This window comes from Lissotriton helveticus, chromosome 3_1, assembly GCF_964261635.1.
Source record: "Lissotriton helveticus chromosome 3_1, aLisHel1.1, whole genome shotgun sequence".
NCBI classification, from domain to species: domain Eukaryota; kingdom Metazoa; phylum Chordata; class Amphibia; order Caudata; family Salamandridae; genus Lissotriton; species Lissotriton helveticus.
Window position 1 is genome coordinate 985,385,756 of NC_136061.1, and position 72,089 is coordinate 985,457,844.

The 72,089-nt window shown below is 45.6% G+C and overlaps 1 protein-coding gene across 3 annotated transcripts; it reads left to right on the forward strand.

Moving 5' to 3' along the window:
* The first annotated feature begins 3,953 nt into the window (after window positions 1–3,953).
* LOC144824832 (uncharacterized) lies at window positions 3,954–60,337 on the forward strand. Of its 3 annotated transcripts, none has more exons than XM_078683822.1 (4): window positions 3,954–3,990; window positions 26,114–26,153; window positions 49,467–49,837; window positions 60,002–60,337. In XM_078683822.1, exons 2-4 carry the CDS (start codon window positions 26,135–26,137, stop codon window positions 60,032–60,034), a joined length of 423 nt encoding a protein of 140 aa, XP_078539948.1. In that variant the 5' UTR covers window positions 3,954–3,990; window positions 26,114–26,134; the 3' UTR covers window positions 60,035–60,337. The 3 variants fall into 3 exon arrangements, with proteins under 3 accessions (XP_078539948.1, XP_078539949.1, XP_078539947.1); XM_078683823.1 differs by lacking the exon at window positions 3,954–3,990 and adding an exon at window positions 5,058–5,185; XM_078683821.1 differs by lacking the exon at window positions 3,954–3,990 and adding an exon at window positions 5,132–5,189.
* The last annotated feature ends 11,752 nt before the right edge of the window (window positions 60,338–72,089 follow it).

Here is a 72,089-nt window from a genome sequence, read left to right on the forward strand (position 1 = left end):
GTGGATCTGCCTTGTTTTCCACAACAAGAGAACATCAGTTAACATAACAGAAGGCTCGGCATTCTTTACGGTTGAATTGCCTCTATTTCCGTACGCTGGCTGAAGGCAGCGCTTTAATACACTTATGTGCGACTGAAAGTGACACATGGAGCAAAAAGGAGCCCGGAGGTGTGAGTGGAGAGAGCAGCCCCCGATCTTTATCATCAGCACGGGGGAGGGGGGAAAGTCGGCCACGTCCTTGCCAGCACCGGAAGGGCCGAGCGGGGCCTACCCCCACGTCACAAGCTGCTGCTTCACTCACTCAGCAGGTTCGCACTTCAATCAATCAATCAATCAATCATGACATTTGTATAGCGCGCTACTCACCCGGAAGGGTCTCAAAGCGCTGGGGGAGAGGGGTCCGCTACTGCTCAAAAAGCCAGGTCTTGAGTAGCTTCCTGAAGGATAGGTGGTCCTGGGTTAGCCGAAGGTGGATGGGGAGGGAGTTCCATGTCTTGGCTGCCAGGTGTGAGAAGGATCTTCGTCCGGCGGTGGCTCTGCGGATGCGTGGAACGGCGGCGAGGGCGAGGCTGGACGACCATAGCTGGCGGGTGGGCGTGTAGAAGGTCAGGCGGTTGTTGAGGTACTTGGGGCCTTGGTCATGGAGAGCCTTGTGTGCGTGGGTGAGGAGTCTGAACATGATCCTCTTGCTGACGGGGAGCCAGTGCAGGTCTCTCAGGTGGCCGGAGATGTGGCTGTGTCGGGGGATGTCCAGGATGAGTCGTGCGGAGGCGTTCTGGATGCGTTGGAGACTTTTCTGAAGTTTGGCTGTGGTTCCGGCGTAGAGGGTGTTCCCGTAGTCCAGTCGGCTGGTGACGAGTGCCTGGGTGACCGTCTTCCTGGTTTCGGTAGGGATCCATCGGAAAATCTTTCGGAGCATGCGCAGGGTGTTGAAACACGATGATGAGACGGCGTTGACTTGTCTGGTCATCGAGAGGGAGGAGTCCAGGATGAAGCCCAGGTTGCGTGCGTGGTCCGTTGGCTTGAGAGTGGTGCCCAGGGCAGGGGGCCACCAGGAGTCGTCCCAGGCGGAGGGCGATGACCCCAGGATGAGGACTTCCGTCTTGTCTGAGTTCAGTTTCAGGCGGCTGTTCTTCATCCACTCGGCGACGTCTTTCATCCCTTCGTGTAGGCTGGTTCTGGCGGTGGCTGGGTCGTTGGTGAGGGAGAGGATCAGCTGGGTGTCGTCGGCATAGGAGATGATGTTGAGGTTGTGTTGGCGTGCGATGGCTGTGAGGGGGCTCATGTAGATGTTGAAGAGGGTGGGGCTGAGTGATGATCCCTGTGGTACGCCGCAGATGACTTCTGTGGCCTCGGATCTGAACGGGGGTAGGCGGACTCTCTGGGTTCTTCCGGCGAGGAACGAGATGATCCACTCCAGTGCCTTCTCTTGGATTCCGACATAGCTGAGGCGTTGCACTAGGGTGCGGTGGCAGACAGTGTCGAACGCTGCGGAGAGGTCCAGGAGGATGAGGGCCGCTGTTTACCCCTTGTCGAGCAGGCATCTGATGTCGTCGGTGGCTGCGATGAGGGCGGTCTCGGTGCTGTGGTTGGCTCGGAAGCCGGACTGCGAGTGGTCGAGGGATCCGTTCGTCTCGAGGAAGGCGGCAAGCTGTCTGTTGACGGTCTTCTCTGTGACTTTGGCAGGAAAAGGGAGGAGCGAGATGGGGCGGAAGTTCTTGAGGTCGGTGGGGTCTGCTGTTGGTTTCTTCAGGAGGGCGCTGAGTTCGGCGTGCTTCCAGCTTTCTGGGTAGGTGGCGGTGTTGAAGGAGGCGTTGATGATGTCCCAGAGATGGGGTGCGATGATGGAGTCGGCCTTGTTGAAGACGTGGTGGGGGCAGGGGTCGGTTGGGGATCCGGAGTGGATGGTGTTCATCTTGCGGGTGGTGTCTTCGGTGGTGACCGGGGTACAGGCGCAGAGGGTGGTGGTGGGGGGCGATGCTTCGGTGGTTGGGTGCTTCAGGCTCTACCGGTTGTTCCTCTGCGTGGCTGGCGGCTGCAGTGCTTTAAGGGAATCTGGTCCGAAGCGCCGACCTGCCCGACGGGGACCACCAAGGTCTGCCGATCCGGCTCTGCACATTGTGCATGCCACCTCTGCCTCCTGGAGCCCGAGCAGCTGTTGTTTGGGTTTGGCAGGGGAAGGAAACCATGGGCCAGACTCCAGGAACTGCAGCAGTGAGTCTGCAGCAGGGTGAATATACGGGATTTAGTATAGATTTGTAAAAAACGCCCTTCTTAGGTCTCGGCCTGCAAAAGACTGTGCAGACATGCACTCACTCTACAACTCACTCTATTACTCACTCTACTACTCACACTCTACTGACACTCTACTACTCCACTGCTCACTCTTTACTACTCACTCTTCACTACTCACTCTTTATTACTCACACTCTAATACTCTCACTACTCACTCTACTACTCACTCTACTACTCTACTACTTACTCTATAACTCTAATACTCCCTACTCACTCTACTACTCACTCTCTACTACTCACTCTACTACTCTCTACTCACTCTCTACTACTCACTATACTCACTACTACTCATTCTAGTACTCTCTACAACTCTACTACTCACTACTACTCACTCTCTATTAATCACTCTATTACTCTCTAGTACTCACTCTACTACTCTACTACACACTCTCTACTACGTGCTCTCTACTAATCACTCTACTACTCACTATTACTCACTCTACTACTCACTCTCTACTACTCACTTTCTACTACTCTATACTCTACTCACACTCTACTAATCAATCACTACTTTCTACTACTAAACGCATTGTTATTTGCAATGTCAATAGCTCAAACTCATGTAAATACGCGAACTATTGCATTGCAAAAGCAATAGGTCTCGCATATGCAAGAGATTAAGCTATTGGCGTTGTAAATGACAAAGCCATTTAGTTATCTGTTTTCAAAACCAACACCTAAATAAAAATGTTGACATTTACAATGCCAATAGCTCTAACTTTTGCAAAGCAGAGACCGTTGCATTGTAAATGCTTGTTTTACTTCAAGCCATACTTGGAAGTACACTGTGGTATCTTGCTACGTACCACTTTCGCAATGACAGTCCATTAAGTTTATAAAATGTACAGTGTAAAAGTAGCCCCTAATAAAAAATTTAACTACAAGTAAGTAAAGCTGTATGCAGATAAGCCAAGGTTAATAGCAAATGCTCACATGATACGGAGCTGAACACCTCAATAACTGAAACCTGTGGCGGTTGTGGTGCAGGTGAAGACGAAGGTTTAATTTGATTTCGCTGATTGCTCTTTGACTTGCGTGAGCCAGAGCTCTTGTTCAACTACTCCTGCTAATAATCAAAAGGATGAGACGTTCCAATGCATTAGTATTCAGCGAGGTGAGTCTTTCTTCAGAGTATGACTGTAGAACGGAAGAATCCTGGAATGGCCAGTCAGGGGCGTAATTAGATCCTAACTTCAGGGGAGGTCTAATACTTCTAGCAATGGGGCAGGACACGCATTTCCAGAAGTTAGGTCAGAGCTATCCTCATCGCCATTATGAGAAAATCATGTGACAAACAGCACAATTTAAACATATTTGACAAACTGCATATGTTTTTGTAGATTTGACACTTGTCCTAGGCAACTCACAGTGATCTTTGAAAAACAAATTGAATGCGCTGACAACTAAGGCTGGGAGTAGTGTGCGTAGCTGGGCTACGCGGAGTACCACGGAGCCAGAAACAAACTCTGTGAAACCCCCGCTATTAACAATTGAAAAACAATTACATTAAATAACTTTAAAGTACGTAAAGGGGCTGCGGCATCCCCGAGCTGCCCTCATCGCCTTCATGGCCATTTCTGGAAAAACTGCGCGTGCGCCCACGCATTTCTCGCGAGAACTGCGCATGCTCGTACGCATGATTTCCAGAAACAGCCCTGAAGACGAGGAGGGCAGCCCGGGGACGGCGCAGCCCAGGTAAGTGATTTAACCGCATCCATGCGGTGCATTTTCCCGCTGTGCGCTGGAAAATTAAAAAAACGCAGTTCATGATGAGCTCAACTCGTGATGAGTGTACAAGAGGTGTACTTCATGACGAGCTCGTCATGAGCGTGGAAGGAGTTAATGTACTTTAAAGTTATTTCATGTAATTGTTTTTCAATTGTTAATAGAGGGGATGGGAGGCGGGAGCTGGCCAACTCTGCTCTGCCGCGGAGTGTGCAGAGATTTGCCTACTCCGCGTTCTCCTCGGAATACGGAGTAGGCAAATCTCCGCCCACGGTTACTGACAACTAAAAAACAGCTATAAATTTGAATCTAAAGCACATAAGACTTGTTTAGGAAGTTATTTCAAGACAACACCCTTTTTGCCAATTCCCTGATTCCTTCTGTGCAGGGCAATTTGCTTGTGAAATATCTTTCATTCCAAGTCAAGAAATATGCTCCTGCCCCATCAATGACTGAAGACACAATTTAGCTTAACCAACTAAATGTCGCAAAATATGAATGGGTGAGGCTGCCCTTATGTACAGGTCTCAAAATGTTAGGCTTAATAGTGGTAGTGCATTATTGAGCCAGTGGTTGCAAGTTCTGGAATAATTTCCCCTAATCAGGCTTTGTTCCAGAACATGAGAGAGAAAAACACAAAAGGGGAAAAGAGAAAGATGGAAAAATGATGGCATGCGGGTTTCTTGAATCTCTCTCAGTATCAACTGACGAAACCGGTGCCTCCCAGTCGCCAGCACTTGTGACGTGTCAGTACGAGTGCCAGTGGGTCCAGTACTGGAGATGTATCTTTACCAGTACCTGTCGTGTAATTGATATCCAGTGCCACTCATCCCAGTGCTGAATCCTCATTCCAGACCCAAGCATTCCTTCCCAGGGTGGGAGTGCTGACGTCACGGGTGCTAGGCCAGCGGCAGAGCGCGTGTAACTGGTACCACCTGTTTGCTCCGGCGTGAGTCCGGAGAGGCCACGCCCCCTCGCCCTTGTTATGGCTTCAGGTGAGGTGTTCGCCCTTCCTCCCATTGGTCTGTGGTTGGGCGAGGCCCACGGGACTGTAGGAGGTACCGTGGTGTATGCACTACTGCCACGGGAGACTGGGTCCATAGCAACTGAGCCCTGGTCCCTGCAGCGACTCGCAGACCTCAAAGAAGCTACTCCCAGCAGCCTGGTAGGTAGTGTGCAGGTTTTTAATAATTGATAGATAACTTTCTAGAACTCTGGCTTGATGCTCCCCTGTCCTCCCTAAGACTGGGGTTCGGTAGAAACACACATTGCATTATTAGATGTGTCCCAGCCCATCCGTTTGGCTTCTGCCACCGACCTTTGCGCGTCTCTGTTGTGTCGCCCCTCTCCCGCCTTGATGCTGTGACAGAAACCAAACTCCTGCGGCTTGAAGCCTTCCTCACTGAGGGAAAGCGCTACTCACCCAGGAGCCCAGTGTCCGCCACACACAGTTTTCAGAGGACAGCACTGCACAGGGACGTAAATTACCACAGTACCCTACATTTTGTAATTTGTTACACTAATAAAACATGACGCATTAGTGCAGTGGCGTAGCAAGGGCGCCGTAGGCCCTAAAGGCGCGGGCGCCCCTTGTTTGGTAGTAAAAGCCACCATTTGAGTGTCGGAGTCCCTCTGCGCGGTGCTACTGCGCCTGCTGCACTTTTCCACGACCGATAGCTACTCCAAAAATACGTGCCAGTTTACTACTTTAGTGATCCCAAAACGCCTGCCCTTTCGATAAACTCACCATTAGCAACGTTTCTGAAGTTCTGACCCCAAATACTTGTTTCAAGTGTAATTACGTTGGGTTTGTGTTGAGCTAATTTTACATAAACAGCACAATGAAAAAGAGACCTCTAAAAGCAGGAAAGAGTAAGGAGGCAATCAGAGTGAGAGCAGTCTAAGGTGAGATGCACTCAGAGCAGCAGAGAAGGCTGCTGCCTTTGGTAGCCAAGTGTGTTCGATTGGCAAGTGAGAGAAGAGAGCAATAGGACATCTAGCGAGCAGCACTTGCAGAGCTCTCAAACTTCCTAATTCCATGATCGATTTGCTGATCCAGTCCATGTTTTCCTTTGCATTCTGGTACTTGTTGTCCTGTCTTTATTAAAGGAATACACAGAACTGAAAGTCCCACATTTAATGAAAAACCGTGGATGGAGTGAGCTATTCTCATGTGGATCTAGAAAATGTCAGAGTTCTGAAGCAAAACTGTCACAGCCTGCAAGCTTCTTGATTCCATTTGCAAGCAAGTGATTCAGGGTTTTGTCATTGCACTATACATGTAGTCTGCACATAAACGGGCCAGATTAAAAGTTACCCTTATCACATAGCACCAATTGACGTTGATGGATTTAGGATTTCAAGGATTAGGCAAGGTTTCATATCTGCTAAGTGGCTTCCTAGCTTGCAACACTTCACCCAGTTCTGCCAACACCACTGTCAATGCTGGTGCTACCAGACCATACTACTAAAAAAGAAAAAGAAAACTACATGTATCAGGTTGCAAAGTGTCATTAGGTATAAATGTGGTTCTTGATGACGGCATCCTAGGTGGCATATGGCCTCTTGGCAGCTATTGGGTGGCTATCATCCGCAAGACACTCAGAATTTTCAGTGGTCTCAATCTTTGACTACTTTTGAGGTTTAATGTGTTGTTTGGGGGTAGGTTTACTGGACAAACCGGAAAACGTTTGTTGACATCTGTGAATGGCTGATCCCAGAGTCCCTGAGCGAGTAAAAGAGCTGGTCTCATTGTGAGGTCATGGCTGCTATGTGGTCCAGTGGCGGCTGGTACATAGTGGGGGTGGTGAGGGGGAGGAGAGGAGGTGAAAGAAAAAAAATAACACCTACGTACTCTTCCAGGCCACCGTCCCTCTGTTGTCTCCTCTGGGAAGCAGGAAGCACACAGGCTCCCCATAGCCAATCACAACGCTGTCACCAGCAGTCTCGTGATTGGTCTGAGAGCCGTGGTTCGGTACAGGGAGCCTGTGCATGTTCTCCAACTAGGCTGTGCAATACAGCCCGGTGGAGAACATGTTAAGTGCGCATGACGGTTTGGCCGGCCCAAGATATAGATAGCATTGGGTAATTAGGTTATTCGAGGGCTGGATATATTTGCCATGGTTAGGCACTTAGCCAGCTTTTGAGGGTTAGCCGGTTGATCCTAGTGTAAGGACTAGATAGCCTGCGTGTGAGATTTAGGCGGCCTGAGCATGAGTGTAATCTTGCCTTCTGTGTGAAGGTGTGACAGTCTCTCAGGGAGCGTTAGACCGTCAATGTGCCTGAGCGATTTAGTCACTGAATTAAGAGTTCCAGGTGGTTTCAAGTAACCAAAGATGCAACTCCCCAGTCTTGGACTTTTATTGTAGAAATCATTGTTTTCAGGTGTGTTCGTTCAATTGAACCGACCGAAGTGAACCAGGACTTCGGCTCCCAGAACACGGTAGGTTCTTAGTGAAAATCCTGGACTTGGTGACGGGAAGTCATCTGGTAACCTTGTGTGTGATAGCTTAATTCTCATTCCGTGGTCTCAGTACTGGGACTTAATTTAATAAGTTAATGCATTCTGGGTGTTGGAATTTGCTTACCATAAACCAAATGGGCGAACACGTTCGATAACAATGACTTGCAAAAGAGAAGATCAGGGCTGGTTGCACGAGTATCATTTAAGCACTTGTAACCTAAGTACCTGTTGGAGAGTTAGAATGTGCTTTTATGGTTCGGTAAAACGTTTTTTTCATTTTACAAATGAGTAAAACATTTAAATATTTTCTTTGTCTAGAGTGTTGGATGGTATTTGGAGGCCCTCACTTTGGTAAATTCCTGGATTATGTAAGAACAGGGGATGACTGGTGCTTGTTTTCTAGTTGCATGTGACGAAATGTTTAGGTTGGGCATCTGCATTCATCTAATGGCACCTAATTAGGTGATATTGTAGGCGTAATTCTGCATGGAGGAAGTCGGCGTTGTCCTATTCGTGCGTCAGCTGCCTTGTTCTGGTTTTAGGGCTCGAAACCTGGGTGTGTACCAGAGGAACCGGTTTCCTTGCTCTACTGTAAATTATTTTGAAACGTATGGATCAAAGATGCGCTTTAATTTAGTATTGCATAGTCTGATCCACTTGCCGGCATATTCACTGAGGCGATCGTGACCTTGTAGAATTATTATATCTTGTGCTCGTGTTCCTAGTTTGGGACCTATCTTTGTGTTAGTTTTATGGACAGGGTATGAGTGTTGCTGGTATTAAAGTGGGAATTGGAAAGTTATCAGTGATGACGTGGCCGGATATGGACTGTCAAGTGTAGACCATGTGGCCTCCTGTGTGAAGCGCACACTGCCAAGGAGGTAAGGCATGGCCTTCCTAGTTTGGCAGTTCTGGTGAACAAAGCAAATGTAGATGTGTGATTGACTGGGGCTATAGAAGTATCATTTGGCTTCGGCGCCTGCTAATCAAAGGAGCTCAGAAGGATAAACCAGGCTTTTGTGTAAGTGTCTGAGTCTCTCCTCTGATGGTTTAAAGGAGCAGAAAGAAAGCTCTTTGTAGATATGAGACAAGTGTGTGGTGTAACATGTAAATATCCATATCCAGCTATAATAATATAAAGGGATTAAATGTATTACTAAACACCACAAACCCTAAACATGTATCATGTGCCTAATCCTAATCCTCGACAATTATTTCTCAATCTGTTTAGCTGAAGATAGTATAGACATAAGACAAAGTGTCCAAAGGCAACAAGGTCAATAAGGACATTTAGGGAAAAACATTCCTAAGCATTTTCTAAGCAGGTGAATGAGATGGATAGAAAATTCGGCAACAATTTTCGTTTTTTGCAAAAATTCCCAGTGGGGTCGGCAACATATGAAGAATATTCACTAAGGGACTTTGACATATCCAAGAGTGTTTACAGGGAGCAGTAGGACTGATGGGAAGGTATTTGCCTTGGTTAATGCACACAGTTGTCTACTGTGCGCTGGAACTTCAGCGGATCACGGCCTCTTCAGAATTTATTAATACATTTAGTCCACCTGCAACTGTGGCACAGATAAAAGAGAAGGTATCACAAAGTCCTTAAAGTGCTTCCGCAGTGAAGATACATCTGTGGTGTAACACAATGTTGGTTCACTCCTGCACAGTTGTGGTGACAGGCCTGAAAGCTCCCTCACCCCGTGCATTACGCCCGAGATCACAAATTCAGGATACATGGATACTCCCTGCGCAGTAGGGACTTGCTGGCTTCTAGGCATTCCAGAATTGGAAGCTAAGCTCCAACACCAGGCTGTTGGCACTAAACAGGCCAGAGACTCAAATGACCACATCAGTTAATCAGGAGGCTAACCGATTAAGCACTGGTAGCCAGTTTTCATTCCAGTACGACCTAGAAATTCACCAGCAGGAAAATGGGGATCCTCTTTTAGTCTCAAGGATTGAACAATGAAAAGTTGGTCTCGTTTGGCATTGAAAGAGGACAGGCTCGTATGCCATTGGTGGACACCCCTGAAACAATGAGCACCCCTAAAGGGTCTCCTTCTTTTTGCCTAAAGTGATGTACACTAAAGCCTTTGATACTTTACTTCTTCTAGTAAGGAGAATATCATGAATCATATGTTGTTCCAACACAGATTGCAGAGTACTCTTGTGCAGCAATACAACTCTGCGGACAGTGTTTTGTTATACACTCTTCAAAGGCATTCCGCCATTTTTGGAGAACAATTGGGTGAAACCCCCCTGTGGTTCATGGAGCACTGAGCTCATGGGGCAATGGGGGAGGTGTGAGTTGTATAAGGCCTGGGGCCCTCACAGTCGGCCTCAGTCCAGAGAAACAAGACTGGTAACAGACACTTTCAGTTTGCAGTCTGGGCGTGGCTTTGAGTGTTCCACTGCCTGTTTCTTTATAAGTCTGGGTCGTGCCTGGCCTCCATGGTGCGTGTTACAGATAGCGTGGGTAGAGGCCGGGTGGCACTCGACATCCCTCCCTGCGTTAGTCCATAGCCCTCCTCTCTTGGTTACCCCACAGTCTTTCAGAATCCGACTGGGCCCTGGGTTTGATCTTAGATGGTACAGTGGTGCTGGCTTGCTTTGGGAACTCCCAATACCATCCTCATCCTTGAGGTCCTCCATCTGGGCCTGTTGGTTTGACCTGGGGGGATGCCCCTTCGCTCGCTCACTCCATAACATTGACTCAGAACATGGGTTTTTGGGCTACCTGTCACCTCTTCCTCTGGTCAACAGCTGCCTCCTTCTGACTTTCGCTGGGTGCACACCGCCACTGGGCTTAATGTGCCATGTGCCTTCTTGAACCAGGACTGGTTACTGACAATGTACCTCCCCTGCACACTGGGTGATTGGCCACTGGTCTTCATAGGGTGTTCTAAACTTGCTGCTTGAGTACCGATCTTTAATCAACACCGCACCCCTGCCTGTAAAGTTGGTATCCGTGCTCCTCTCTTCTGGCTGGCCTTGGTATTGGTTTCTCAACGCTTTTCCTGCACTGTCTCTACATCCACGGACATCAGCTGCCATCGACGTCTGGCAGGAATGGTGTCTCTTGTGGGTTGCCGGAGCAGAAGATCCAGCGGGGTACATCTTGTGATGCTGTGCAAGGTTTGCCAAAATGCATTCAGAAGCCACTGTAGGCCAGACTTCGAGTCTTCACCCAAGTTAGCCCCAATTCTCAGTTTTCATAAACCATTTAACTTGTCCGTTGGCTTGGTGCAAGGCTGAAGTGACCGTTCTGTGTTTTACCCCACGGCTCTGGAGGTAAGTTTCAAAGTCTTGGCTTTCGAACGGGTGCCCATTGTCCATCTGGATCATTTCTGTCAGTCCAAATAGCGCAAACGTCTTCTTCAGTGTAGGCTGTAGCACTCGGAATGCTGTGGTTTGGGTCGTTTCCACAACTGGGTACTTGGAGTGGTCATCCACGAAGATGATCGCAGACAGACTGTTGAAGAAGCAGCCGAAGTCCATGCTGAGGTGTGTCCATGACTTTTTGGGGTGTACTCCGTGGTGACTGGGGCCGGGATTGCTCTGCCGCCAGTAAACTCGCATGGCACACAGTTGCTGACCATGCCATCAACCAACCAGTCCATTTTTGGAAAACAGACTTTTCTACGCCGCCTGGGTTTTGTCGTGGCTTTGCCTTGCTGCCCTTGATGGGCCATGTTTATCACAGTAGATCAAATGCTCCAAGGCATCACAATCTGGGGCATCCTAAGCAAGAGCCAATCCGAGATGTAGGTGAGATCGTGGCGAACATGCCACAACTGGGTGAGCACAACTGTATCTGGGGCGTTCCACCTCTTGCCTCCCTCTGGAAAGCAGCTATATTGTAGGCCTTGAAGGGGCTTTTGGGCTCCCTTGAGGCAGGGGTCAGCCATGACTGCCTCCCAGACTGTGTCTAAAAAATGGAAGTCCAAAATCTTTAGTTGGGCATGGTTGCAGGCTTTAGCTAAGGATGGCTCTAAGGTTCTGGTGAATCCAGTGATTTTTGGAGGGGAAACTTGGAGCTGGAGAAATTCAATTTTCCATGCCGAAGGAAGTTCACTCCCCGGTTGCATACTTTTGGTGCCTTCACCCAGGCAAGATTTCTTTTTTTGCACTTAGTCACTTTTTAGCAGCCTGGATTCCTTCAATGGGGCATGGCCCCAGGCTTTAGCTGAAAGGGGCTCCAAGAGACTGGGTATCTTCTCATCGAGGTCTGCCTGATCCTGATTTGCTGCTGACGAAAAGCTCCAGGCATGGGAAACCTGAATCTTCAGCCCGCTATAACACCTTGGCAGGTTTGCCCTAGTCCTCCAGGGGTCTTTGGAGCCCGAGGATTCTTATGATGCTATGAGGAGTTTTTTCTTTTTTTTATTGTATTTATTTAGAAAGTTATATAGCGCTGGCAAGACCAGAGGGTATCGGAGTGCTTTACAACATTTGCACAGGCAATAATATCAGACAGCAATTAGTAGAAGTAAATATTAGAGTTGTGCCTCAAACTGGATTGGCGGTGACAGAAATGCAAAAATCTATACCGTAAGTAGGGTGGAGGTTGCCAAAGAGAGCTATGATTTATTGTCCAGAGGGTTAAGGTGGATGAGTAACTTTGACTCAGCCAAGGGCGCCTGGGCCTCAGAGACAGCACCTGAGGATAACGGCTCACTCCAACAAAAGCCACTAACCGGGTCCAGGGCAGGTCCAGTTGGAACTGGTCAGCTGAGCAGTTTCAGGAAAGGCACTTGTAGTTTGTGACCTTATAGCTTGAATACAAGGTGAACCGTAGACCCTTGGAGTCCACTTTGTTGTCTTAAGTACAAGAAAGAGAGCAGGTCCAGACATTCAGGGCTCTTTGAAGGTCAAAAACAGCTGGTTTAGTCCATTTCTGATCTTCTTCGGGTCCAGTAGTGTTCTGAAGATGGTACTGTGGAGGCCACACTTATGTTTGTGGGTGAAGGGGAACTCCTGGCTCCTCCCTAAATGATAGGGTAAGTTCCATGGGGTTACTCTAACAAATTGTGAAGCAATTCCTGTTTGCCCTACAGAAAGCAATCTCACAGTGCCCCCCCCCCCCTGCCGAAATCCAAAATGGTGACACTTCTCCCCTTGTGCAGAACCTGTGGTGTGGGCCCACCCCAAAGGGGTGGCCAGGGAAATGAGCAACCTTTCCTCAGTGGTCTCTTCAAACCAGTTCTAGGGGCAGCTCCTTCCCTGCTGTGGTTGGAGCCTGGCTGACTTGGCAAATACATAAAGGGCCTTGGAAGGTGTCGCCTGAACTTCCTGTGACCGGGGAGGTCCCTTGAAGTTAATCAAGTTCCAGGGCACTGATCAAATGGTCATCCTAACCGAGAAACAGGATGTCCCCCTCCGTCACCAGGTGTTTGTCTTTGCTCTGGGAACCTTTTTTCAAACCTCATTCAGGGCATAAGCACTCAGAGGGCTGCAGCTAGAGGCTAATTCAAACCAGCTTAGTGAGGCTTTAGAGGGAAAAGGTAACTTTCTGAAGTACATTTCCTTGATATTTTTCAAAAGTCAAAGAATAACATTTCTGGGTGTTTCCTATTCGAAGATAGTATTAATACATTTTAATTAATTCGAGTTTTTATCCATGGAAGAGCCAGCCTTGTTGCAGTAAAAATAGCTTTTAGGTGCCAGCAAATATAAAGACATGTTTAACATTACATTTCTACATGTCATAATTTTGAAAAACATTCACTCTGTCTTAGGGGCTAAAAGACTTACTTAGGCATGACTTATTAATATTTAAAAGAATTTTTAGACCTATTTTGACAGGTTTGATTGCAGTTTAAAAGTAGTTTCAGTTAAACTACAATAGTAGGGTTGAAGTCATGTTTACACTGCCTCTGCAGTGGATAGCTCAATAGGTGCTGCAGCCCACTGGTGGTATTTAATGTACATGCCCTGGGTACACTATGTATAGGTAAGTTAGTCATGCCAATTAAGGTTATGCCAATCCCATCATGTTTTAAGGGGGAGCATAGGTACTTTACTACAAGCCCTACAAGAAAGGATCCACTCCAATGCGCGCAATAGCAAGTAACTTTTCGCCGTGGTCAAAGAATTTGCCAAACCCAGCACAGGGACAGCAGACATGCCACCCACCTGAGATCTCTGCAACGACCTAAGTGCCTTGTTCCACCGCAAGATTAAGGCGATCTGACACTTCAACAACCTTGATACCCAAGACCCTCTCACCCCACTCTCAACCTTTGTGCCCAACAACACCAGACCACAGCAGGCCCTGATCAGTTGAATTCCACACACCACTGACGACGCACTCGATCATGATGAGCATCCACTCAGGATCACCCTCATTCCCCCGCCGGCACTACATCTTCAGCAGAGCTGGCACCTCCAGCGCCCCCAAACTCTGCTGCACCATCAACTCCGCCACATTCTCGGAATACTGGAAACACGCAGAAATTACCTGTGTGTGTACAGGAATTTATATAGCGCAAATCACCAAGCGGTTTCTAAGCGCTTGCTTAGGGAACCCGTCCTGGTATTCCCCTGTGAGATAACCCCGGCAGGGTATCCGCAAGGTGAAAGCCAGGCATCCCGCCGCGAGGGGCCGTTGTGGAGATTAAGCAAGCTATTGCCCAGAGTCGCAGAGTGTGAACCCGTGAATCGAGTAGGCACCGGAGCGAGAATTGTCGAGTCCATGGACATTTTAGGACTCAAGACCCCGCCGAGCCGGGAATTGAACCCTGGTCCCGGGCTGACCTCTGCTTCCAGGTCTGCCTCCTCTAACCAGTGAGCCACACTTCTCTACCTTGCTGAAGAAACCCTGTGCTGACCCGAAGGACCTCAAGAACTTCAGACCCATCTCTTTGCTCCCCTTTCCAGCCAAGGCTATTGAGAAGACAATCCACGCCCAACTTTCCGAGTTCGAGGTGAACCCTATCCTAGCCCGCTCTCAATCTGGCTTCCAAGGCAATCGCAGTACGGAAACCGCCCTCCTCACTGCCACAGACAACGTCCGCGCCCTCATCAACTGTGGCAAAACTGCAACCCTCATCCTCTTGGACCTCTCGGCCACCTTCAGCACTGACTCCCACCACACCCTATACACAAGACTTCACTACGCCGGCATCTGAGAAAATGCCCTGGAATGGTTCCGCTACTCCCTCACCAGCTGAACACAGCCTGGCTACCACCGTTCCACTTGGAACCCACAGAAATCAGCTGCTGAGTGCCTCAGGATCATTCCTGGGCCTGCTCTCTTCAACATTTACATGGCCCGCTTGCAGCTATAGTCTGGAAGCACAGACTCAACTTCTTCTGCTACGCTGACTGCACCCAGCTGATCCTATCATGGTCACTACCCCAAGGGAAGGACCTCAAGATCTGGCTCTTTGACTGGACCACAGTGCCATGCGACAGATCTGCAGCCCCCCCAGCACCTTCATACCCTTACAGGTGAGTAGTTGTGCTTTACAAGCCACTTGATTGCTTGGCTGCTGGTTAGCAGGGGTACAGTGCATAGAGTACTATAGCCAGCACAAACAGGCAGGGCAACAATATGGGGTATACCACTCAAGATTGCCATTTTTTACAGGGACTGAAACAAGAACTCTAACCCTGTACAGTGTTGCGCTGCCTTCTGGCTCGGTTCGCACCATAGAAATACCAAATATGTACGTACGTCCAGATGGGTGAATATAGCCACTGGAACTCCTTATAGACCACTCTCCTGAGCATTTAGTGCCGATGATCAATGTCATATGAGACCTGTCAATCGAGAACAGTTTAGTCTATCTCCCAGGTTATAGTTGTTGTTGTTGTTAGTTACTATTGGTACGCCACCTTCAGTGGCCTCTGAAAATTGCGTAGAGGCATTCCATTGTGCGTTAATTATATAGTACTTTTCTGTTACAAGCGAAAAGTATCCGATTGACAGGGATTTGTTAGTTGTTTTATCAAGTTGTTGATCTGTAACCTAACATCACCTCCTTGAGTAAGCTTTGGAACAGTTCACCTTACCACCCTCAGGTTCATGTACTAACTGGGTGCACGCTGTGCTCGTTTTTGGACTCGCTTGTAATGTCAGGCTCCAGGACACCAGTGGTAAATGGCTCTGATTCACACATTAGCCGGGCACTCCTTAAGGGTTCCCACAGCCACTCAACGCCTAATGTTATTTTAGTGATTTGTTGCCGTGCATGCATTGAGTTGCAAACGCAGACGAAGGGACAGTGGGAGCATGTACATTAGTACTAATGGGGTTTAATCTATGCTTCTTGCCCCTATTATTCACCTAGATATGCAGATGTATTCCATGTCATATAACATGACTGTTGAGCATGCAGGAGATGAGTGGGGGCTAGTTATCTTTCGGTAAACTGCAGTGCCAGGCAGGGTGAGGACAGCGAGGAAGAACTCTGTGATCGATAGCAGAAGGATGGATGGAGGGCTCAGTTAAATGCGGGGGGAAGGGGGCGGGCATAAGAGTGCCTTTGATGAAACAAGCACATGTTTGGCACATATTGAAGATTAGGCTCTGGCGTTGTGTTGGAAGTATCTCTGATGGAGGTAGAATCAGAGGCAACCGGCTTGGAAGGGGCTGTGAAGGGAAAGGCTAGTCAAGCAGGCTGCGGGCATTAGCCAGGAGGCTGCTGGAAGGTGGGTGCGGTTGGCGCTAGGAATGGGAAGGCGCTGAAGGAGTAAGATAAGCATGATAGGAGCGTGACTGGGAGAGTGTAGCAAGGTGCATGGTGACTGATGGAGAGCACGGGAGATATTGGAAGATCTTTGGGGAAATACCATTAATTAAGAAAACGGGGGTAACAAAATAGAGTGGTATTAGAAATTAGATGTTTACTGAGATGGGATGAGCTGCCTCAACAAAGAGAACATGACTTAAACTTAACACTTGTAGTCAAGTACGAATCCAGAAGGCAATGTGCCCCTCAGACATTTCAATCCTATCACAAGTCAAATGGTCGTTTAGACACCGACGTATTCACCGGTCTACAGAAGCGAAGCACAGACTTTAGAATCATTATCCAGAAGGCTTTTGCCGATCTGTCTCTTCATCCGTGTGTGTTTCAATCCACAGTACTGCAGGCAGGGCTTTAAGTGGGCCGGGTCTGAGCACCGGCAGTTTTTTGAAGGTGTCCTCAAATGGGTCTCCTATCGGGCTCTGTTTTGTGCCCTGGCACAGGCAGTCCATTTTTTTTTATCCGGACTGCAGTGACAGCAGGCACATCCATATGTGCGTGGTGAGCGTTGTAGAGGAAGGGAAATCCTTTAAGGAGTCACTTTCTCTCTGGATTGCCCTTCTCTTTTTGAAACTCAGGAGCAGCAACATTGTTGTGATGTCACCAGGGCTTTAAGTGGAAGAATTTTCAATATTATATACAAGTCATAGTTGCTGCTTATTTATCGTATGCAACTAAAAACCATTGGCAAAGCCAATAGTCCTGACTTGTTGTAGGTATGATGTTACTTGTTGTATCATATATCTGGATGCAATGATAGACACAGCAAAATACCAGTCTGGCGGCACACTGCTAAACACAGATTTTTAACTTGTGTTTTTAAGCCATGCCCTTAATTACATTGACCACGCCCCTTTGAGAGACTCCTCCCCCCCACAGTTTTATTATCCCACTTAAAGCCCTGACTGCAGGCACCCTAGGTTTTGGGAAGGGGCCCAGCCAGTTTCTTAGTTTCTTTAGCTGGTTTAGCAGTAGGCTTCGGTGGCGGTACAGACAGGGCGGAGGATTAGGGAAATAATTATAATTAATTGAAAAAATGTACCTGTTCCAATGCTGCCGGACAGCTCGCTGCTCCTCTTCTCTCCAGATGGTGTCCCTGCACTTCCTGGGAGCCCAGCACTAGGTGCCCAAGCAATCCCAGCGCTGCTCTCAATACCATGAGAACAGCACCAGGATTGGATGGAGCTGCTTGGTTTGCTGCTCAGACAGTGCCTGGGAGTCTGTGATGTTTCTCCAATCAGACTGTGCAACACATCTGGGTTGAAGAAGCCTAAATGCGCATGACGGGTTGGCCGGCGTAAGATGGACAGCCAAACTGTCATGTGCACTTGAGGTGTAACACAGACCCAGCAGACCCAGCTGTGTGTGGGTGGGAGGGGGGGGTGCTGCAGGGCACCCCCTCAGCACAGTACTCAGGCCGAATTGCCCCCTCTGTGTTCCTTGCAGGGGGGCCCCCTGAACTTTCGTTACACCACTGGTGTGCACTACTTATCCGCTGCTGGAAGACAGCCAAGCCCCGACCAGACTTGGCTGGCTCTAGAGGGAAATGGGGAAAAATGAAATAAAACCAATTTATCATTTGATTTCCTGCCTTCCCTTCTCCCCCCCACCCCCCCCCCCCTTTTCTCTCAACTGACTCTCAGTGGGGGTCGGGGGTTGATTCTCCTCCACCATAGCAGAGGAGCCACTGCTGGTCTAAGCTCTGTGTTATCCTAGATTCATCCTTCATTCACCCGGTGGTAGATACAGTTGAAGTGGTTCATGCTTTTGATGTTGCAAAGTCAATCTTCAAGGTAGAGGTAGATCTTTACATCATCTGGACTTCTAGTTTGTGTTGCTTGTTTAAATGTTCTCGGGCACACATGAATATGGTGATGGCAAGGAACAAGGCATGTAAGACCATACATTAAAATGGCACTCCTGGATGAACGATCTGACGGAAGGGAGCTTGGCCCGCCTACTAATGCCTACTCTAGAATTATTGTTCAAGGTTCACAGTGTTGTAGGTTGCAAATAGCCCAAGGAGGACAACGGTGGTTAGTGCCCTGAGCTTTGTGGGTGTTGTGACATCCTTTGCACTGGTCAGTGCGGTCTTGGTTCTTCCTGCAGGTGAAATACTGTTGTGTAGAGTAGGTTAGGTTTTGCTAGGTAATCCTGTAGTGCTGGCATTACTGTGGGTTTACAGCATCGGTGCCACTTCTTGTAGCGTGGAGTCCATGGGGCGTGAGGTTATTTCAGGGGAATACAGTTATACGAGCTATTTAGTGTTGCATGTCGGCAGGTGACTACAATTTTGATTAGCTGATGGCGTGTGCCTGGTTGGTATATTTCCTAATAGTTTACAGATTCTGAATTTACTTCTAGAGACCTCGTTCCATTTGGAGAGAACTTGAGAAATACCTGTGCATTTGTCTCATAAGTGTCCCCGGATCGGAAACATCAGTTGCCCTTATGTACTCGCAGGCACAGTTTGCATCTCTGTTTATTGCCTTTTGTTGACCCTATGTTTAGCCAAAGTTTACTCTGTCCGAGCTGGCCTACCGTGGGCGGCACGCAGAGAGCAGTGACCTCTGGCCGGCTGCTGGAACAGCCAACACGTGTGTTCAGAAAACCACTCACCTGAAGCCAAAAATCCTAGCTTCAGCAGAATTTCAGAGCCAAAGTTGTAAGCATCCAACCCATTCCCCCGACGCGGTTTTGAAGAGCTGGTTTAAGAAGACGTAAATTGGTGACGATGTGTAGCTAACAGGACCTGCAGGTGTCAATAGGGCCAGTAGCATAACCAGTGTGTAATGGGCCCCAGTGCAAGGAAGGGAATGGAGCACCGTGGCTGCTGTTTGAATTATAAAATACAACAATTGATTCGGCGTGCCCTCAGAACTCTGGGCCCCGGTGCCACTGCACCAGCTGCACCAATGGAAACCCCGATCCTGAACGAGGCGTGATCATTTAGAGCCGTGGAATGGTTTGCCCCGGCGCCTGCAGTATAAAGCTGCGGCCTGGGTGACAGCCGCACTCTGGAGCAGTTTACTTGGGCGCGTGCAGGGGAGGGAGGGGAGCAGGACCCTGGAAGATTGACACACGCCCAGGTGACGCGCTGTGCTGGACTATGGTAACCAGGCGCGCCCTGTGCCGACCTCTTATCAGTGTGGCATGCTGGGACTGGCACCACCCGTGCCACCGTTCCATTCCAGGCCATTGTAATCATTGGCCTCTCTGCACCACTCCCGCCCGCCACAGTTCTTTATGGATCTTTACTTAACAAAAGCCGCGTCCAGTGATGGGGCCGTCTCTGGGAGAGAACCGGGGATGGTCAGTGATTCAGGTGGAAGCTGTGGGTTTCCGTCAGACGTTCACCGCCGGCTCCACCTTCGAACCACAGAGGTAGCCAGCAGTGGTATGAGGAATTGAACCGATTATCCTTCAGGAAGCAACTCAAGACCTGGCTCTTCGCGAGCAGTAGCAGACCCCCCCCCCCCCCCAGCGCCTTGAGACCCCTCCGGGTGAGTAGCACGCTATACAAATGCTATGATTGATTGATTGATTGATTGATTGATTGATTACTGCAATGTCTGTGCAATGCTATTGGTCCAGTAACCCATATCCCCGATCCGCACTGTTTATTTTTTCACCCCAGCTTCCTGACCATAGCGACATTTAGTGCCCTAGTTTCCTCTGGGCAGCTGTACTTGATCCCAAACAGCAAATACCTGCCATAAGAAGCATGTACGGCGTAGGCAGCAGCAGTATTTTATCTCCATGGTGCAGGTTACAGTAGGGCTGCATTCTGGAATCCCTGTTCCTGCCTGTAAGGGCTGGTGGTGTGCAGCTAATTGCCTGTATGCTAGTATGCACCAAGGAAGCAAACAGACCCTTCGGAGGGATAATTTGGTAGGGGCTGGGGTCACTATATCTGTGTAGTTGCATGTCCGAGGGGAAGTGCACTGCAAACCTCTGGATCTAATGTTCCCGAAGGGGTTTGACACCCGCGTTGCATTCGCTACATCGCTGTAGAAGCACACCAGGGAGGGAGGGACAAATCTACTAATCAATCAAAAAAACTTGATTCGGTTTTTGTTAATAAAAACATAAGTAAAACGCACAAGATGATGGACGGAATGTTGCACAATGGCAAAACATTCACCCCATGTCTTCCCTGGACCGGAATCAAGCATCCTAGGACCAGTTTCTGGCTATCAGCCGTCTTCAGCCAGGATAGCTTGACTCCAGTGGCTTAGTGAGCACGGGATAGCCAGAACCCGGTCCTAGGATGCTTGATTCCGGTCCAGGGAAGACTAGGCTTGGCAGTTCGGGCTGGACTGTTCCCATGAGGCACAGGGTCAAGGCTGATTTGCATATGGCCATGTCTGAACTGTGGTGGTGTGGAGTGCAAAAAAACGATGGATTTAGGTCCAGATCTCTGTACTGGGGTGAATGTATGACATTGTTCTGCATTCTGTCCATCAATTGTTGTTTTTGCAATAAAAACATAAGTTACACAGATGCAAATACCTAAACAGTTATATAATAATACATGATTGAAAGGATATCCTGTACCGCAAGATAAATCAGCTAAATTAATAAACATGCCTAGATGAACAAGCTTTACACATCCATACTGGTCCTAGATTTCACAGAAGCTTTTAAAAACCCTACTCTAAAAAAGATGCAGCCCTCTTTCAGCAGGAGGGGAATTTCTGGGGCAGGCTCGAAACTATGAGGTCTACCTTACTAGATCCAATTTTTCAAAAATTAAGTGCAGTAGAAGCTAGGCTACTTAAACTAGAGGGGAGGGTTAGCTGCATGGTGGTGCTAAAGCTGTCATGTCCAAGGGACCATTCATAAAGTTACAGACAACACAGATGCCATCCCAAAATCCATCCAAATTGACATTGCTAACAATACAGTGTATTTTATAATATGAAGCCTTAAGACTAGACGATTCATTCACAGGTTCTGCATGTGGTCACACAAATCGAAGGCCATTACCTTCAGTTGCAAAGGCTACAATGCCGCTGTTGACATCTAGAAGCCGTCACAGAAATGTTACTGAAAATAGACTGCTGCTGGCCAGTGGGAGGCTTTTGCCGAGCTCGAGTAACTTTCCGGTATATGGCGCCACCTCGTGGTGTCTGACGTTACCTTCCTCGTCGCGAATGAACGTGATGTATAATTAATCACATCCACTAGTGGCAGCCCGGGGCCCTGAAAGCAAGGGGGCCTGAGACCACGGCTGCCCCCCCCTCGTGAAGGCCCTGGGCTGCTGTAGTTTTATCCTGCAAGTAATAGATATGCGTAAATGCATTACATTAATTTGTAAGGTTGCTCTATCAAAGCAAATATGTAGAGATCCCTGCAGTTATTGTAATCACCATACAATTTGTGTTTTCTCTTTCAGCAATCCTATTTGAATTAGCAAAATTATTTATGGCTTAAGTAATGATAGATTAGAGTTGCATGCAAAGCCAGAGGTGATTTCATTGGTGATGTCGCGTGAGGTCACAAACAACCAATATGTGGTGGTGTTGCGGCTCAGTATGGTCGGGGAGCCAACCATAAATCGACAATGTTGTTGTTTTAAACGGTCTAGATGATGATACCCCTTTAACTGCAGGTTTTTATAATAATTTATCTTTTTTTAGGTTTGTGTATAATTTTAGTTCCAGACTTTGGTTGATAACCCAAATGTTAACTAGCAACAGATTTCCAGTGATGTTTTAGAGTTTCATGACCTGCTTTAACAACTCCCTACACATACTCTTGTAATCGGTAGCTGCTTTGTACAGGGCATGGCCTTTGGCCTAATAATATGCCCACTGCTCCTGACTCCTGTACCTCCTGGCCACAACCTTGCCCAGTGACCAGTACCCTGCCCCACTGGGCACAGACCGAGCCAAATGCCACCTGCTACCAGAGCCTGGCCAAGCACTGTACCCCTTCCCCCCCATGCCTTCAAAGACTGATGGCCTGTACTTTGGCTGTGGCTGGTGGGCTTTAAGCTCAGGTCCTGGCCTCTGGCCAACCTCTTATCGCATTCAGCAAACCTCCAGGCCAGGTCAGGCCAGGCCCAGGGACCCCAGGTGCAGGGTGGTCTTTGACTCCACCAACTTCCACTTCCTCAATGCACGCAGGGCATTATACGAGCTCCTTTACACCCAAAGCAATGGCGACTGTGCTCTGGCTGTAGATTCTGTGTGTAGATGAATGCAAAGTCTTTTGCTGTGCCCCAAAACCTTGAGTACAGTCTTCCATCAAAGGCAACTCCCATCGTACTCTCCCATTCTTATTGTCCTACATACAGGCATATGGCACTATACATGTAAATGCAATTTTACTCATAAGGCGCCAACTGGGAGATCTGCTATAGATTATCTAATCACTCCGGCAGACTTCTGTAAACTTAGAAATATGGAGGTTATGGGAAATGCTTTTAGTGATCATATGTTGATTTGTTTTAAATTTGAATTTAGTTGTGCTAAGGTAGATCCCTGGAACTTCAAAGATAGTCTAGTAGGGTTCAATGCATCGAATGGTAGAATTCACAGGAACACTCAAGCGACCACTAAATTAAAAGCATGCTTAACGGTTCTAATAAGTGACCACAGCAATTTATGACGGGCGATTGTGACTCTACCCAATTGGATTTACTTGAAGCCTACTCACACAATATAGGTTCCTTGGCCAAATCTTGTACATTTCCGCAAGTTATAGTTAAACGAAGATCATATTTTAATCCATTGCTTACGTTAAACAGGGAAATAAATAAACTTTGAGGGCCCAGTTCTTGAATTTTTCTTACAAATGAAGTAATTTAATAAATTTACTAAAGAGAAAAAGACAAGGGAAAAAATGCTCCTTAAGACGAATAAACGATGATGGAGTATGGGTGCAGATAATAGTGGCCGCATCTAAAAATAATTCCAAAAGACACTGGGAAATCATCGCTGACTGCTGTGGCACAAGAGTGAATTCTCTCCCTATTCCCATTAAAGAAGAAGATGGGAAAGTTAATTTCCTAGAACTGTATTCTGCGAATTTTAATTCCTTTAATTCAATTGTGACATCCGACCTTTTTAAAACCCATGAATCTAATTATGTACACTCAATTAATGACGTAGGTGGAGCAATTAAAAAACAAAATAGATCTTCTGGAGCAATGGGTCCTGATGAAATTCCCATGACAGTAATTTTCAAAGGAGCCACTTTTGTGGGCTACTTGTCTAGCTCCTCTGTTTAATTTGTGCTACTCTCAGGGGAAGAATCCTTCATCTAGGTCCGGAAGTATTTTAATCCCCATATATACATAAAAAGGGCCCTAGAACACTCCCAGGAAACTACCGGCAAATGGCCTTTTTGGATGCTGCGGGAATTTTTTTTGCCCATAGTATCCTTGATCATCTTATGGAATGGGTGGTGGAGAAAAAGGTTCTTCCTTTAGAACAGACAGGCTTTAGGAAAAATCACTCCACCTTAGATAACATCTTCACGCTGAAACGAATAGAGGAGAAATACACAAATATTCGTAGTTCAAATGTATACAGGGTGTTTATAGATTTCTCAACAGCCTTTGATAAGATAGATCGACCTGGAGAACATTGCAAAAAATGGGCCTGCCCTCTCCACTGCTATCTCTAATTATTGCACTACATTCACAGACTTGGTGCAAGATACTATCCCTACTGAAAACCGCTTGAAACAAGGTTGCTTGTTAGCTCCATGGCTGTTTTCCTTTTATATAGCTGATCTACCCGATTGTTTTGTTCAAGCTGAGGGAGATGCTCCAAGATAAGTAACCGGTCTTTTGCATGTCTCCTATATGCGGACGATATAGTAGTAATGGATCTAACTCCTATTGGGCTGAATAGAAAGTTGATATCCTTGCAGAACTAAAGTCTATCATTTCTTGAAAATAATTGTTTCTAAAAGTAAAATTTTAGTTATGAAATGTAAAATAAATAAAAAAATATGTAATTTTAATTGGCATATTGGTTCTGACAAGCTGAAGGTGGTAGATTCATATCTTTATTTAGGGAAACTAATGGTGGGTAGTATATTGAACATAGCTCCTGTAAAGCAGTATCTCATGCCAATGGTTTGCATATCTTTTATAATGCTATGGGTAGAATGCATTTTTTACATGTATTAATGGTTTTTAAAGTAAAAATTCCACCAACACTGCTCTATGCCATTGAATCCATCCCTGTTAAGGATTGGATTTTTTGGGATAGAATTGAAGGTCTGATATTACGAAAACTGTGTAATTTTAATTCGTTAGTCCCAACGGCTGCTATGAGGCTGGAATTTGGCTTAATAAGTTCCTATATTTAAGGTCTAGCTAGGGTTTTACGCGTGGAATGCCTGTTGAAAAATAGCGAGCAAGATTCATTAAGAGGTATCATGTGTCAAGAGATTTTTGGTGTTCAGGCAAGTAATTACTTCTTCTATTGTGATTTTGTTTTTTATTTGCATTAAAACAAGAATTAGTGATTACTCTCCTACCATCAGAATTTAAATCTTGCTTAAAAACCTCTAGTACAAATACACTAAAAACTTTACAAAAATATGTATACTGGAATTTACAACATGGAACCCAATGTTTTCTCACACTTTGTCGCAGGAATCTTCTACCTTTAAAGGATCTAACACCAAATTTGAGAAATGGAAAAACCTGCAACCTTTGCAAACTGAGTTCTCAGACCTTGGATCATGTCTTATTTGTATGTCCAGCATTGGTCTCGAGCCACCGTAGAAGACTTCGGCCAATGTTCTTACGAAATAGTGCTAAAAATGTAGCTTCAGCCTGCGATTTTCTACTTTGTCCAAAAAATAAAGCAGTGTGTATAAAACTTTAAAATTATTTTAAGGAGTTTGTGTATAATTTAATTGCGGTTTTCTGCTGCTGTTTACACAAGAGGGAGATGCTGCGTTCATTTCCCATTTTTGTTCTGCTGCCAAGTCAAAAACTCAGCCAAAGTGAGATTCTGGATTGCGTTTTGCACATGTACTGCTGCTATTGGATTGCATTTTGCACAGATTAGGACATGCTTTGTAATCCCTTCTCTTTCTACTAAAACTGAACGTTTTGCTGAGGATGAATTCTGGATTTTATTCTGTACCTGAACTAGCTGCTACTTACTGCTTCTCGTACATTTTTGTATTTCTTAGGATACGCCTTGCCACTTTATTCTGTTTGTTTGCTGTTAACTCCAAATGTGGAATTAGTTTTGTTGTTTAATTCCTTTTTGTAACAATTTGTATGCACTTTTAAGTGGACCTCATATGAGTTCCAAATCTTAATAAATATTTGAATTAAATTGCACTATACATGTAAATGCAATTTGTGAACCAGCAAGCTCGGAATACATGATATTGCTGGTATGTCTGGAAGAGACTGCTTCATTGGGGCGTGACGTCACTCCATTACTAGGATTGCCTGATTCAGTCATGGGTTCACTCTGATGGTAGCAAACATCATGACTGGATCCCACTTGACTGATTGTGACCAGCTTGGGAGTGATAGTTTATTTGAGGCCTGGTCCTAAAAGCCTGGAAGGAAAATGCTGAGTGGCATTTAAGCCCTTATGGTGTATATTATGGATTAATTGGTCTTATAACAGAAGTATGATGGAATGACTGGCTGGGAGGGCTAGGCCGGCAGAGACTTGGACTGACTGTGTCTGCAGCCTGGCTTGAAGGGACCAGCTGGGTAGATCACAGATCCAACAGATCTCTGTAGGGCAGACCTGGTTATGCAACCTGGTTTACTTGAAACCTGGAATCTTCCTATGCATATTATCACATGGCCAACATTAGAAGATTTACTCCAGCTACCAACTAATCCTAAAATACTTTTTTCCTTTTTGCTTTTCAGGTCCAATAAAGAGCCTCTGAGATGTGGAATCCAAACCAAGGTGAGTTCTGAGTCAAGTGGGGATGTTGTGATCAAGTTTTGCTGGCAAGTGGCAAGGGAGATGGGATGCAGCGCAAAAGAAGGCCTGACCCTGTATTCAGTAGAGGTTCTTTGGAAGAAAGGCGGATGGGGCTTGGGGGGGAAAATAGATCATGACCAAGGTAAAATTGGACAACACCTATGTGAAAGTGAACTGTAAGTGGAGTAGAAAAGTATTTCTGGTAAAACATGGAAAACATAGAGCTGGGAGGTGCACATGGATAAACCATGTAGGCTAAATGAGGACAGGTGATGTTATGCTGGAAATGTGTGATGTACGCTTTGAATGTGGCAGATACCTGGAAGGTATCCATTGTGAGATGGAAGTTGTATATGGGCCTAAGGTATGTGTCCATAGGATGGGATGTGCCCATGCTAAGATGGGCCGAACCCATGGAAAGATGGCAGCATGTCGGTGAAGAATGGAGACTCCCATAGACGAAAAGAGGGGTTCTAAAAGAGTCCACTCACAGAGGAAGGAGAATATGCGTCTTTCCACACAGAGATCCATGAAATGGGCTCAGTGTGCCACTTGCAGGGAAAATGGTGCCTGTCTAGGTGCCAAAACCAAAAGGCTTAACAATTATCATGGTGGAGTTCCCCTCGCCCCAATGTTTGGTTGCCATCAATGCCCATTGCCACAATCATTGCAATGTGGATATTTTGGACACTGCGGGCATCACAAACCTGGACCTTATGAGATCTCTAGTTCATATCTTCTGCACCATCCATGATGCTGGACTCACCACTATGAAAAACCAAAGGTGGTGATGGACGGAGCGTTGACAATACAAACACTCACCCCCAGTCAACTGATCTGGGTTTAATCCATCACCGTTCTTTAGCCCACTCTGCCACCCCAGTTCAGACAGTTCACCCCTAGGCCTGCGCGCGCACCCCTAGGCCTGTGCGTGCACCCCTAGGCCTGCGCGCGCACGCGCACACCCCCCTAGGCCAGCGCGCGCACGTGCACACTTAGGCCTACACGCGCCTAGCCGTGCGCACACACCTAGGCGTGCGCGCACCTAGCGCGGGGGGCGCACCTATCCACGCGCACCTAGGTCCGGGGGGGCGAGGCTAGGGGTGCGTGCGGCTAGGTGCGGGGGCGTGGGTGGGGCCGCGGCTAGGTGCGTGGGTGGGACCGCGGCTAGGGGCGGGGGCAGGCGCCTCCCGGGTGAGCGCACGGCTAGGGGTGCGCACCCCTAGCTGCGCTCGCACCCCTAGCTGCGCTCGCACCCCTAGCTGCGCGCGCCCCTAGCTGCGCCTGCACCTGCACCTAGCCGTGCCCGCCCCCAGCTGCCCGCGCACCCCTAGGCCTGCGCGCCCGCCCGCCCCTAGGCCTGCGCGCCCGCCCCTAGGCCCGCGTGCCCGCCCGCCCGTAGGCCCGCGCGCCCGCCCGTAGGCCCGCGCGCCCGCCCCTAGGCCCGCCCGCCCGCCCGCCCCTAGGCCTGCGCGCCGGCCCGCCCCTAGGCCTGCGCGCCGGCCCGCCCCTAGGCCTGCGCGCCGGCCCGCCCCTAGGCCTGCGCGCCGGCCCGCCCCTAGGCCTGCGCGCCGGCCCGCCCCTAGGCCTGCGCGCCGGCCCGCCCCTAGGCCTGCGTGCCCGCCCCCCCGCCCCTAGGCCTGCGTGCCCGCCCCCCCGCCCCAAGGCCTGCGTGCCCGCCCCCCCGCCCCTAGGCCTGCGTGCCCGCCCCCCCGCCCCTAGGCCTGCGTGCCCGCCCGCCCCTAGGCCTGCGCGCCCGCCCCTAGGCCTGCGCGCCCGCCCGCAGGCCAGCGAGCCCGCCCGCCCGCAGGCCAGCGCGTCCGCGCGCCCCTAGGCCTGCCTGCGCGCGCGCATATATGTGTGTGAATTCTCTGGGGGGAAAAACAAAGGTTAAAGTAACATTACAGTTCATTATAGTTAGAGGAATACATTAGTGATAACATTAACTTTTTAAACAACAACAAAACTACAGAAATTCACTGTAGCCTAGTTCACATTAAGAATCCACCACAGACATTTGTGAAACCCTTGTTACACAAGGTGTTCAATCTGTCAACAAGTTTTTCATAGAAAGCCAAGTACCTCAAGATTATCAATATCTCTTCCAAAATTAATCACCTAGTATGGATAGCCTTTATCTGTATCAAATGTCCCCCAGTCACCGAACCTAAATTGAGAAATGAAGTTGCTATGAGTAGAAAAGGTGTTACCTTAAAGCATGTTTTATCTGTTAAATACTACTGAAAAATATACAAAAGAGTAATAAAAAGCATCTACTGAGAACAGTGTACACACTATGCACAACTTGTCAAAAGAGACACTATGTACTTAAAATATTCATGATGCTACAGGTCATACTACCTGCAGCCTTCATATTGTGCTTAACAGATAACACCATATTCTAAAGATTAACAAGTACATAGATTTATACCTGGTGCACAGTCTTCTTTGTTATGTAGAAATTGTCATACTGAGACGATTTTGTCTAATAGCTCATTGATGCTAATAATATTATCTACTATGTAGAATCTTTTCGCCTTTGGAAACTTTTTCTGCAGAGCCATAAAACCTGTGTAGAACATACTGGACAGAACTTGTCAACTGTGATCTGTACACAGTTACTCTTCAATACAATGATTTATAACCTGTTTAATGCCTCTACACATCTATGATGAATTAGAAGCACATCCGCACTGCAAACTATACCCAGTTCCTAGTCGTAGGCTGTACAAAATTAAGTAGAAAAGTTAATGTGGTAGCTACCTGGCAATATGTAAACTATAAAACAAACGAGCACACTCATTGGATTGTGTCATCAGTGATGTTAGAACATGTCATGAGTTATGTAATATGTGAGGAAATAAGTAGTGCATGGCTGGTGCGCAAATTCTATTTGGCTCTGTTAACTATAACTGGTGAATGTGTGTTTAATTAAAAAAAAAAAGTCACTGACCTATTCACCTAACTATAACGTTTCTGTTTTTTCCAGTATATTTCTACAGATTAAAAAAATAATAATAAATGGTCTTTTTACCATACTTGAGACCTCTCACTGATATGATGGGTGTACACAGTAGAGTGTGTTGAGGGACTGGCCTCTCCGCTGAGACCTTTCTTGAATCCCAGGTGTCTGTAGAAGGGTATGAGGAGGGGTTGGCATCTCGGCTAACACCTCTCCGCAACATTATCAAAGTGCATGCTAGGGTGAAGACAGTGAGCAGTCTTTTATGTGAGCTATCTTTCTTGCATGATGGGTGTGTGTGGTAAGGTGTGGATAGGGACTTGCCCCTCCACTTAGATCCCTCTCTTGGATGACAGTTGTATGTAGTAGGGTGTTGGGAGAGACATACCTCTCCAATGAGGCTTCTCCTTAGGATAATGGGTGTCCATATTAGCGTGTTGGGACTAACCTGCCTCTCTGAACCCTTTCTCCAAATATGAGTGCATAGTAGGGTTTCGAAAAGACTGGCCTCTCCACTGAAAGACCTCTATGGAATGGTGGTTGTATGTAGTATAGTCTGGGTAAGGGACTGACCACAACACTTAGACCGCTCTCGGACAATAGAAGTACTGATTTGGGTATAGGGAGGGAGTGACCTCAAGGGAGTGTGTGTCCTCTCTGCTAATACCCCTCACCAACATTACAGGTGTACATAGTAGGGTGTAGACAGTGAGTAGCCTTTTATGTGAACATTCTCTGTTCCACGATGGGTGTATATAGAAGGATGTGTGGAGGGGCTTGACCTCTGCCGAGACCTCTCTCACGTGACAAGTGTGCATGGTAGGGTGTGTGGAGGCACTGGTCTCTCCACAGAGACTTCTCTTGGATCCCAGGTGTCCTAGTAGGGTATGCGGAGAGAGTGGGATATTTGCCAACACCTCTCTCCAACATTACAGGTTTGATACTAGGGTGTACACAGTGAGTGGTCTTTTATGTGAGCTATCTCTGTTGCATGACAGGTGTTTATAGTGGGGTGTAGGAGGCACCGGCTCTCTGCTGACACCTCTCTTGGATGGTGTATATGCAAAATCGGTCTAGGATGGGGGGAGAGGAAGCAGCCCCCTCTCTTTGTATTTAGTGGCCTTTTCCCCGGGGGGGTGGTACCCAAGGCCAAAAGCGACTGAGGGAGGGGAGCTGCGCAGTACACCCCTCTCTCCAATTTTCATAGAAATTACCCCCTGGGACCTGGCCCACACGGGTGGGCCAAATAAAAAACAAGTGCCGGAGACTGCGCTTGTTTTTGCCATGGATACACCTCAGATTTATGGCCAAATGTTTTTGGCCCCCAGTGAGGTCCCTGTGGAACCCCACCACCAGGGCCCCCTCTTAGTTTTCTGTTGCTTTTTCTTGGGACTCTGTCAAGTTTGGGTCCCAAGAAGTTTGCCCACACTTCCTTGTTGAAGTGTTGGCAGCCAATCGGATCTCCACACAAGATCGTCTTGATCCACGGACCCTCCGCCCGTGTCTCTAGATATACATCTTTACTTTAACAACTCCAAAACTACTGAACAGATTTACACCGAATTACAAAAAGCACTCTGTCTGGACCAAGGTGTAGCTTTATGCCAAATTTGGTGCAATTCCGTTCAGTGGTTCGAGCTGCAGTTGTCTAAAAACCCTATGGGAAATTGCACAGGAAAAACACGTTTTGGGACACCCCTTTTTCTCGGCCCCCTGCTTGACGAATCACCCTGAAACTTTCCAGAGTGGTAGTAGCCACTCTGTAGTTAATGTTAGTATTCCCAGAGATAGGGATTCCTCCGATTTGTGACATTAATTTTAAGATAGTTTCACTAATTTCCATGAAAGTTTGCAGACTTATTGCCTTTTCTACTTTGGTGATCGATGCAATTTTGCGGTTATTGGCCAAAAAGTTTAAAGAAAAAATGGGGGCCCCGCATAACATCTGTTCCCTTTGCCCCCAATGTATTTTACATAGACTTTATACTCCTGCTTAGCGAACAAACGACCAGTTTAATTTATATGAAATTTGGCAGGATTCATTATGGCATGCAGGTGATCCTTTCTGGTAGTATTGGTAACTATTTTAGAAAGTTATAAGGCATTTTAACATGGTGATAACTAGGCATTTGTAGTTTTGCAAAATTTTGCAGTTTTTCGCGAAAGTACATTGGAACATAGCGATGGCAAAGCATTATGTGATTGGCTAATGACAACCTTTACAAAAGGTAAAGGCAGCCATGTTGTTTTAATTACACTTTGGCTGTGTTCTGGGTTGGGGCCTTAAATATAGGTGAGTATTCGTTTTATGCTTTCCCTACTTATTACCACTTTACTAAAGTGGTACCAGGAAGAGAAAATTATTTATTAGTTTGTATACATTAAATAAAATATTAGCGTACTGCAGTACTTAAAACTATGTAAAAAAAGTTTTAAAATACATTGCATTACACTATATTTCACAAACTCGGTGAACTAGTGTATTCAATGTCTTGCATGTTTTATTCTTTACAGAGAAGTCTACAGGGTACTGCGGTAATATCTACAAATTACTGCATTACTTAGATTTTCTTTTTTTTTTACAGAATTATAAATGAACTGTACTGCTCTATTTTTCCCCAATGGAGTACGAGGGCGTTTTTATATCTAGACCGCAGTATTCTGTAGGTACTACTGGAGTTTTCCGGAAAATGTTTAAAAATATAAAGAAAAAAACTAAGTTAATTTCACTACCTATTATCACGTTAATACATCCCTCATGGGTAGGGAACGATAATAAAACACACTCAAACTATAGCTAAGGCCTTAACCCAGACCGCTAGATGGCTGCCTTTTATGTTTTTTTAAGACAGCCATTTGACAATGATACCAAGGTTTTACATCCGCATATACTGTGGTATACCGGGCCACAATATATAACTAAACATTGTAAGACACAAGTTTTACAATATTTGAACTATTTACCCCTACTAACAAAAATTACCATATACACCATCATTTATATTCCTCCCATATTGCCTCTACATCCGTTCACCCACTTTTATGCTACCCTGTTTCTAATACCACACTCCACTTTACACCACTCTATGCCACTCCACTGTACGCTATTGCCCTTTATGCCACGCCACTCTACGTGACCCGACAATACGCTACTCTCTGTATGCTACTCCACTGTGTGCCACTCCACGTAAATAAAAAGCTTTAACAAAAAAGTCATTAGATGATGCAACACTGCCATCTAGTGGCAAAAACTAAATATTGGATTACAACTGATTTTATTTAAATATATGTATTCATATACATGTTGACTGTTTCGTACCACTTACTCGGCTCCATACTTAACTATTCTGGTCCATTGTTTTTCGCCCTAGTTACTATTATTTTTTTTTTCCATTTCCATTTTTGATTTTTTTTTTCTCTCGAAGTTTTTTGAGTTGAAATAATCACATCATTCCCTTTTGCCCTTCTCACTCTGATCCATTGCTTTCAGGGACAGCCTCCCAGTGACGGGAGAATTTAGATGGCACACCTGAAGATCATAGTTTTCAAGGTTTCAGATAGCTTATGTGACATTTTAATAACTTCAGTGTAATTGAGTGACATTCAACGACTGAGTGACACTTTCTCACAAGCAAAAATCAAGCAATGAAGATGACGGTGAGGGAAATACAAATATCAGAAATTACACCCGTTTGAACAATGAGAAATACTAAGAATATCTTAAAACTACGCAAAGCGGCACCACGGGCCAGGGTGCTTTGGCGAGCTGATCATTAAGCAGAAGAATTCCTACTCGCGTGGAGTTAGAGGAAGGTTTGGTTCCAGCGTATTTAAAGACCAGGAATGTCTGGGGCGTGCGCCAGCCAGGTGTCAAACATTGGGTTGTCGGCTATGACCCGGCCAGATCCTGAGGATCTTGCCGGGCCTCAAGCCCCTAAGCCACATTCCAGGATTATTCCTATTCCAGCCACCGGACGCCCAACGTTTGATGCTGGGCTGGCTCATGCCCTAGACATTCTGTGTCTTCAAATACGCTGGAACCAAACCTTCCTCTAACTCAGAGGTCTTCAAACTTTTGGATGCAGAGACCCCCCTGTCAACATTTTGAGGCGTAAGGACCCCCTCCTGACAAAAATTTCTAAACCTGTGGGCAGGGCTACTAGAATTATGTGGCAGGTGAGGACAAAATTACGCGACAGGCTTGACTAAATAGTATAGGAATAAAATTTAAGTGATGTTTCTGTGATGCTGCGTATTTTGGGATAGCATTGCTTCATTATTTTGACATTTTTTACACACAGTAACACTGAGGAAAGATTTCATCCCATCAGTACCTGTTTATAACCAAAATGCAGCAATTAATATCAGAAAGATTTCTAGGCAACCTTTGAGAAGGCCCTTCCACTCCGCAGGAATACCTGCTGCCAGATTAGAAGCTCACTTTGCCTTAGCCAGGAGAAGCAGGGGTCCCTAAAAATCTGGCAGTTTTGTGCAGAGGTAAGCAGTTTACCCATGCGGCTTTCCTCTAACCCCCTCCCTTCCAGTCCTCTCTCCTCTCCTAACCCTGGATCCCTCTCTCACTTTGCAGGCCATTTTCTTTCACCCCTTTTTACAACATCTGAACTCTCCCCATTCAACCTCTCACTTCACCTTTAATCACCTCTTGCCATTTTTTTCTTTTCACTGCCCTCATCTCGAACTGTCTCTCACCTTTATCTCATGGCCTCTATGGTCCCGTCACCTCCCGTGCCCCTCAGCTCTTCTCATTCACCTCGTCTCTCCATTCAAATTTTTGTCTATTTGTATCTTCCACCTCTCAAGTCCCCCATTCAATTTTCACATCTCCCCTTGGTTCTAACAGAAGCCATCACCTTTGGCTCACACTCACTTCTTGTGTTTCCACGCTTCTCTTTGGCAATTCACATTTCTCCTCATCCCTGTTTTCTTCAATCGAATTCTCTCACTCCCTTGCTGTCCTCTCTCATCCTCTCATCTCTCCTCACCAAGCATACAGGTCGGACTCTGCTTATTGTTCCTTAATTCAAGAAGGCATGCGTTGTCTGTCTCGCTGTTTTGGTGCAGGCCGCGCAGCTATGGAACTTGCACCCTCCTTTGCTTCGCTCCACCAAGAATCTATTATCCTTTAGGAAGATATAAAAAACCTTTCTCAATGCTCTGTAGGTTACCCCATTTGGCTGGTTCTCCTTCTCCTTCTGTGTGTTTCTCATTTGCATACAGGCAGCAGATGATTATTAGCCCCAGGACATATTTTGGTAACAGTAGCACACTACAAATGTAAATAATAATAATAGCCAGAAGCAGGGGAGTCGCTACACCAGAAATTCGGAAGGGACTAACATTCCCAGCCAGGGCTGGCCCTTACACTGGTCGCACACGGTGCAATAGTCTTTTTTTGGTGCCCGCCCTCGTTTCCTCCTTCTCCATGAATTCCTTCGCTGCCACTCACCAACAATGCACCTTTCTGACAAACATTTAATTTTTTTATAGCGCTATTCATAGTTTACTCACACTCAGTTCTGTGATCTGCATGGTGCACGTTCTTTGTAGCAGGCACATTAATCCTCTGCACACTGTGTGGGTGACAAGAGTGCCCATGTGAGTGCATGGTGAGCAATGCAACAGTGCGAGAGTAGGGTAAGAGGAGTGCCTGCAGGGTGAGTGAGGTGGCGTATGACTTTGGGTGCGGATGCAAGTTCAGAATGAGATGAATGAATGTATGATTACTGATGGGCTTGTTTGAGTGAGTCGCATATTGCGCAGTGAGTGGGTCAGGTGAGTGAAGTGTCACATGAGTGCAGGATGAGTAGTGTGCTCATGTGACTCCAGGGTGAGGATAGGGTGAACAGCGCAAGTGCATTGTGAGTGCAGAGTGATCACTGTGAGTGCAGGCTGAGCGGGTAATCGATGTGAGTGCATTGTGATCACTGTGAGTGCAGGATGAATTGTGTGAGTGCATGGAGATCAATGTGAGTGCAGGGTGAGCGTGAAAGTGAAGGGCGAGAATGAGGAGTGAGTTGTCTGAATGCAGGGTGCATTCCCAGGCACTTGAAGTAACTCAGTATGTTATTGACGGCGGCGTAGGGTTTAAGATCTAAGTTAAACTACTGTGGCATTAATCGAGGGTGGAGGAAATAAATAATGTGCTGATCCTGCAGCAAACTTACAGTCCTATGGTTAGGGTTGCCAGCAGATTATTTTGATGGCCCAGTCAGTACAAAAATAAGCAGTCACTTAAAGCTGTATTTTCAGCACTTATGTGCATACTTCGAACAGCAAATATAAATAGAAAGCACTTTTAATTGTCTTCTACGGCTGCCTCAATGATCCATGACTGACAAAGAGAAAAAAAGACAGAAAAGTCATATAACTAATGCATACATACTTTTGTATTTAAAAGTCTATTTAGTGTCAAGAGGAGGTCTTTGCAGGCTCTTTAAACAAAACAGGCAGGCATTTTTATTTTGGCAACCCTACTTTATATTCCTTTTCATTAAATGCATTCTCACACTACAGCAGTAATTGTAAAGTACAAATGTAAGGCACAGGCACAGTGGAGGTCCAGGGGGTACTGAAACCAGGGAAAAAACTAAGCCTCTGTAACTAGTTTACAAAGGCATGTAAATATGCAAATGGTCTTTAAAGACCTGTGAAAAACTTGGGCCTGCCGGAGATGACTCCAGACACTGCCCAACCGAGCCCCCAGCAGATCAAGTTGCACTGAAGCAGCAGCTGGGGTGAGAGACACGACGAGGTAGGAGGGGGCCTGAAGCCCTTGGGCCTGGGCAGAAGTATGACTGTGAAGGCGCGACCCCCTTTGCATCGCTCCACGGCCCCCCTGGGGGTCGCCGCCCCACAGTTTGAAGACCCCTGCTCTACCTCCACATGCTTACTGATCAGCTCGTCAAAGCACCCCGGCCAGTGGTGCTGCTTGAATTTACCATATTGGGCCAATCTCCCTTTTGGGAACCCATTGATCCCATTCCAGGATCACACTCGGCATAGAAAATAACCTGGTCCTGATGATTACCGTAACTTACCAAAGGTCGAAACTGTGCAGATATTATTCTTCTGCTTATACTTTCTTCAACACAGATTGCTTCTGGTCTTTTCTACCGAAGTATTGAGCCTTTCTTTCCTTTCTTTGCAACTTATTGTGCATGCTTTACTTAACATCCTTCTAAATATTACCTGTTGAGACATTGTTGATATACACTATTACCACACACAATTCTCAACTGGGTCTACGGGTGATCTCCCGTTGGCTGATTCCATGGACTGTAGATGGCCATATTGTGTGTCATCCACACATGTAGAAATGTAGGGAATTCTACTCTAGAGAAGCCTGTGTGGGAACAGAATGGTTCAGAAAGAGTTGGGTTAGAGTAGGATTAGGCTAACCATGTGGGTTTAGATCTATTGATGAATGGAGCGTAGATGTTGGGGTTAGGTTACGGAATGGGGTGCTGGCTCTGTTATTAAACCCTGTTTTGTGGAATCTGCTGTCAGTCCGTTCACCATCATGTCTCCAGGAGGCTGTATGCACCTTTGTCATTATCACTGCTGGGTGTTCTAGATAGCTTCATCGCTTGTTTTACGTCCTCCTCACGGGTAAAAGAAGGTGGCAGAGCCCTGGAGATGCTGGGTAGGATTGGTTAAGAACTGGAAACTAAACTATGTACCCTACGCTATACATACCAAGCGAGAATAGAACAGAATAGCTGGGTTGCTTTGGGATCTGCGGTGCGTGCTATGGTACAGCCAGACATTACCGACACGCATGTACTCTTTAAAGTTATGGTCAGAGCCTACTGTTTTTAAGCAATGACTAGAATGTGTATTTGCTGTTCAGGATTCAAGGGCACCAAGCAGGCTGAGATGGATTAGTTTCATAACTGAGATCATCTTTTTGAACAAAGAGAAAAACTACTGAATATCAGTCCTCCTACCCTACTAGGACAAACGCTTAGCATTGCTTCACAAGTTGGGGGTTTCTTGTTGGACTCAGACATCACCCTGAATCCTGGGGAAAAAACAGCTTCTTCCATCTAAAACACTACTCTTTACCTGCTGCCTACTTCAATTAAAGATAAATCAATGAATCATAGTTGCACAGGTTCATTCCTGCCTAGACTATTGTAATGCATTACACACCGGCTAATATGACTTCCAGACTTCAGATGGTACAAAAGGCTGCAGTTAGACCCACCTTTGGTTTGAGGAAACAGGCTCATGTCCCACCATACAGCCTTCATGTACGGTATAGTACCCGACTATTGAGTACTATTTCGCTACACAAGTCATCAAAATATCGACAAGGTAAGTATCTATAGGAAAACATAGGTTTACTCTACTTATCTTCACATATATGGACCTTGACAATCTGTAGCTTCCACGTATGTAAAATTGGAGTTAAGAATAGTAAATTTTATATTTGCATTTAGGTGCACGATATGTTGGTAGTCAATATTGTGGATGCAGTATTCTTGTTGCTATATGTTTAGTTGTTTTTCTGACATACAACACCCTATGCTAGACAACTGTAGAACAACACACTATTGTGGCTCCAAAGGAGAGGAGATGTGCTTCTTGGTCTTTACGGCAAAAGCATGAAATAGAGGGGAAAAAAATGAAAAGGTTATATTGTAAGGAATTAGGTTATTAGTTGTAAAGTATGTGAGTCCTGTACAAGTAATGCGTCTACAGTTGTCTCTTTATTGGGAAGCAAGCACCTTATTGTAGCACTTAATTCTCTTATGGTAGCGAAGCAGAGCTGTCCAAATCAACTCAGTCGAGGTGATGCGGGCTGGCAATGCCAATTCACCAGGCATGCAACAGTGATACCCAATAAATTACCCCGTCAGTGCTGTCTTTGGAAAAGGAAAATAATGTTTTAACACATTACTGAATACTACGCACTAAATTAACAGATGTGCCATCTGTGGCTTTTTTTTTCTTTATTTTAAAATTTCTTTAGTGTCCTCATCCAAGAAAGAAAGTGAGTGGTCTTAAAGCGGTACCATGGCACCCTCCTGGACCAAATAGAGGAGACAGGCAACCCTGTAGATCTTTCCACCTCAAGGGTTCCTAGAGTTGCCGACTACATGAGGCTTGGGAATTAACAAGGATCGTATCGAGCCCATGGTTTCTGCATAAACCATCTTCCCAAAAACTCACTTGTTTCATAATCATTAGACTTTTGTTTATACTAGGAAGTTGCAAGACCCAAGTTGTTAACCCACTCTTCCATAACACGCCAAATCTCGTTCTTTTCTTAGAATTGCGTCCCATTTCCAAATTATGGACTCTTTTAACAGAAGTGACCCAATCTAAAAACTTTGGCAGAATGGGGAGAACCCAGTTTAGACAAATGTCCCTTCTTGCCAGAAGAATTGGAACAAACAGAAGTGAAGCTTGAACATTTGACAGTTTGTTATTAATACTATCTTCAGGCGCAGTTCCAAAAATAATTGAAACCAGGCTTACCTTGATTTCTTGGCCAATTTCATCTGAGATAGTCTTACCCACTTGCCTCCAGAAGCCATGGATCTGAGGACACATGTCCACATCATCCACGCTCCCCAGGGTGCATTTCATGGAAGACTTCTCTCCACCTCCGAGCTTGGAAAGCCTCTTCAGGGTCTAATACGCTCTATGGAGTGTAAACAGATGATTTCTCCTCAATGGTGCAGCCTTGACAAGCCTCCATAAAGTGCACAAAGATAATTGCCAATAAGATGTGATGTCGGTGGAAGGCAGTTACCTTCTCCAGGGCTCCTCTGTAGGCAATGGTGGTGGATCTCCTTTAATCAAAAGCCAGTACCATTTAGACACTTCTTTGCTTTGGTGGAGAGGAACCAAACATGTATCCTCTAGCTCATCGTTTATAGCTCCATCTCTGCCCTGGTTTGCAGTCCAACGAGACAGTTGATAACATTTAAATCTGGATAGCTTTTGGTTTGTTTGCGAGGTAAACTCATCCCATGGCAATAGTTTATTATCTCGCAGTAATAGGCCCTATTTCTGAAATCTATTTTCCCATACAGGGGCTGATAAACTGTTGTTTAGGCCATCTGGGGTACCTGGAGAGTTCCATATAGGAGCGCTTGAGCAATAGTATGGAATTCTAAAAAGCTTCCTCATCTGGAACCATAGTTCACTGGCCGATCGTAACACCTTGAGTTCGACTTTTTTAAAGTACTTGGGATGTCCGAATTTAAATAGAAACCCATCTCCCCCCTGAGAGACACTGTTTGACATGGCTAAGAGATTAGGCGGATAGCAGGAAGAGTCAAGTAGTAGAGATCTTGTATTCTTAAAATGGAAAGTCCAGCTGTAAAAACAGATATCAGAGCTGGCTATTCCCCTGTCTGCTTTCTCACATCTTCATTTCTTCAATGCAATCCTGACCCCTTTGTCAGCCCAAAGAAAACTATTTATGTCTGACTGTAAAAATTTTTAAGGAGGCCGTGCTAAATAGTAAAGGGATTGTGTCAAAAATAAATGTAATTTTGGGCAGAACAGACATTTTAACAAGATTGGATCGGCCAAGAATTGACAATGGAAAGTTACTCCAAGATCTCAATAAAGATTTGACCTCTTTCCTTTTAACCTCCAAATTGACCTGGGCCAATTTGTCAATGTCCTGAGTAATTTGAATGCCTAAGTATCTTTTTTGGTTTTGAACTAAAGGCGAGCGGGATTGCAAACTCCATGACATGATTTCAGCTTTTTGTGTGTTAATTAAATAACCAGATATCTTCCCGAAATCTATCAGAAGTTGCTTCAACTTTGGCAAAATCGCTGGTGATTCTTACGTAAAAATAATCAGATCATCGGCATACAAGGCCAGCTTTTTTACCCATCCCCTATATTCAAATGGAGCAAAGAGCTTACTGGCCCTGGTATGTGCTAGCGGTTCTATGTAGAGATCAAAGAGGAGGGGAGAAAGAGGGCAACCCTGCCTAGTTCCTCGCTCTAAACTAAGTTGGTTACACTTCCGTTGACTATTATCCTTGCTGTAGGAGTTTTATAGATGTTCCTAATGATCTTTGAGAAATGTTCTCCTAAACCAAACGCTTGGACTATATGGTGTAAGCAAGACCACCTCACACAGTCGAATGCTTTAGCCGCGTCAAATGCAAAAATCGGGAGCAGCAGGTGTTAGCTGAGGTGATATTGATTTGCTCCTATCAGCTCATGAGTTAAATCATGAAGTTGACGTCCTCTAATGAAGCCCTTTTGATCAGGATGAGCTATGTGTCCGATCATGTTGTTCAGTCTCCCTGCTAAAAATGTGTGCAATGTTTTTATAATCACAATTCAGCAGGGAGATAGGTCTAAAGGACTCACATTTTTTTAAATCAAAGAAACCGCTGCCTCATTCCAGGCGATGCGGATTGGAGAATTGTTAGAGAAAATGCTATCAAAGAATTTCTCCATAACTAGGGCAAGAGTCTCATTAAGAGCAATGTAGAACTAGATGGGGATGGCATCTAAACCTGCAGCACTTCCTCTTTTTAGATTGTTTTATTGTCGTTTTTATTTCAAGTAGTGTAGGCTTCCTATTTAACTATTGGGCATGGTCTCAAGATAGATGTAAGGAAGCTTTTGCCATATAATTTTTATATTTGGCAGTCTGGGACCACTAGATCTTCAGTGTACAGTTCTTGAAAGAATAATTCAAATGCCTTTTCCATATTGGCACTATCTGAAAATATCCCCCCTGTTTCTGAATTACAGATCTCCTTAATTAACCCCTTCCGTGCAGCACACGTTCAGCGGACGTCGCGTGCACTACCTCGGTAGTGCTGCTCACATCCGCTGAACGTTCCGGCCCCGCACGCACAATACAACGTTCCGCACCAGCGCGGAACGTCCGGCGCAGCGAGGGGTTACGTTTCTGGTTTGACTCGAGATTTCCAGGCCAGGAGTTTCCCACACCCTTCTCCGTATTCATAATTAGCGAGTTTACTAACTTCCCATCTTCTTCTAATGATACTGTTGATAGTCATACATATCTTGCCTCTTAGCTAGTACCTCAGAACTTTCTTCCCTCAGTTTTACATTATTTTGATTGGCTACTTGATTAAGCGAGGCTCTTAGGATTTTGGCTTCCAGTTACCTAACTCTTTCTTTAACTTCCTTGTTAATTTTAGCTGAGATACTAATGATTCTACCTCTGATAAATGCCTTATAGGCATCCCATATTACCTCCATTGGGGCTGAAAGATCGTTCACTTAAAAAAAGAGCAAGGTGTCCGTCTTTAACTGTTCAACTACTGAAACATCTTTAAGAAGAGCTTTATTGAACGTCCATCGTTTTGTTTTCCGTTGACTAGAACATTTTAAATCTTTCTGCACCGCTGAGTGATCTGATAAGGGTTCTGTGATGTGAGATACTGCACTAACATTATTTCAGTCTAGAATCTATCAAAAAGTAATCGATTCTAGAACGATGACTGTGTTTTTTATTATGAAAGGTAAAATTCTGAGGGCTAGTTACAGACCTATTTTTTTTACTCTAAATATTTCCAAGATTCAGGTAATCCATAAGAACTTATATCAGGGAGCCCCATTTTGTAGGTACAATTCTCCCCCCCCCCCTTGGACCCGTCAAGAGAGGGGTTCAGTAAAATATTAAAATCACCACCCATAATCGGAAAATTAGTTTCAAGTGATTGTATATAGTTCTGTGAGTTGACTCATCGTCTGTTTGAGCCGTAGTATCCCACCGGAACCACCCACTCAATTTGTATTTTTATGTCTGTTAAAATCAAACGCCCCTTATTGTCTATGTTGGAGGATCCCAAGATTGCTTTGGCAGATTTTGTTTTAACCATAATAGCCACACCTTTAGTACAATAAGGTTGCGTGGTATGAAGCGAACAGTCAATCCTTCTTTGCTTAGGATCAGCTGCCTCCCATTCCTCGATTTGTTAGGTGAGTTTCTTGTAGAATCATAATATCAAAATCAGCTTGACTTAGGTATTGAAAAACCCTCCTTCGTCTACTCGTTACCCTGAGGTCATTGTTATTCCATGTACAAATTCTGATTGGAATGACTTCAGTCATTTAAGCCAGACCAAAGCGCCTTATCTCTAGTCCAGGAGACCGCACCCTGATTACAGGCTAATCCTATCTGGTTAGCAACTTCCTTTAAAAAAATGTGTATATGAGGACTTTCTTTTTTCCACCCTATTTTGCTCCCCACCCAGTGAAACACCAACATTACTTTCTTCTTGTGTGTCCCCCCTCCTCCCGGGAACCCTCCTATCACACATTGGGTGTGATGTAAATTAACCCCTGTGAGCTCACTACCCACTCACCCGGCAAACCGCTGCTTATAACAAACTTCCATGCAAGATTATCCCTGAGCTTTCATTTGATCAATAAGGTCCCTACCTCCTTAGGGTCTCTAAAATTAGACATTTTGTTTTTCCACATCACCCTAAGTAGGGCAGGAAACTTCAACTGTACTGAAGCACCCATTGATCTTAGAATTGGCATGAATTTCCCCAGTTCCCACTGTCTGTCCTGTGTAATTCTTGAAAGATCTTGCCTTATCCGAAATACCCAGTCCACTTTGGTTAACTTTAAAACTTGCGCTCTAAGAGAGCGTGTGTAACAATGCTGTCTGCACCTTGCTTAGGAGGCTGTTCCTAGACAAGTCATTTCTGTAGGAGTTAGATGATCAACCTTTAAGTGATTCACGGTTTTGATTAGGTCATGAACCTGGGGTGTTTGGGTCATATTTTCTAGATGACTCCTCAGACAAAATGTATTTAAAAAAAACACATTAGGGCCTTCCTGCGCCAGGGGAGATTTGGTAATTCATAGGTCGTAGAACTTCCAATGTACAGTCAGAGTCTGTTGACAAACTTGATACATAGCTAGTAGATGACTGCACAATTTACTTATGTCCAACCCTGATAGTTTTATTGCTGAAGAGCTTCTTTGAGTCACTGACTGTGTATAACGCAAAGAAACAGACCTTTCTTTCATTCCTGTATAGGTGTGATTGGCCACACCTTAAAATGGCATCCTTCAGGCTGTCTCTCTAGTCAGTGATGTCACATGCTGCACGCCAGCAGCTGCATCAAAAACGTAGACAATTGATTGACACATAATAATGCAGCTATGTCTGCAAAACAAGTGGGTGTAACTTCACCCATGTCTAGGATGACCACCACCCTGAAGGGAAATGCGGACACTGTTTCCACCAATGGGCTATTGAGTGGTAGCCTAATGCATTCAGGGAGTGGCAATCATGTTTTTCGTTCATTGAACTAATTATACTAACACACCTGAAATCAACGATTTATAGCTGAAATGCTCAGGGCCAGAGACTGTGCTTGTAATGTCTTGGAGTATACAAAAAAGTGATGGCTGGAATGCTTGAATTAATCTCAGTCACTGGTATTTACGCAGGGCTTCATTCCGATCCATCGTTATTTTGCACCCCATGCCACCTCAGTTAAGACCCAGCTATATGCAAATCAGTCTTGACCCTGCACCATTTGGATCAGTCAAGCACAAACTGCCACCCCAGGTCCTCCCTGTATAGGCATACACACAACCCAGGACCGGTTCCGCCCTAATTATGGGCTCATCAGCTGGGTCCAGCTTGGTTCCAGTGACAGTGCGCACGGGACCCATGTCTGGGCATACCATTTCCCTTAGGGCGATACAATAAAGTATACAAAAAAATAATGGATGGAATACTTAAATTGGTAAATACTTGGGCTGCATCCTAATCCATTGTCATTTTGAATACAATGTCACCTCAGTTAGAACCCACCTATTTGCAAATCAGTCTTGCCCCTGCTCCATTGAGCAGTCCAGCCCAAACTGCCAAACCAGGTCATCCCTGAACCCGTATGCACACAACCATGGACCAGTTTCACCCTAATTACAGGCTCATCAACGGGTACAGCTTGTTTCCAGTGACAGTGTGCATGGGACCCATGTTGGTTGTAAGTCACCTTTTAGCTATGTTAGTGAATGTATCTGCTTCAATGAATTATTGGTGAACCATATTTGATGGGTGAGATCAGAAGAATGTACAGAATATTGTGTGTAACAAAATTGGTACTGTTGGGTGAAATAGCTAATGAATATCATGTTTCGACTATGTTGCCTGTATAGTAGGACGTGTTTCATAATGTGTTTTGTTGTTTGATAGTTGGCCCTCTATATGCATTCTCTGTAAATGTGTTCAGTCAAGTTGTGAGCCCAGGAGATACTGGATAAATTATATGCTACTTGAAAGGGGATCTCTGGGATTCTGGGTGGCATTTCTTTATGTACACACAAAAAGCTACCCTGAATAAATCTGATTCTATATGTGAAAATAGGCACACTACACTTGATTAAGTGAGGTGCTGGGCATCTCAAAAAATGTAAAGGACTGTCTTCACACACCACCAGGTGTCATTCTTTCTCATTGGCAGTCCTTGCTCTCTAGAAACTGCGTTTGGTAGAGTGGGTCTTCACCTGGAGACAGGGAGGCATTTCTTAGAACGAAGTGGGGGCCCAGGATAAAGTAAGAGGTTAAAAATCAACGCAAACGCCAAATATAATGTATTTGTTTGGTGTTTGCTTGATATTCAAAATAAAGCATGGAGAACTGGGGAATTAGTACTTCATCCCCATCAGTGTCGTCAACATGTTTCTGCCGTGTTGGTCCAGAGGGTCTGTGGCATTCAACAGGGCAAGATATCAGGGCTCCTACCTAATCTCCTCGCATTTAGATGTAACCACCATTTAGGATGACCTTGGTCAAGCTCTACCAAAAGCTTGGGATTTCCTTGAGACCTGTCAACTAAAGATTAAAAAGTGTCAGAGGGCTTGCTCAAGCGTGTGTATAGATTCAGAAAAATAGCATCATGCATACTAACAAAATTATGCACGTGGATGTGAAACGCGGGTCACTGCAAACATGGCGCCCGTACATATTACAAATACACACGTACTGTGAGACCAGCTCACGATCTTACCCCAAGTCGGGTGCTGGAATGCCCCATGGGAAGGGGGGCTGAGGAACCCCTGTTGTCACACTCTCAAAACAGAGTAGGGAGGAATAAAAATAGATGTTTGTGAAGTAACGTAATTGCACAAGTTTTTCCATCATTCAGGTAAAACAGGGTTCTGAGAAGTGAAACCCTGGTGTCTCAAGCATACATCACAACCACACCCTTACTATGTTGTCCCTCGATATCCTAACAAGCATTTACAATGCAATAGGTCTCGCAGCATTAAAGTTTGAGTTATTGACATTGTGTATGACAATGCCAATATTTTTTAACTTTTGCAAATGTGACACCTATAGCATTTCTATTGCAATTTGTGTTGTATTTACGTGACTTAGATGTATTGATACATCCTGTTGGTCATGTAGAAATATATCTTCAAAGGCACTGGCAGTAACATCTCTAAAACTAGAATAATTAAGAGTCAACTATCAGCCAGGTTACCCAGCCAATAAGGTAAATAAATGATATCCAGTTGTATTTGTATTTCTGACATTTTTGTAAAGTGAGTTAAGGTCTCAGATAAGATAGGTGTGGTATTTAAACAAGGTATGAGTATTTATAATCAAGTAATACTTTTGAAGTCGAAAAAGTATCCAACCTGAATGCTGGTTATTGTTCTGCTACACTGAGTCCATAAAGTGCTCCACTGATGCAGATAGCTACCTGTCATTGGGCCGGATCTAACAGCATTGTGGCAGGAGTTGGGACCACACAGCTTGCCCAAGCGCTTCCATACCCTGTAAGGTGTTTTGTGCGCTATATCAATCAACATAAACACATCAACGTTGGATCCACCGCCCCCTTTCAATGCCCCTCATAGTCCCCTTGCCCTCGCTCCTCTTCCTCACCAAGAAGGCACCCAGAACGCTCTGCAATGCATCCAGCCTGTCCTCGTCGCTCTCCTCTTCCCGCAGCAGGCCCTGAATATAGGCCGTGTATACAGCGCTATCTATCTCCAGAGCCGTCCCAACCACTCCGGGAAGCCAGACGACTCCATTCCACACTGGGTCAGTGCTCTGACTGCCGCCCGGCCGCGCCGCCTGCCAGACTATCGGGAAACGAGAGTGAGCATGCCCGCCGAGCACGGACATCGTAGACGGACTAATTAATGCATATACAGGCTCTGTTTTGGAATTGCAAGAAATGTGAATGAAAAAATACGGCAAGTATTTTTATATTTTTAATTAGTACCTAAATATGTCACACAAAAATGTACAAGTCACTATATACAGGTATTGGGTACTTTAATATTTGTTAGCAAAAACGTTGCTAGTAATTTGAAAACTACTTTAATTTTGTATTTAAATCCACATAAGTGGTAGTTTTCTTCTGCAAAAATATCGACAGTCTACAATTTCAAGGAAAACGCTCGATGATAAATGTTCTTCAAATCCCAATGCTGACTCCAACCCAGAAAGAGGACCTGAAGTATATGGCCGTCACGACTGGAGTTCCTAAACGGCTGATCACCCTGTAGTGGAAGGAGCACGTCGTTTTCTATGCCTATTCATTTGAGCAAACGGAACGTTCCTATATGCAGTGTTGCACAAGAAGAGGCCATGTTAGGATGGAGTTAATACTTAACATTGCAATACGAGCCGCTGACATAAAATGCTCGATGTGTATTCTATTTAGTTCTGCTACGCTTTGCCAAACTGGGCTGTGGTATGGACTGAATTCGATTTTCTTTTGGTGCTTTATACCCAACGGAGCTGATGTAGCGTCTTGTGTTGTGGTTTAATTCTGATTCATTTGACACGTAATACTTGTAGTTATGTAATGTTAGTAATTTGGCGGCTGTGCTAAAGTTAGAAAACCAAGCTGATACTCGCCTTCATATCTTTAGTAGAATTACAAAATTTCAGACGCAAAAGCTAAATAATGTAATATTGCATATAATTAGGTTTGGGCCTTCACATACACATACTTCGAGACCAGCCGCTTTTAGCATTTCAACCCCGTACATTAAATAAACAAGGAGTGTCGTTGGAAGCGGAAGGAGCCGCGGTGTTTATTTTATTTTATTTAATGCGAGTTGATATACGCAATACCAGCAGCGGAGCAGACTCTCACGATCCCCTCTGCTGCCTCTCGTCTCGGAGAGGGCGGGACTTCCGGCTTTGGAAGCCCGCGCACGTGCCTACGGAGAGAAGCAGTGCTGGTGACGCGGGGCTCCCATGCCCTAGAGAGAGCCCCGCGGTGACGGATGAAGACCGGAGTGGCGGTAAGTGGGCGGGGGGCGCACTTGTGTGTGTGTGTGTGGCGTGTGTGTATGCGACAGCGGGGGGCGGGGTGGGTGTTCTCTGTATGTGTGGGTGCGTGCGTGCATGGGCGCTTGTGTGTGTCTCTGAGAATGCGTGTGGGGTGTTGGAGCTTCCCAGGAGACAGAAGCTGCGCGCGTTCGCCCACGCGTGGCCTGCGCCGCTCGCCTTTGCGCGCGGCCAGCTGCTGTCTTCTGGGAAGCACAGTCAGTAACAAAAGATCTCCTGGCGGACACAGCGCTGACGCGCTGTTACGCCACGAGACCTAAAAACGTCCTCTCCTCTTCCCCGCTGGTGGCGGAGTGAGCGGGGATGTGCTGTTTTTTATAAGTGCCGCGTGTTTGGTAAACTAGGGAAAATTAGATTTATTGGCGGCATGCGGTGCTTGATTAGGAGGCTCAAGATCTGGTGTCCCCGTAATTACCTGGACGTTGCGTGCAATTTTGATCAGCTGTTGCTTTTTTGTTAGCCGGACACATGACCGCGTAAGGAAAAAGCCTGCAGAGAAAAGGATCCGATTTTGCGAGTCAGATTTGCCTGGGTGCGGTGTCATAGTAACAGATGACCAGCCATCATGTGGCCTGTTTGGGATAACCTGACTGGAGGACTAGGGCGTGGTTAAGGTTCGCGCATGCGTGTTTATACAAGTGTGCTCTCGCTACTACAACAAAGTATCACAAACAGTGCAATGACTGAAAAATATATAAGGAAACAGAAGCAGAATCTTTGGTGTGTTCTTGATACAGCAAGAAGTTGATTTATTCTCTCCAGACTCAAGAGATGTAATGAAAAGCCGACACGTGTTTCGTCGTGTACAGTTGAGTCAACACGACTCTTCAGGGCTTGAGGAATGGTACGTTCGTGGTGTTTATTAGTGGATCAGGGCTAATATCCGTGTACTGGACGGTACTTGCCGGAGAGAGACACGAGTCTGAATGTGACTAAATAGAAACGGTCTGTCCCTTTATAATAGTCACGTGGAAGGTACTATTTACTTGGTATTCTGTATTCAAGAAAGGCGAAAATCTTCGTATTTAGCCACTCTGACTCCTGGTGTGTCAGGAGATAAGCCGGGAGGGGATCCGTCAGTTACTTGACTAGCTCGAGACGAGTACGTCTCTCAAAAAGGCGATGCGCTCTGTTTTAGAATCCCTCCTCCTGTAGTTCCCGGTTGCCGTCTCTCTGTACGGACGTTCGCGCATGCGTGTTGCTGGGTAGAGTTGAAAGTTACCCGTATGTGAGTTTCAACTGCAGGTGATGCAGTTGAAGAACGGACCATGTGCTCCTCATTTTTACAACACTAAACGGTATTTTCATCCAAGTGTTTATAGTTCAAAGGATTTCAGTATTTTGGAGTGCACTAAATATATATTCCCACGTTTTGTTTATACTTTAAGGAATTTAAGCACATTTATTCACTCAATATTTTGAAGCGCCCCAAAATAAAAATAAACAATGGTATTGCTGTTTTTCTAGACATTGCAAGAACATTCTAAATGGCGGAGCTATATTGATGTACATTAATGACTCGCAGGGTGAGTAGGCATGATGTCGTAGTCTGTTCCATCATGTTTACCACTTATCACAATTAGTAATGGCTGAAAGGTTGCCAGGATCTGCAAATATATGGTCAACTGTGTTGGTTGCTGTATCACCCAATTTGCAGCCAGGTTATACCATCATTGAGGCCCGATTCCCATGTCTTAAGGCGGTACACCCAACGTTGTTCCCGAGTGCGAAGTCTTTTTTGTATATTTGGGACGTTGGGGCTCATTTTCTCGAGGGCATTTCTTTATCACATGATGAACTCTGATAAATTGTTTATCAAGTACTTCTGCAGAAAACTATTTCATCTGCTGGGCACATCAGGCGTAGTGGGGTGAGTGGGTGTCTGGGAAAGGGCAAAGGTCACTATCTGGCCATATTAGGTGGTGATTCATAAAATGCTTCAAGAGAAGATTTTTATTAGAACACCAAGTATTAAAAGTATTTCAGTCTGGTATTTTTTTGTTTTTAACAGGTATGCCTGGTGCACCACCACAGTATCCTCAGGGTTATCCACCTGCTCCTGGAGCATATCCAGGTCAATACCCAGCTGGGCAGCAATATCCAGGATATCCGGCTGGTATGCCACCCGCGCCAATGGGAGGTTACCCTGCTGGGTACCCTGGAAGTCATGGAGGTGGGCAACATGGACACCACGGGCCACCAGGAATGTATCCAGGAGGATGCGTACCTCCATATCCAGGCCAGCCACCTCATTATGGACCTGGTGGTCATCCGCATGGTGGTCATCCGCATGGTGGTCATCCGCATGGTGGTCATCCACATGGTGGTCATCACCACGGTGGTCCTCATGGGCACCATAAGAAACACAAGCACGGAGGCAAGGTAAGAAACATCCTAATGTTCTGATTGAAGACAATAGCTATGTTATGCAAGGCTCTCGTAGAGATAAAGTAGCATGAATATTAGATTCTGAAAGCTGTTGTTCACTGCTGCTAGATCACAACAGTGGGTGACAAAAGTTTTTTATCTGCTGTAAATAAAAAACACAAAACAAAATAAAAAATAAAATATATATATTTACGTACAAGCCACCTCCCCCCAATTCCTTATTTACCCCCTCCTTAATTGAGAAAAATATTCTATATTTTAAGTAGTGAAGGGTAGGGTAATGCTCACAATGTTATCAGGTTTGTATAGCACCTGAATCACTGCCGAAGGGGTATCTCTGCTCTTGTGGACTTACGTAGGAGTGCTGGCACTATGAGAAGCGACTAAATCAGTGATTTTCTAAACTTAAGATCCGGGCACTGCCTCAGTGTGATAGGGAACGAATTCCATTGCCTGGGGTGAGATACGAAAAAGCTTTCCCCCCTTTCCTGAACTTATTGATCCTGGGCACTCTGAAGAGGGATTTGGAGCTGGATCGCAGATCCCTAAGGGGAGTGTATTGGTAGAATTTCTCCGCGAGGTATGTTGGACCATTGCCAAACACCGCCTTATGGACGATGCAGCAAACCTTAATTTTTATGTGTTTGCGCACCGGCAGCCAATGCAGTTGCTGCAGCAGCGGAAGCGGTGAGGATCTGTAGGGGGCATTCAGTACCAGCCTTGCCACTGTATTTTGGACTACCTGTAAGCGATCTAATGAGGCCTCGTTAGCCGAAACCAATAGAGCATTACAGTAGTTGAGTCGACTGAAAACTAGCACCTGAATGAGAGTCTTCCGTGTGTGATCTGGAAGAAAAGGAAATACTCATCTCAGCAGACTCAGCACATAAAAGCATGTGCTCACTGTATGGGCCACCTACTCCTTCATGTTCAGACTCTGCTCAATTTGAACCCCTAGAATTTTTACTGATATCTTTGGGGCGGGCGAGATACCGAACTCCCCTGGCCACCACTCTGGTGTCCACAGCAGTACTGCTTCTGCGAAGAGCAGAATCTGTCTTCCCTGCATTTAATTGTAGATTGTTTTTACACATCTACTGAGATATTGCTAGCATGCCGGTAGAGAAGGTAGTCTGGCCGTCTTGAGGGTTTGTCAAAGGAAAAGGTAAGCTAGGTGTCGTCCGTGTATGATATTGGTGTGAACCCGTAAGTCCTCAGGCGATCAGCCAGGGGGGCCACATAGATATTAAATAGGGTAGGGCTTAAACAGGAGCTCTGTGGTACTCCCTTGGTCAACTTCTTAGTCATAGATCTATAAGGTCCCAGGTTGACTGTCTGGGAACGATCCGAGAGGAATCTAGTCATCCACCGCAGAGCCTCTCCTTTTATCTCTGATTCCTCTAGTCTCCTCAGCAAAATCTTATGATCTAATGTGTCGAATGCAGCAGAGATATCGAACAGCACCAACAGAGTGGATTGCTCTCTATCTAGTGCTAGCCTGATGTTGTCCGTGACAGCCACCTGGGCTGTTTCCGTACTATGTATGGACCTAAAGCCTGATTGTGACACATCCAGCTACCTGACGCTTCGACGTGAGATGACAGATGTTTATTAATGTGCTTTTCCAAGATTTTGCTCAGTAGCGGTAAGAGGGATACTGGTTGCAAATTTGAGAGATCTTTCATAGAGGCCTTGATATTTTTGCGGTATGGGATTACTTGTGCTACTTTCCATTCTGATGGTAGGTGCCCTTCTTTTAATGATGCATTCAAGATGGAGCAAATTGCAGCGGACAGTTGTTTAGCGAGACCCGCAGATTTTGGCCGGTATTACATAGAGTGGAGAGCCAGATTTCACAGTGTGGAAAAAGGTTTCCACTTCCCCAGTCAATATAGGAAAGCTCATCTAGGGCTTCCCCCTTGTGTAGAGAATGTGGTCATAAGTACTGACCGACTTCGTATTACCGGCTATGGTGATTCTATTATAAATCCGATCAATTTTCTGTTCAAAGTATTCTGTGATAGTGTTGCATTTGTTTAGTTTTTATAAAGCACACAGCTACTCAATAGTTATGAAACACAGAGATGTGGGTTTGCCCTAATCAATCCGCACATTTACTCGCTTGCATGAAGAGAAACAGTTTCTTAGTTCTACATATGATCAGCAAGGGGTGCTTACTACGATATCCAACATCTACCCACTGAGATGTTGCTTTACCCAAATATTCAAAGAATCCTGGTCTATCAATTTCAACTCTACACCAGAGCACACCCAATCACTATATCTATAGTCCAACTATTGTATCACACATAGATAGATCGGCATAATCATGAGTCCTTTCAATACTGTAATTCAAGTTTCCAAGTTGTCAGTCAAAGGAAGGGATCCAGTCACTCTCTTCAATCAGATCCGTATATTTTTTATTTTCCAATCAGAACATTGTTGATATAACAGCTGCCAACGCGCGTTTCGCCCACAGGGCTTTTTCAAGGCTGCAGTGAAATGAGGTGTACACTCATTTTAGACACTGTATTCCCATTATTCAAAAGAGTGTACACGTATTGATTGGCCATTTAAACTACAGATCCAGTTTTTTTTAGAAAACATTAACCCCCATGAAAGGATCAGTTATGTTAACAGTTTTACCATTGCTGTGATTATAGAAATATTAAAAAATAGAAAAAGATTTTCGCCATTTTGAAGGAGGAGGGGACCACCCCAGAGGAAAGAGAATTATTCAGAAGAAAGAGGGGGCTTAGGAATGTTGAGAAAGATCTCCTGACTTATATGAGGCGGACAGCTGTCCTGAGGGGAACCAGACTTTATTTTCCTGAGGAGAGAGAAAAAAACGTCTTAAGTGAGCGTGGGGAACTTGGAAAACTGGACGGGGTTGGGAGATGCCGTGGTGGCATCAGGAAGGGCGACCACTTTGGGGATGCTAGTTTTGATTGTGGTGATCTTTTCGATAAAGTAGCTATTAAGAGAATTACAGAGGGTTTGTGAGGGGAGGGATTTAGCAGTGACATGATCGGGTTTTACCAGCTCATCCACAATGGAAAAAATGGTTTGGGATTTACAGTTAGAACTCAATATTTTTGCAGAGAAATATACAGATTTGGCCGAGAGAATGGCTGCTTTATAGCCCTGTAGGGCCGTAAGGAAGGAAGCTTTCTTAAGAGGACAATGTAGTCTCCACTTGCGCTCCAATTGGCGCAGCGCGAGTTTCTTGTCCTTGAGGTCTTTTGTAAACCAAAGTTGGGCATCGTGGGGTCTCTTCCTCTTGAGGGCTCTTAGGGGGGCAAAGTTGTCTCTTGCCTGGGTCAGCCAGGAGTCAAGAGCTTCAGCCTGTGTGTGGGGTGAGCAAGACAGGTCGGTTAGATTAGGAAAGAGGTGGAGGGTAGTAATGAGGTTCGTGCAGAGGGAGGGAATGTCTACATGGCCCCAGTTTCTGACCATGATGGGATCGGCTCTATGGGCTATGGTGGCAGTCGGCTGGATGATGGAGAAGGAGACAAAGTAATGGTCAGACCAGGCACAGGGGAAAACTCTGAGGTCAGGGATGTCCAGGTTTAGACTCCAGGCCTGGTCCAGGGTATGCCCTTTGATGTGGGTGGCCACTTTGATCAGTTCTGTAAAGTTCAGCCCATTGAGTAAGTCCGTGAACTGTTTGGAGCAGGAATTTTCTTGTAAATCGTGAAGCCAATAATTAAAATCCCCTATGATGGGTAGTTTGGCGTGGTTGACTGCTAGCTCTGCAGCCAAGTTGCTAAAGAACTGGATAAAATTCGACGAAGGGTTTGGTGGCCTGTAGCAAATAATGCAAGTAAGCGGGAAGTGTTTAGCGTGAAGTGTGACTGCTAAGATGTCAGCCAAAGGGGTATTGGGGATCGTTAGGGAAGTGAAGATGTGCGAATGAGAAATGATTGCTGCGACTCCCCCCGCCCCCTATCTTCCCATCAGGTCTGTTGGCCTGCAGAATGTAGTAGTTGTCAGGTAAAGCAGCCAGAATGTCTAGCATAGACTCGGACGAGAGCCATGTTTCGGAAAGAAACACGATGTCCGGTCTGGTGGTGTCTAGTAGATGGAAAATCTCTAGCTGGTGCCTGACTAGCGAGCAAGTGTTTAAATACCAGATGGAAAGTTTGTTGAGGTTTGGGTTAGGGTGGATAGAGGGGATTGAGGTTTATAAAGTTGTGTATAGTTCTCTTCCATTGGCAGATATATTGACCCCCCCTGTGGTGCTATCACCATTCCAATACAAGCTCAGTGGAAGGAAGGGAGTCCCAACCAAGCTGCATCCCTCCCATGGCCTACTAGTTACTTAGTTATGAAAAGTAGTGTTTTATCCCTTTCTGCAATCGTAAAGAAAAAAAAGGCACACATGGAGATCCAATGTCATTAAAAATGTGTAAATGTTGAAAGAGTTGGCTTCTACCTGTCAGATGTTGTTCAGGTGATATGGATGTTCTAGGGATGCAGATATGAAATGATTAATGGTCATAAGGGTGATCTGTAATGGTCCTACTTAGGAAATTATCCTGGTTTTACTCCTGATTGTATATACAGTTACAACCCAGTGGACCCCCCCATCTAGCTGGAGTCGTCAAGTGCAATCCTATTAAACTACAGGAGCATAGAACAGGAGGGGTTGTAATAAGTTTACGATTTTTTTGCAATTCACAAGGGAATTTTATGAGCAGTATCTTTACGACTGTGGAGTCTCTGCATTCGTGGCGGAGACTTTGTGCATAAAAAGATAGGCAGTCGTAAAGCTTTGTGGATTGCAAAAAGTCATAAACTTACACAAGTGTAAGTTTACCTTTGTGAATCAGGCCCGCAGAGTGTAACCTGTGCGTAGGGAGTGAGGGAAGCCCGACGAGCCCTAGAGGGTTATGGGGAGGAGTTAAACTGAGTGAGGACCGGAGGTGGCTCACCCTGCAGGCGAGAAATGTGTCATAGGTGCCAAATGGTACATTTTACTACTCAAAAAAAGCTCAAGGTTTTATAGCCATTTTTGAACGATCACACTTAAAACACCAATTTTCATGGCCTCGCGAATGAGTAGGACTCACTAATGGGTAGTGTTCAACAGCTCAACTTCCAACCAGCAGAAGTTTGTGAAAAATAAAACTAAATAATGCATTTTGAAAGACAATGTCCTAAAGAAATTGGCTAAAGTTCTACCTTTTTCGCATAATTTATTTTTCAGGAAATTGCCAGACAAGGAAAATCTATGTTTTAATCCCAGTTAAAATAATCTCGATATGCAATTTAGTATTTAAAAAAGTTTTAAAACATCTACTTTAATTGCCTTCTTCTACTTCCCAGTCTGTCCGTTCTAAACAGATCGTCGATCATATCATACATCATAAAATCTGCATAGAGGATGAAAGATGGGAAAATCAGAAGTGGCACAGATCTCCATTTCAGGTCTTTGACACCTAAATTAGCCTAGCCTAAAGTTGGACCAATCTTAAAGCTCAACAGAGCAAGGTTCAATTGATATTACAGACCTCACCATTTATCAAAAGCTGCACTCCGAAATCATACAACACCCACGATTAGTCCCGAGATAAGTTAGAGCAGTAAGTGCCGCTTTCCACCAAGGAATGATGACCTCTCATCGCATTGCAGCTGTGGCTGGAGAAAGGTTTACTGCGCATGCTGGTTTGGCCGGCTTGAGAAGGCCAGCCAAACCATCATGCGCAGTGAAGGGAGTGGACTACCACTCCTCTCAGTGCCGTCCCCCACCCCCCGACCCCGCCCCCAAGATTCAGGAGAAAGGTGAAATTCAGGGCGCATATCTCGCAAACTCCCCACCCCTGGCATCAGAAGCTAGTGCACCCTTAAGATCCTTTTCTCACGAGGCTCTTCCATTCCCCTTTTGTTTCCTCTGAAATCTGCCGCGAGTCGGGGCCCCAAATTGTTTAATCTCCTTTGGTTGAAGCTCTGGAAACGAGACATCGACATTTAACGGATTCATGAAATTAAGAGCTAGTCCTGAACTCCTGTTTTTGAAATTTGATAGCATGGCAGAACTACCCCGAGCTGATCTGCATTTAGGACAACTCGTCATTTCCTCTTATACGCCGTGTTCATCTCAGGGACACTGTTCACGTACAGTCTGCAGCACGTTTAATTCAGTGGGAACGCAGATTTTGCACCTCGGCCATATGCCTAGTTCATGTGCTGCACCCTTTGGTTGGGTCTGGAGCTGTGGCCGTCATCCTGAGTATCTGCAATCAAACCCCTTGCGTGATGTGACCCTGAAGCCATTAAGGGCCCTGGACATGGCAGGCTCTAGAGATGTCTGTGTTGAGTGAGTGATTGTGTGCGGTCTCATCACTCTTTGAAATCAAATGTTCTTTTCCAATGTGAATTGGTTAGTCACGTGGTTTTACATACGATCAAGTATAGCATAGTACAGAATAGTATTGCACAGTATAGTCTAGGATAGCTTAATATAATATAGCATAGGATAATACAGCATAGCACACTATAGTGTAGCCTATTATAGGATAGTACCGTATAGCATGGCCTTGTATGGTTTAGCATGGCATAGTATAGCGTAGCATGGCATAGTATAGCGTAGTATGGCATAGTATAGCGTAGTATGGTATAGTACAGCGCAGTGTAGTATGGTATGGGATAGTATAGTACAGTGTAGAATAATATAGCATAGTACGGTATAGTATGGCATATTATAGTATAGCACAGCCTAACCTGGTATAGTGCAGTATAGCATAGTATAGAATATTCGAACATTGAGAGCTCCATTGAAGACAATGGAGTAGCTCCGGGCTTATAATGGCTGGTAAAAGCCCGGAGCTCAAACATTCCAATGTTTGTCACTCTATCTTTTTAGAACATTCTACCCACAGTAGGTGGAATGTTCTAATAGCCGTATAGCCCTACTGCTTCTAGCTATACCTGTTAAAGGCCCTCTCCTGCGGCTTGGGCCTATAACTCTGGTTCAGGGTCTTTTAAAAACAACTGGTATAGCCCTCGGCAGCGGGCTATTAGGCTATATTGTAGTAAATGATCCTTTCTATTAGAATGGTGATGGAGGTTATCAGAAACCTTCAGCTTTTGCTAATTATTGTGATCTCTTTAGTATGAATTTGTGTTAAATTCACCAGATAATACTGCCATCAAAATGCTAAATAATGCTGCATAATTTTCTTTTCCTTGTCCTATACTAGCATGCTCTGCTGCCAAATTTGATCCTCCAATACTTCAGTTCGACTGGTATCCACAATTCACATATGTGCCCATCTGCATCCCGTCGAACCTATGTAGCTGATTAACTGGAATGTCTGCTAAGTTAGAGGGCTCACAAAGGGCTGCAAAACAGTGTGTGCAGCTTGAAGGCTGTCATTCTCATGAATCAAGCCTTCCTCAGATCAGCCTGTACGCAGTCCCTCGACTGTCGGACCGTGCTTTCACCATAGACCTCGTAAATACCACAAGCCCTCTCTCCTTCACGTCCACCTCTGCCCACTACACACACATCTTCTGTGGCCCTGCGTTGCTTGGTAAATCTGGAGTAACACAAGGCAGCGCTATACTTGCCTGTTGGTTGCTGGCAAAGGCATCCCCTCATGAACAATACAGGACTGGCTACTTGAAAAAGTTTATAGCTCATGACTTGGTCCCTCTGCAGTGAGCAGACGAGCTAGGCCTTCACCTGTAGCCTGCCTGACTCAGTACCATGGCAATGATACCACGGGACTCAGATCGGGAAGGAAAAATGGCCTCTATTCGCTATTATTGATGTAGTGACAGACCGCAACTGTCAGGACTCCATGTGACCCACAGGGCTCTGGGCCATGGTGCACTGCACCAAAGCTAGCTATGCCCCTGGCCTATCGAGACTCCGCACTACTGTTTTGTATTGCCACTAGCTGTAAGAGAAGCATTGCTTTTAAACACCCTGAAAAGGTTTTAGAATAAAGGACTAAATAGGCACTTCTGGAGCCTCGTTGTTTTCACATAGAAACGGTCACGATATCCTCTCACCTCATGCACTCGGCGTCACTCACCTGCTCTAGGTAGACTCCTTCTATCGTATTTTATTTTTCCATGTTATCAGTAGTCACAGAAATCAAAGCCTCTCCACCCCTCCCACACAGTTTATTTACCTCTCCTCGCTTTGGAATGGCTGCCGGGAGAGCTCGGGGTTCTGCTTGCTCAGAGGGCTCTCAGCAGCACTCTCCTGACACTTCTGTTCTCAACCTCTCAGACGCGGGTGTTTCACATGGCAGCGCTTAGAAGAAGGTGCCTCTGGTCATGTAAACTCTTCATGCTACCCAGTCTCTCCGCTGGGTGTCGAATGCCCCTCTTCCGCTCAGCATGCGCCCTTGTGACCTCACTTCCCAGTCGGCGCAGCTTAGTACGCCTGCAGCAGGCCCACCATTATGTCCAATTAGGCAGTACGTCATCGGAGCTAGCCTGTCACACTCAGAGTTTGCGTTGGATACCCTGGGAGGCTAGAACAGCCCCTTAGGGTGAGCAGCTCAGCTAACCTCTCACAAACCAGGGGAGGCATTTCACGTGACAGAGAAGTTCCAAAGTGACTGTCATGTTTGACGCCTTTCACCAGTTCTCAGCATAGCATTCTAGCCAACATCACTTTTCACATTTGGGAATTTAAACTGAAACTCGAGAAGTGAACTACGAGTACCACATAGAACATGATGTAGGTTAAAAAGTCCGAACTAGATGGTAAGTGACTGTTTGGAAACGAAACTTTAAATAACGGACACCCTTTAAAACTAAACGAGGCGGGACCTCTAAATATACACGGGAGCCGCCAGGCTTTGGATGAGTGGAGGAGAGAGTGGAAGAAGGAGAAAGGTGGAGTAAGGGGAAGGAGGAGGGGCAAAAGGAGGGTCCGACTAGGAGGGGGAAAGGGAGTGAGAAGAGACAATGGGCTGGGGAAGTACTGCGCAAAAGAGACAAAGGGAGAGGTAGAAGAGTTAGTGGGAATGAGAGAACAGAGAATAGTTAGAAGAGAGAAAGTAAGGAGAGAGAGAGAGAGACCACAGTAGGAGGGAGGGAAGTGAGTGGAGAGAACAGACAAAAGGAGAGGGGAAGATTGAGCATAGGAAATGGGTAGACGAGTGAGGGAGCGAGCGGCAGGAGAGATGACCGAAAGGGAGGAGGGGTTCAAGTGGAGGAAATGAGACCAGGCGCGTGGACATGAGGTGCAGAGAAACGACAAGCATTTGCAATGCAATAGGACTCACATTTACGCAAGACCTATTGCATTGCAAACAGTGGTCATCATGCACAACGGGAGGGAGGGCGGGGGGGAAGGCACGGACAACATGAGTGTGGGCGAGGGGAGTAGGGGACAAAAAGACACAGATAATGGGAGTGCGGTGGGGAGGAGGCACGGACAACGGGAATGTGGGCGGTTGGAGGGGGGAGAAGGCATGCACAACGGGAGGGAGGGGGAGGGGAGTAGAGAAGGCAGTAGGAGAACCTCATTAAAGAAAATGGTGCTCCGTCTAAATAACCGGGGCTGTGTAACACTTGAGGTAAAGGGGCCAGTAGCCATGGGAGGATACAAATGACGACATGGCCTTAATAAGGAGGGACTAACAAGTCTATAAACGAATATGAAGGCAGCATTTACGAAGGACAAAGACACAAGCCAATGAAAAATATTGGCGGGGGAGTGGGCAGGGCTTCCTCACGTACTGAACTATAGCAGATATTCACCACAGCAGCACTTGCGTGCTGACTCTAGGCTCGACCTAAAAAAAGAGATCTGAAAGGAGTGAGTGGCAGGGAGGGGGAAGACCATGAGGGAGAGACTGGGAAGCAACAGGAGAGGCACCCCGTTCAATGTACTCTGTGGCTCACAAGTATGAAATACCACTATCCACATCACCTGTGTTTTATGGTTTCAGGTTGTTGCCGTTCTTTAAAGTCACCTTTTAAACCATCGGCTATGGCAAAATGATGTCAATCACTGGGAATAAAGTGTCATGCAAAGTGTCAAACGTTTAAATGTCCCACAGCCAACCAAAAACGTGGCAGTTACGTATTGGGCTCCTCCTAAACATGTGCCCCTGTGCCACTGCACTTGCTGCACTGATGGCCACGCCCCATCCTGCACCTGCTTCACCTGTGACCCTTTCTGTTTTTCAGCATGGCGGCTCCAGCAGCTCTGACTCTGACTGAAGGGAGGTGGCCCGACTGAAGAGCGCGTCCCGTGGCTAGAATGACGCGGAGGAGGAATCTGGCCTTTAGGAGTTCCTCAAACCCCCTGCTCCTTCTCTCTTTTTTAAGTATCTTGGGCGACAACTCGTGTTTTGTGCGTTTCTTCTTATTGTGGTGATGGGAGTGACAGGGTAGTGTTCCACAACATTAAAAAATGGAGTGGGGGACACACAATGTTTTATATGAAGACTGATTTGCAGTTGTGTTTCCACCAGCGCTTTGACTTCAGCGCATTCATGTTATTAAAGAACGGTTTGTATCCTTGCACATTTTTTTTTTTTTTTTACGAATTAGTTCACGCAGTATTTTAAGTGGGTTGAAATGCAAGTGGAAGTTGGAGAGCGCACTGGGTCTGAAACCGTCATAACACAATATAAAATCGTATGTCGCATAAATGCCTACACAACTAACACATGGTCCATGCCATCTCAATCAGAACAGCCCCTCACTTCGTCACTAGGTAAGAATGGGAGAGCCAACAAATTAACGGAGAAAGGGGAGCCAAGGGTCTGGCTTGGATCATAGAGCCTGTGAATGAGCCCAACCCTGAAAATGTTTGCTATATGAATCATACAACCAACATCGCGTAAAATATGATAAATACAGTCTGTTCAAAATTCACCATTTAACATTTGGAAGCTTTGACATTAATACGTCACATGGGAGCCATGCATTGAAAAGTACTTATTAAAAGGGATATTTTTCTTCAAACATGAAGTAGCTACATTACACAAGGTCCCATGCTTTGTTTCTTAGCATGTGGAGATTAAGTGATATACCCACAATCACATTTTGGATCCGATGCTCAGACTCCAACCTGGTTTCTGACTTCGAAAGTCAGCAGCTCTGGACATAACCACATCCTGGGAAGAACGAGTGAGGGAGGCAGGCAGAAGCCACATGGAAGCTCGATTCATAATGGGCTTGAGGTTCCAACATGATCTCGAGCAGAGCCAGGCTTCAGGCTCGAGCTTCAAGTGACTTGCCCACCTCTATCACTAAGTGGCTTGCACTATCCATTCTCAGCTGTACCTAAGGCAGCTCCTATACTGAGCACACTAGAGATCCTGGGTGCATTCACAGCAGATAGTTGGCTAATGCAAGGTCAAAAGGATAAATATGCACAGCAAATCTATGTATCTATCCTTATTTGCACTGCGTACACCAGCCGTAATGCAGTGGAGTGACCTACAGAGTCAAAGACCGAGGTGCAGGCAAAGTGAATCTAGGCATGGAGGCTGGATTCTGAGAAGGGAAATTTGCTATATTGTGATGTAGTGCTCTTTAAAGAGTTGTCTTCTGGTCTTTCCTAAAAGAAGAACAGTAGAGGTGGGCCTGACTGATATGTGGATGGTGTTCCAGATGCTGAATGTGTAGATGGCAAATGCCGGTTTCCCAGTAGTTTCCTTCATGCACTAGCTCTACTTCGGTTGATGGTGCCTTGGCTTTGTGTGAGCAGAGTTTTTTGGTATTGTGCGAGTATGTGTGTATGTATATGTGTATATATGTGTGTGTGTGTGTGTGTGTGTGTGTGTGTGTGTGTGTGTGTGTGTATGTATATATATATATATATATATATATATATATATATATATATATATATAGATGTGTGTTTGCGTGTGTGTGTGTATATATATATATATATATATATATATATATATATGTGTGTGTGAATATGTGTGTGTGTGTATATATATATATATATATATATATATATATATATATATATATATATATAGAGGTGTGTTTGCGTGTGTGTGTGTATATATGTATATATATATATATATATATATATATATATATATATATGTGTGTGAATATGTGTGTGTGTGTGTATATATATATATATATATATATATAATATGTGTGTGTGAATATATATATATATATATATATATATAGGTGTGTTTGCGTGTGTGTGTATATATATATATATATATATGTGTGTGTGAATGTGTGTGTGTGTGTGTGTGTGTGTGTGATATATATATATATATATATATATATATATATATATAGAGGTGTGTTTGCGTGTGTGTGTATATATATATATATATATATATATATATATAGAGGTGTGTGAATATGTGTGTGTGTGTGTGAGAATATATATATATATATATATATATATATATATATATATATGTGTGTGTGTGTATATTTGTAGAGCGCATGTACACCTGTCGGTTTCTTGGCACTAAATGTATGATTAGCCTGGGTCCTTGTGAGCTATTCATATGCCTGAATAAACAGCCATGTCGTAAGGAATCGCCAGAATGCCAAAAGGTCTGTACTGGATCTGATGTCAAGGGTGAGGGCGTTCCAGAAGTGGGGGCCAGCACCGCAAATCTGCTGCCGCCTAGTCTCTTCAGTTTGTAGGATAGTAGTATATATATTGTAGATAATGTAGGGGGCCTTTCAGGTGGTGGCAAGTAATATTAGCCAATTAGGTTTCCTTAGAGGTGTGCTGCGGAGGGTAGGATTTATTTTATTTTTATTTATTTATTTTCAAGAGTTTTATATAGCGCTGGCTAGACCCGGAGGTATCAGAGCGCTTTACATGTACATCCAATCATAGTTACAGGTTACATCATAACAAAGGTTACATAGTTCTTAGAGCATGGCCACATAGTTACTGGTAAGGTCTAGATAAACAATAAGCACACATACGTAAGGGGAGAAGCAGGCAAGGTGAGAGATTCAGGGGAGGGGGGATTGGAGCAGGGAAGGTAGACAGATAATGAAGGCGGGAAAGAGGAGGTTAGGGTGAGACACAGTATGGGAAGAGTGACTGGTACACAAACCGGTAGACGAGTCAAGGCAAACGTCCAAAGTCCAGTATGCCATGATCCCAGGGGAAGTGGTATCACTTCCCTATCTCTGTTGCGAGAGGCTCCCTTTGCGCAGTGGACTCTCTCAGAGAGGTCTCTGAGACTCCAAGGCCTATATACTGGATCCTTCCCCAGAAAGGGTAGAGGGAGTGCTGTGGCAAGGGGTGCCATGCCATACCTCAAGTGTGAGTGGCTCCCTTGGCGCAGTGGACTCACTCAGCGGGTTCGCTGAGACTCCAGAGAATAAATATTGGATCTTTCCCCAACAAGGGGAGAAGGAGTGCTTAGTCCAAGGGCACAAAGGACTGGGAGGTAGGCAGAGTAGCAGGAATGGATAGAGAATTCGGGGGAGAGGGGATAGGAGCTAGGGACGAGACAATGAGGAGAGACGAAAAGAAGTCTGTCTAAAGACCGACTGGGTAGGTGGTGACCAAGGAGGGAATCCACGGCCCATCTCCCCTATAGCTAAACTAAGTAGCTCCATCGGGCGTCAGACAAAATAGTTCAGTCTCAATACATTAAGAGAGGAGGGAAGGAGAGACATGAATGGGGGTGGATGCGGTAGGAGACTGCAGGAGAGACGAAAGGAAGTCCAACAATGTGGTTCAACAAAATATAGGAAAAGATCAAACAAGAAAACATTATATCAAACAGTCAGCGATACAATTAGGGGAGGAGAGAGAGAGGAGCGAGAAAGTAGTGGGGGGGAGGGGAGGAGGGAAAGTGAGGTTGGCTAGACCCAAAGGTATCAGAGCACTATACATGAGGATCAACAATGTATCAGACAAGATCAACAATTACACAATACATCAAGAATAATAGGCAATACATTAGGAGAGGAGAGAAAGGAGAGAGAAAAGCATTGGAGGGGGCGGGGGAGGTGGGAAAGGGATGAAAGAGAGAAAAGACAACAAGGAGAGACAAGAGGAAGTCTGTCTAAAGACCGACTGGGTAGGTGACGACCAAGGAGGGAATCCACGGTCCATCTCCCCTATAGCTAAGCCGTGTAGCTCCATCGGGCATCAGACAAAGCCCAGTGACATCAAGGAGAATGTTAAGCCCGAAGTGCGGATGCAAACTATCGAGGGGTCACCTGCTGGAGAGTTCAGATGTGTGGTGTCGCCGCCCTGTGGAATGAGGAGGCCAGTAGGAGAAACCCACTATTTGTGAAGGTCAAGAGTGAGGGGATGACTCCAGATAAGGCTGCACAGCAGGATCGTTTATTGCAGGAGCTGTGCCATGGTCCTCCCCACTGACACAACCCAGGAACTTCAGTGCAGTAATTCAGCTGTGGAAAGGCCTTGAAAGTAAGCCCATCCCAGATCTTTCTGCATTACCGCTTGATCAGGTCTGCAGGATCGGACTCCCAGAACGGCATCTGAGCATCCACAAAATAGCTGCCTTGCAGCTTCCACCATGGTATTCCCAGCTGCTGCAGATATATTAAGCCTGTATTACCCAAGCAAGATAGGGTGCAGGATATACAGTTCAAAATGCTTTGATGCCTCAGATCATCATGTGCGGACAGAAGTGAAGAGGACACAGTTCACTTTACATTACTCACTGTTGCGATGGTGCAGCCATTAGAGGGGCCATTGTGGTCTGGGAGACCGCGTAGCAGGGTGTTGGCATCATCCAGATACAAGGATTTGAATGGCAGTTCTAAACTTGCTTTCTGGATGGAAAATGTTTATTTTCTTTAGTGGAGAGAACTGGCACCAAGCTTTTTGCTTTACTTGGAAAGGTGTTCCTTCAGGTAGAGGTCTGTGTCAAATGTGAATCTGAGTCAAGGGTGAATCTAAGTCACTTGGCATTGGTTGAGGGTTGGGCTTTTAATCCATCCAGGTTCAAGTCATTGCACCGGTGTAGACTACTTGTTAATTGTTGATTTTGGTGAATAATAGTAATTCATTTGGTGGGGGTTTGTTTTCTGGTAGGTGCTGGACATCTTGGTCTAGCTGAGGTGCAGACAATGTGGAAGTCCTTGGATGTTTAGAGCAGATAAGACTTTGCTGAAGAGTTGCGAGTTCTTGGCATATTGATGGATGTTGGTGTTGTGAGTGGTGAGTAAAGTTATAAGGAATGCCAAGTTGAGGTTGAAGATGATGGGGGCCAGATGAATCTTTGGGGAGTTTCTTTTCCTTAAGTGATGTGAAACTCCATAGGAGCCCAATAAAATGATGTTGATTGGTGAGTTAGGAGGAGGTGGAGGTTGCCAGTGAATCCCATTTGACATTTTTGGGTGTGAATGATTGGATGCTCAATGGTGTCACAGTGGGCCAATAGGCTAACAGTATCAGATGGCAGTGGTTATATTTAACTATGATCAAGGGGTATGATTTGAAATATAATTCTGCACCACTACATTATCTGATGCCAGATTGGTAGTGAAACGAACAGGTGTTGCACGTATTTAGCTTTTTCAATGATCTTGCCGATCATAGGTAGGTGAGAGATGGGCTATTAGTTAATGTGATCAGCAGGTACTAATGTAGGTGTCTTTAGAAGTGTTGGAATGTGGGGATCTGGCTTTACTCGAGAGCACCGAGGAAGGTGCCTTCCTTGGGAGAGGCATGGACAATGTTGAATGGGGTAGAAGGCCTGTCCTAAGAGGAATCTGATAAAAGAGTAATAAAGCTGGCTTTATTGAAGTTGAGGATGCTGGTGATATCTGCAAGATACAAGGACTTTAATACTGACAACTGTGGGATGCACCATTTGGTATTGGGAGTAAGAGGGAAAGCAGGCTTGGTGTTGTCAATGAGCAGTTAGATCCTCTGGATGTTTTCACTGAAGACTAGGTTGGTGGCATTATACATATCTGTGGAGTATATGACTGGAAGATCAGGTAGGTTGTTGATGTAGTGCTTGATAATCTTTGCAGACCGTTCTGTTTTTGTTGGCTGCTTTATTGGTAGAGTTGGTACATTACTTGACTTGGGCTAATGTGATGAGTTGTCTGTGTGTTGTAGTCTGAGGTCATCGGCGTCCTGCATGTGTTGCATTTTGTTTTTGTTTCTATGAATTTAATGTTTGTTGTTAGCTAGGTCTTTGGTCTTTGGAGTATCAAGGTGCTGGAAAGTTCAGCTTGCACGTTTTAGTTGGAGAATCAGTGTTGAACTTTTTTTAGAAGAGAGATAATGTTGGATGTGATGGTGGGAATGATTCAGTGGGGCATGAATTTGATCTTTAGGCTGTCAAGTGAGAAGCTCTTTAAGCATCTGAAGGTTTGTTCTCACTTCGGTTGACTTCAGTTTGTTGGTTCAGCGTTGAAAAGGATGATGGGGATAGTTGGTCCAAGTCAGAGTTATAGGTGATTTGCATGGGTTGTTTGGTGATGACAAGATGGCCTCATGGAAGTGGCCTTTCAAGTAACTGCCCTATGCTAGGGTTACCAGTGCGGTACAAAAGGGGGTTGTGATGGACGGAGCATCTAAATCAAACACTCACACCCAGTCAACAGATCTGGGTTTAATCCATCACTGTTCTTTAGCCCACTCTGCCACTCCAGTTCAGAGATGGCCATATGCAAATCAGTCTGACCCTGTGCCTCTTGGGAACAGTCCAGCCCAAACTGCCAAGCCATGCCTTCCCTGGACTGGAAATAAGCTTCCTAGGACCGGTTTCTCGCATTTCAGCTGTCTTCAGCCAGGCTTGCTTGAATCCAGTGGCAAAGTGAGCAAGGGACTCACGTCTGAGCATACCCTGCCAATTTATGGCGAACAAAGCGGTACAAAAGGGGGTGGTGATGGACGGAGCATCTGAACCAATCAAACACTCGCACCCAGTCAACAGATCTGGGTTTAATCCATCACCGTTCTTTAGCCCACTCTGCCCCCCCCCCCCCCCCCAGTTCAGACATGGCGATATGCAAATCAGTCTGACCCTGTGCCTCATGGGAACAGTCCAGCCCAAACCGCCAAGCCAAGCCATCCCTGGATCTGAAACAAGCTTCCTAGGACCAGTTTCTGGCATTTCAGCTGTCTTCAGCCAGGCTGTTAAAGCTCCAGTGAGGACGATAAGGCTCCCAATTCCTGAGAAGAAACGGGGGTCCTGTGAGACCTCTTCTTTGGGGAGTGTTCTGTAAGTGCTGTAATTTCTTGTTGATGTCTCCGGCATGATTGCATTCCCATTTGTTACCCAAGATACTTCTTTGTACACGTAAATGGTAACTCGATAAAGCAGTCAAGAGCGAACGCGGATATAAAATGATACCGTACTCATGTACAACATCCGTGTGAAAACAGAACTATGGATATTAGTTGGACTTTGGCAGATAGGGTCAGAAGACTAAGACATCTCTGCCAGCAGGCGGAGCTCTCTAAATATGGCAGGCAGTCGTCTGCCAGGGCAATGCTGGTTATTATCTCTGCCTCTCTGGTGGACGGCGGGCTGTCCACAAATCTCTAAATGAAGCCATATTGCCTTTAATAATTATAGGACTTTTCTTAACACTTAAGGAATTAAGGTAGGGTAAAATATAAATATCAAATCAGAAAATCCGAACAATTTCTGAGTTCAATAAATACCCCTGATCAGTTTCTAGCTTTGTAAGACTATGATTCAAATAATATGTGTGGGGGAAGAATTGTACCCAATTGACAGTATAGATGGCCTTTTCTACATCGAGGGGAAACTAGCACTGCTTCCTTGCCCCCTGTGCTTGCCAAATTGATAAGATGGATAGGCTTCTTTCTTTTTTCACTAGAGGAAATTCCCTGTATGAAACCAGATTGATCAGAATGTATAATAAGATCAATTTCCCTTTCCAGCCTCATGGCCTTCGTAAAGAGTTTAACATCTGCATTTAAGACCAAAATGAGGAGATCTGATCATCACAACTTAAGGTCCTTCCCAGCTGGTATGCGTTATACCTTAAGACCAGGAGAAGATATTAAAGGTATCTGTTAAGATCACTATAATATGATGAGCAAACTTTTCATAGGAGGTGGGGAAGAGCCCATCGGTTCCTGTGGCAAGAGCCAATTTCAAGTTCATATCTGTCAGGTCCCCTTCCCTAGCAAATGGGCTTATCCAGAGATTCAGCATAAAGGGCACCCAGTCCCAGTAGAGACAACAAAGAGACGAACATTGTGTGAACATTGCAGTCAGTGGACTTGCTCTTGTACAATTGCTGATAGTATGTATGGAAGGCTCTCTATTTCACGCTTCAGTTATCTGTTCAACTGCTTCATTATCTCTGACCTCACCTAATTGGTACCAGATCTGTAGTTTATTGGCCTTGTTATCTACTTTGTAACAATGGGAGGGAACCTGTTTTGCCAATGTGTAAGCCTGTTTTAGCCAATGCTTTGTCTAGCGCAACTGTGTGAAGCTGACCTCTGACCTAAGTCAAATGGCTCCATGTCGTTTTTGAGAGGTTTGATTTATGGGTGTATTGCCTCTAAATCCATCAGCAAGGTTCTCCAAAATTATTGCTCTAATCTGTTTCAGCCTTCAGGTCTCCTGGAGGAAGGTTCTACATATGACATCCTTAACGGTATCCCATATAGTCTCCTTGTGCATATCCTGGGTGTCACTAAACTCTAGGCATGCAAGAATTTTAGTTTTGGCCTCATGAGGCACTAGATGGTCCTTTAAAAGAAGGAATTCTGCTGCCACTGTCCTTTAGGCCGTGCCCCATTGTGTACAAGTAGGTCTAAAATCAGAGAGACTGGCCCATGGTCAGATAACATCTGTGGGTTTTGGTCAACATCTGAAATATGATGTAAAAGCCCATTGTCAAGCAATAAGTAATCAACACATGCATGTGACCGGTGAGCAGCAGAGTAGTGTGACTAATCCATTCAAGTGGGGTGTCATGGTGGTGCCATGCATCCCTCGATCTCAATTTGCTCTGTAGAGTTTTTACCCTGGATGGACATAGCCTTTGTCCCACCCACCCTCTGCTGAGACTTATCCTGGCTGCCACCTATTACAAGATTAAGGTCTACCCTTATATTAATGGATGGGATGAAAAGCAAGAATGTCATGCAGTGCCTGCCCAGTTAACTTTCTTGACCCATGTCTGGGCCATAGTGATGCAAAGTTAACTAATTGGTCAGCCCAGTGGCCCTCGACTGTGATCCTTCTCACCTTTTTCCGCTTTTGAATGAGGAGCGATGAATGGATGCCTAGAACCTGTCAGTTTTACTATCCTTCAGTCTTATTAGGGCCAGAATTTAAATATCGGTGCTGTGAGTGCTAGAAGCATAGCCTATGCTTGTCACTCTGAAGGAGGTAGGTTTACTGATGGAAACAGACATCAGCCTGATGATCATGCAGTTTTCCCTTGATCCCAAATCTCTTTACTGGATGATGGAGGGCATGGGCATTATAAGAGACGATCCAAGACTTGGGGAAGACATTAGATCTGAAAAAAATTGAGTTGTATAGAGCTGGTGGGTCCCACCTCACAGGGGAAGGCAGGATGGTTAATACTGTCGAAATCAGTGGAAACAGTCTCCAAGAAAAAGCAAAAATCCCTAACTTGCAACAAAGAACAATGCACAACAGTTTGAGCCATTCATCCAAATAAATGTATCGGTCTCCGTGAAGAATAGGAGATCATTAAAGAATAAAATGACGCAAGCTGATAACAAGAACATGTGTAGGGTGTTTTACCACAATGGGCTACCCCACCCAGGCTCCATCTCCAAGCCCCGGTGAGATATCATCTTGCAAATATACCCAGGCTAATCATATGAGAAAGATGTCCTGTTGCCATCACACTCCAGTCTCCTCTTGAGTAGGTGGGAGAGGGCCCTGAATGGCATTAGTAACTCCTCAAGTGAGAGAGAACTCTCTTCCTCCATGTGGCAAGTTCCTCCCTGTTCGGCTTAGAGTTTCTGCCCACTATGCACCAGGACTGCCTCAATGACTTCATCGAAGAGGAATCTGCGGAAGGGAGGAGAATCATCTCCTAGCCCAGGAAGACCTAGTAGATTACAAGCAGAATCTAGCAATGAGATGTGTTGCTGGTCTTCTCAAAGAAAGGTTATTTTAAAGGGGTTGCCCCACCGATATTTAATGTCTTTTGCTTGTAAAAAGTCTAGAGACTTGAACCAGCCCTGCTTCTGCAGAGTCATAGGGGGGAAGTCCTGTAAACTTTGGATTAATGACCGATTGTAGGAGATTGGCCTGGCAGACCTCGTTCTGGACATAAGTGCTTCTGTTTTTTGCAAAGTAATGGACTCTGTTAAGGACCCCAAATTGCAATGTCCTTCCACTGATGCGCTTGTATGTTCGATGTGTTTTGTTGAGCCAGATATGATCTTTGCTTAGGGATTCCAGAATGGCCTGAAGAGGTCCTGCCCATAAATCTTCAGTTCTGCATGCAGAATATCACTTGGGACCCCCTGATATGAATACTATTCTGCATGGATCCATTCTCCAGAAGTTCCAGTCACTCTTGGAGCAAGCTATGCCGATTCTCTAAAGTCCGCAGTCTCTGACGCGATTGCAATCATTCACCTGCTAACCATCTGTCTTCTCTGGTCCTCAACCCCATATCCCAGCTCTGTAACATCCCTCTTCATGTCCTTGCGGTCCTGATGTAGATTTGATTTAACAGCCTGAATGCCGTTCTTAAGTTTGCTGAAGGCTTGTAGAAGGAAGCCTTTTGTGATTGTTTGATCAGGTGGAGCGAGCTTCAGGTGGCCCAGAATACTACTGCACATGCCATTGTTTTTCTTGTTGCCCACATGCGTGGTGTTCTGGAGTACGTCTTTAGCTGGCATTTCTTTCTCTCTCTGCCTTCTGTCACTAGGAAGCATCTAAAGGGAACAGAAACACCCCCTCCATGGCCTTGGTAATAAGGGGAAATGGGTAAAGCTGAACACTCAGATCAGGGAGAGTACTGGGGAGTAGCTGGCCCACCCTGAGCACCACACCAAGATAGTCAGGAGTCTGAGAGGGCCAGGGTAGAGTGCAGCTAAGGTTGCTCCCTACTCAAACACAAACAAATCTTTGTTTTAGTCCATGTCTGGTGGGCCTGCTGTGCTGTGCAGTTGAATCGAGGGCTACAAATAAGGCCCTCGGGGGAATCTCACTCACCCTGTTGTAGAATGTGGGGGGAACAGACCCTTTTCGAGTGACCTGTCCCAAATGCCACTGTGGTAAGGAGTCCCCGTCTAGGGTAGATGTTTAGACGTTGGATGACCACACTCACCCATAAAGGACATCCATTCTTCAACAGACGGCATTGAGAACCAAATTCATAGGCAGAGTGGCATAAATCTGGAGAATCGCCTGACCCTGTCAACAGGCTGGCGGGTCCCTTCAATATACAGGGGGGTGGGGTGGGTGGGGGGTTCAGTAGGTTCAAAGAGCCAGCCAGGCCTCATCAATGTTAGAGGTTCAGGGGGAAAGGTGCTGCAGGGTAGAGTTAGCTGAGCTAACGTGCAAATGGGCTGGCATCAATTCAGCAGCATTTGGGAGTAAAGCGGCCATACCTGCAGGGAAGGGAATTGGTCCACCACCCGAGGCAGCACAAGAAGCCATGATGTTTCCTCTCCCCTTTTGGGTTGGGGATTGGGGAGCCATCCCACCTGGGTCACATTGCTTCTTGCGCTATCTTGTCTTTGCCTAGGATCAAAGTAAAAGGCAGCTCAGTGGCAGTCCAATGATGCTCTAGTGTTTCCAATGTGTATTGGTAGGATGAGGAGACTTTGGGGGGGAGCAGCGAGGTAGGATGCTGGCTCCAGTCACTGATGGGCCAGGGATTTTGAGGCCCGACAAGGGAGCACCAAGGCTAGCAATCTGCCATGTTTGGAGTTCAGCCTTGCCAATATTTTAATTTAGCCAACCACCCAAACATGAACAGGAATTCACACCCACATAAAATTATGGTTTTAAGGTGCCAATGAATGGGTGCAAAGATCATAGTTCCAATGTCCTCTTAATCACACCACTGGGCTCTAGTGGTTGGTTACTGAGGAGCAATAGTAATACTGAAGATGAGGGAAGGTTTTATTTTGCCAGTCCAAGCATTTACGATTATCTTTTTATGGGTTATTGCTCCCTTTTCCTTCTGTGGGTAACTTATACAAAGAATGATTTGTGGGCCAGAGGCTTTATTGGAAGATAATTCTTGATGTTTGTGATTACTGAACACAATTGAACCTGGTGGCAGCTGGTTCGTGGCTGCTGCGGTGCTCGTGGGCTCGCTGAAATTTTATTTCTTG

What these genes read in the sequence shown, in the direction of transcription:
- LOC144824832 (XM_078683822.1), top strand. An exon ending in AACACAAGCACGGAGGCAAG is followed by an intron (nt 49,838 to 60,001) that starts GTAAGAAACATC and finishes TCTGTTTTTCAG; the next exon opens with CATGGCGGCTCCAGCAGCTC.